This window comes from Heptranchias perlo, chromosome 23, assembly GCF_035084215.1.
Source record: "Heptranchias perlo isolate sHepPer1 chromosome 23, sHepPer1.hap1, whole genome shotgun sequence".
Lineage (NCBI taxonomy): Eukaryota > Metazoa > Chordata > Chondrichthyes > Hexanchiformes > Hexanchidae > Heptranchias > Heptranchias perlo.
Genome location: NC_090347.1, coordinates 30,019,412 through 30,091,500, shown reverse-complemented (window position 1 = coordinate 30,091,500; position 72,089 = coordinate 30,019,412). Strand labels below are relative to the sequence as shown.

At 43.0% G+C, this 72,089-nt stretch overlaps 2 protein-coding genes across 3 annotated transcripts in view; both read left to right on the top strand.

Annotated features, from left to right (window-relative positions):
- Positions 1-11,082, top strand: part of LOC137341222 (tripartite motif-containing protein 16-like protein) — an 11,699-nt gene extending 617 nt beyond the window's left edge. Inside the window, exons 1-6 of the mRNA XM_068004288.1 lie at positions 1-192; positions 2,827-2,922; positions 4,928-5,161; positions 5,846-6,017; positions 7,168-7,263; positions 10,034-11,082. The exon at positions 1-192 is cut by the window's left edge and continues 617 nt beyond it. Of these exons, the coding sequence (XP_067860389.1) occupies positions 1-192; positions 2,827-2,922; positions 4,928-5,161; positions 5,846-6,017; positions 7,168-7,263; positions 10,034-10,605 (1,362 nt within the window). The 3' untranslated portion in view covers positions 10,606-11,082. The remainder of the gene's footprint in view (positions 193-2,826; positions 2,923-4,927; positions 5,162-5,845; positions 6,018-7,167; positions 7,264-10,033) is intronic.
- Positions 11,083-18,871: 7,789 nt separating this feature from the next.
- Positions 18,872-59,132, top strand: LOC137341220 (E3 ubiquitin/ISG15 ligase TRIM25-like). Of its 2 annotated transcripts, none has more exons than XM_068004287.1 (12): positions 18,872-19,623; positions 22,748-22,831; positions 22,929-23,159; positions 24,653-24,824; positions 25,749-25,820; positions 27,881-27,985; positions 29,842-29,943; positions 38,898-39,008; positions 40,596-40,687; positions 41,596-41,683; positions 50,350-50,480; positions 52,300-59,132. In XM_068004287.1, exons 1-12 carry the CDS (start codon positions 19,048-19,050, stop codon positions 52,396-52,398), a joined length of 1,863 nt encoding a protein of 620 aa, XP_067860388.1. In that variant the 5' UTR covers positions 18,872-19,047; the 3' UTR covers positions 52,399-59,132. The 2 variants fall into 2 exon arrangements, with proteins under 2 accessions (XP_067860388.1, XP_067860387.1); XM_068004286.1 differs by having other exon boundaries at positions 22,736-22,831.
- The last annotated feature ends 12,957 nt before the right edge of the window (positions 59,133-72,089 follow it).

Sequence of the window (72,089 nt, the reverse complement as noted above, 5' to 3'; positions counted from 1 at the left end):
AACGCAGCCTTTAAGAATCACAAACTGATCAACCCTATGAAAGACATTGAGCAGGGAAAATGCTACCTGCATGAACAGTATCTGGAGTTCTTCTGTAAAAACGATCAGAGCTGCATCTGTAAGGAGTGCACACTGGAGAAACACGTATATCATGAGATAATCTCTGTGGCAAGGGCAAAGACTGAAAAGGAGGTCAGTATTAATAACCAGCAAAGCGTAATGAATTAGAGAGGATAAAAGTGAGAAAGAGGCTTCAATGAACAGAAAACTGGTGAGTTTCGGTTGATTATTGGAACTGCAAGTCCAACGAGTGAGGGGCTTATATACCCTGTCCCCCACTTACTGATTGCTTTTCAGTAAACTACCATTCACACACACTTTGTGCGGTTTATAAAACTCTAGTTGCAAACTCAGTGAAAGGTTCTGGCAGTGATTTTGGGTAAAAATGAATTAATGTTGGATTAAACGCTTAACCTGAAATCTGAATCCAAACTCAATCAAAATCAAAAAAAAATACAAAATACAAACATAGTTCCAATTCAGTTCCCCTTTCTTTAAAAATATCTTCCTGTGACAATAATTCAAAAGTTGGGAGTGACGGCAACAAGTTTAGTGTTTATTCCTTATTCTTTGTTAATACTTTAGTTTAGTGGTATTTGTTGGGACATGATTTGTAACAGAAGGAATGTGCATCTGTCAGGTATAAGCTGCATACTTTTCAGTTTAGTGAGAAGGTTTATGTGACCCGGTCAATTTAATGGGGAGGTGTATGTCCAACACGTCTTTTGGATGAGACGTTAAACCAAGGCCCAAACTGCCCTCTCAGTGGAAGGAAAAGATCCCATGGTACTATTTTGAAGAAGAGCAGGGGAGTTCACCCCAGAGTCCTGCCCAATATTTATCACTAAAAAAATAGATGATCTGATCATTATCTCATTGCTGTTTGTGGGACCTTGCAAATTAGCTGCCACGTGTCCTACATTACAACAGTGACTACATCTCAAAAGTACTTCATTGGCTTTAAAGCACTTTGGGACAGCCTATGGTCATGAAGGGCACTCTATGAATGCAAGTTATTTATTTATTTCTTTAGTTAGGGTAGAGGGGGGTCTGACCTGATTAATGTGGTGGGGAGATTTGTGTCTTCTGGTACCTCACCTAAGTGTCCATTCTTCATGTATTATCCTTGACAACATGTATACCAGAATTTCTGCCTTTGAGCACTATCCAGTGATTCTGTTGGAAAGTTTGTGTTGGAGCACACATTGAGTGACATCAGGATCAGACTTGGCTACAATGCCAAGATAAAATAAATTGGAATATTATTTGATCTTGGAGGACATCACAGCCAAGTTCGATCCCAACCTCAGTCATTGTCCACACTTGCACAAGTCTTTCAACAGGATAATGATCAAAAGTGGGAACTCTGGCATGTTTCTCTTCCTAACCCGGGGGTCCTGAGGCCAATTGTAGCAGCACAACTCCAGCCTTAGATGCAATCAGCAAACTGGCACAGATCAACTCGAGATCTTCTGGGATGTATGGCTTAGACCAGGTGCAATTGCCAACTGGGCCATTGAAGGGCCATCATGGCTGTTTCATTTGTTTATAGTTTTTTAGGTTGCTATGCTGTGCTTTTTGCCGGTAGTACTGATACTGTGCATTATGTCCCCGATGTTTGATGACTTTCAGAACCTTGTTGCCCAGAAAGATTCACAGAAGCCAAGGCCATTCCATACAAAGTACTTTGTTTCTTCCGCCTGAAAAGAAAAAGGTTTGAAATCTGAATAGGTTTGACCTTTTGAACTGGTGCCTCACTGAGTCCTACTTTTTGCTGACAGAATTAAATGGTGCGTGAGAGGGACCATGTGCACATGAATGCTGGTCTGTACTTTGATAAACTGATGAGTCTTCAGGAAGCACTGAAGCAGCTTGGGCCAAATGTTCAAGGGATCACTCCACCTAAAGCAGATGTTAGTGACTGATAAAGAGCAAAGATGAATCATAGAGGGATTTTGAACATGTTGCTAATACTACTGGGAGAGTGACCAGCTTGAATTAGTGATAGGAATCTGAGTGAACTGAAGAGCTTGCTATCCAACTGCTATATCTTTAAAGTAATACAATACATAAAGTATTTAAAAAGAAAGAACCTGGGTTTATATAGAACCTTATCATGTCCTCAGGATGTCCCAGCAGCAATGTAAGAAGTATCTTTATTTATGAAAACTCACCACTTCTTAGGTCAGCTATGAAATTTAAGGCCATTTTCGGTGACTGTACTGAAAATTAAATCTTAGTTTCCTTTAGTGAAATCCTGAGATTAGACAACACATATGAAGGGTTTATTCATGATACCTGCTCCAGTGGAACTCAACCACCTCTTTGGAGAATTACAGTAGAGTACGTCTGTTTACACCAGGGATTTTATCACATTTCATAGTAACATACAATGAGACTGAGAGATGTTGTTGCCTTGCTACTGTGTAATACAAGACAGCTTTCCCCATCAATGAATAGCTTAAGCAATGATTTTGTTGTGTTACCAATAATACATATTAAGACACTTCATAAAATGTTATGTTTAAGCAAAGTTCTGTGTTTACAGCCAAAGGTTTTGAGGGTTTCCCCCTGGGGGTAACAACTAATATTCCCCATCTCTGCTGCCAGTTGTCAAAGGAGCAGAATATGGTAATGATGGGTGGGCTGGAGGAATTCGATTGTTGGATCATACAAAGCTGAAGGATTTAAGATGTTGTTTATCATCAGTGTATTTGTGGCCCTTACTCACCAGTTATTTCTTTACTTTTCATATTGATCTTCCAGAATGAACTTCGGGAAACAAAAATCAACATTGACAAGAAAATTAACGCTGCACAGAATGCTATTGAGAAACTGAAGAGCAATTCTTCCTCCATCTTAGTAAGTCAAACACTAACTGTGCTGTGCCTGTGTCGCTTCTCATGGCTCACACAGTTTGCACTTGACAATATCCACCAACAACCCACACTTATATCACACAGTTCAGTGTACCGAGCGTGAGCACAGTTGAAGGAGATTCAAATTTGTTCATTTTTATCTGATAAAGATCAAAAATGGAAAGTGGATGAGAAAAAATCCCCAATGCAAAAATCTGAGACAGGTTTGTTGTTTAAACCTATCAGTAGCTCCTGAAAAGTTATTCACATCGTTCTTCCTCCTTTTGCTCTGCTCTTCTCCTGAAGGTGCTGACACATGCTGGGATACAAGTCCACTGTTGCCAGTTGACCCCTGTTACTTTACCCAAGTGTCTATGTGTGAGCCAAGAAAGTGAGTATGGGCAAGCCATTTTATCATGGAGGGCATCACAGCTAAGCCTGATCCTATCCCTGCCCAACTTTCATACATTCCAGCACAAAGCACTGTACAATCTTTAGGAGCAAGAACCTAGGTTGATTTTTCCCACCCTTTCCTGACCTACGAGCAGTGGGGCCAATTGTAACACTGCTACTATCACCCTGCTGAGATCAGCTCAGTTAGTGTAGCTCAACCTGCTACCTTCCTGCGCGACATGGCTTAGTACCTTACTAGACAATACATTTATCCACTGAACCATCTAGAGAGCTTTACCATGGTTGATGCAGTGTAGGTTTATTATCCTGATTGGAAGCATTCCTACTGCAACCGATTAATGTAATAAATTTGATCAGTGGCTCTATGATATATTATGACCTACAAAAGCCAGAATTACATCGAATCTCTGATTTATATGAATAAAAGTTGTGGCAGCCATCATTTTCTGTTCAGAATCCATGATGTGTCCAATAGTTTTCTTTAATTATCCTTTCCTGAAGATAGTAATTAATACTGAAGTACAGTTCGACAGGCTTTAGCAGCCTTGCCGAGGCAACATGAATCTAGTTCCATGTTTCATCGCCAATTTGTGTCGAGTTCGTTGATCTCAGATGTGGCAGCAGTGGGGGAGATACAAAATGGCTTTACCATCCCTGGGCGGCAAAGCACTTCCTCCTCTGGCCCATTTTCCTTCATCTCACCCAACACCCCCCCGCCCTGGCCAATTTCTGCAGTGCTGCACTATAAACTGTGTTCTCAGGGTGCCCCCATCACTCTTCGTTCAGGCAGGAACTTCACCGTAACAAAGGGTTACTAACCCCCCTCCTCTCATCCCCCCTTCCCAGATGGTGCTGGAGTCTCCAGGAATTATATATTAATCTCCTGGACTCTGCTGTCGGCATCCCAGGAGAAAAGTCACAGGGAATTCTCAAAATGAATACTGAATGGTGAATCAGATTTATCTTGTTACCAGTTTCTCATTAATCTCAACATTTCTGGAGACTCTAGAGTCTGGCCGTGTTTGAAATGTCAAGGCAAAGCGTCCTTCCCCTCTCTCAACCATCTTATTGGTGTGCTGGTAACTGCTATTTACGATGTTACCGTGAAGTCAGTGCTGGCTCCCTTTATGATAGCAACCAAATGTAACTCTGGCTCGTGACAAAACCTCCCGGTATCTGTCCAACCAGACTGGGAAATCCTACCGCAGCAGATGTCATAAGAACAGGTGCACACAATATGGGACACAAACATTTAACAGGTCAGTCAGCATGTGTGGAGAGAACAGACACATTAATGTTTCAGGTGCTCTGCTGAGGGTTTGCAGCATTTTCAGTTTTTGTATCAGATTTCCAGCATTTGCAGTTTTAAATACATTTTTGCTCACTTTATGGGACAGTGTGTTTCGTGCAAAAATGATCTTCAGGCTAGTTTTCATAAATTTCTTCATTCAATGGACATTCATTTATAATGGGCACCTGGCTTTCAGGCCCCCAATTTCCAGTGCAAAATGGTGCATGTTCTAAGAGAGAAGTTAATAGTATTTGATTTTAATGTTTTGATCTTTTTCTGTGTTTAAGTACATTCTCTATTCTAGAATTCGGTGTCGGAAGTGAAACCCAACATTGAAAAGCAGTTCAGTGACCTCATGGAAGCTGTTCAAAATGCACAGAAAGAGGTGCTGGAATATTTGGAGAATGAGCAGCGTGCTTCATTGAAGCAGGCCGACGGGATTCGCCTGCACCTGGAACAGAAGTGTGCAGAGCTGAAAAAGACCAAGCAACAAGTGGAAGCATTGGTGAAGCAGAAGAACGCTGTGCAGTTTTTACAGGTGAGGGATGTCGTGAGTGCAATCAGCATGTGTTCAGTCTGCTTATCGCCATGGAAATCATGTCTGACCACTCATGACAGCAGTTTGGGGATCACGAGTGATAATACTCGTAGTTAATCCTTCTTGCTTGGAGAAGGTGGTAGGGGTAATTCAATGGATTGTCAATGATAATTCCACAACCGACACAATAAGTGAGGAAATTCTGGTCAGCAAATCATGGGGAAATGAAGACAGAGCACAGCTGTACAATTATTTGGTGTGCCTCTGACTCGCTTAAAAATGGAATACATTTGTTTTATTAACTTGTGGAGCATAAACACAGGCCTAGACCTGTTGGGCCGAACGGCCTGTTTCTGTGCTGTAAAATTCTATGTAATTCATGGGGTAAAAAGCTACTTGATTCATACAACACCAAGGTGACTGTCATTAAATACATTATAATACAGAGACATAGGACCTGTCTGCCTTCTTGAGGCCACTGAATGGTGTGGGGTTCATGGAAATATGGAAAGAAAAACAAACAGAATTCATTAAAAAGGGGCTTACACAGTCAAGACCTATAAAAACCCCAAGATAACAACCAGCTCGAATTTGTGACAAGATCTTATCAATTTTCTTTACATTTACTGTTGATTCGGCAAATCTAACACACTTCAGTTTGTTATGGAAACAATTCCATTTTAGGAATTTTGTGAATGGAAGAAAAGCAGTCCAGATGATATGCTGCCCAGTGTGTACATCGGGCTGATAGACAAACTTGCTGGAATTAGTGCAGCTGTTTCAGAATCAACAGAGAACATTAAACAATTGCTACAGACCTCTTACAAGGAGAAGCTGAAGGCATTTGCAAAAGAAGGTTAGTTCATTATTTCTTTTGCTGTTGACTACACATAATGCAATACCCACTCAGCGCATGTTAACTATTACCCTATTCTCCAAGAAAAGCTGAATGATATTGTGTAACAAATTGGTAAATAATTAATTTTACTGCCAATAGGTTTACATAGGATTTTCTTGCTAAAGAAACTTTCTTACGTGAAATATTGCTCTCTGGTACCATGGAAAGACTATATTTATCAAATACAAAAGGTACAGTTATAACTGAATCACTAGAGGGGTTAGATCTGGTGCTGTGCACGCAGATATTGAGATGAGAAACATTACAGATTGTTAGAAACATGCACATTGCAGCCAATGGTATTGTCAGCTGTGGTCCATGACTGTTTTGCTTTATTAAAATGTGAGGATTAACTTTCATTAGGGCCGATTTTCGTCTCCCTATCTTCCTGTTTTTGGGCCTGAATGATTCTGTAGCAGGACAAAAATTGCAATCAAAAAAATAGTCAACTTGTTGCCGGAGGCCTCCCCATTGCAATTTTCGGGCAGGCCTTGATTGAGATGGCCTGCACTCCCACCCGAAACCAGTTGGGGGGGGCTAATTAATATATTAAAATACTGTGAGCTGTAGGATGAGCGCTGGCTACTTGCTGCTCAAATTTAAATGAGGCCCAATTCCAAAAATCGAGTCGGCATCCCAGCAATGTCATCAGGTGGGCAGAGCAGACGTCCCGAGTCACACTATACATGAAAATTGACCCTATCGTGTTTAAAATGCTAATTCATTGATTTCCTTTTTAACTCATCATAAAGTCTGATCTACAGGTTGCATCAATTTCCCTTTCACCATTTTATAGTTGTTGACTATGACAAATTGTGGCCACCTGCCCGCCTTACCCCCAATCCCTGTACAGTTCAAGCAGTCTTAATGGGACCTACCTTAAATCTGGCCCACATTCATGGCCTATATCGCACCATTCCGGGAACAAAATGGTGGCCTGCAGCATCCAGTATTGGTAGTGCTTCACCGACCGTGCTTTAATATAACTTCAGCACAATAACACGGCTCTTTGAAAACACAAACTGAATGTTAAATAATAAACAAAATGTTAAATATTCAAAGGAGGTCTGTGTAGACTGTTCATGGTTACTTTCTTTTGCTTCTTTAGAGAAACTGGGATTCAAGTTAACAGTGGCTGTGATTTGTTCTTCGAAACGTTGTTTACCAGCAAAACAACCAAAGACAAGAAGTGACTTTCTCAAATGTGAGAATCTTAAACTTGACCTTGGTATTGGACTAAGTATTTGATGAATTCTACTTTATTTCTCCATTTTTAAGAGATGATTTTGTCTCACTTAAGTCCTTGTGGAAAATCTGGAAGTAGTATTTTGTTTTTAGGATAAACCAGAATGTGATACTTCAAAAGCATCAGTCCAAAAAGTCATCTTTATCATTAACACATTAATCTTTCACAATTTTAGACCTTCTGTACTTTACAATTCTGTTTTTTTAAAAAAAAAGTGTTTGACTCAATTGCAGTTTAGCTGGCTAAATTTGCTTTTTCAATACTTTACAGATGTGGAAGTCCCCAAAAATGGCAGCAGCTCATTTTAATTTAATTTTTCTTTGTTCTGCACCATTTGAGGTTAACTGAGCTCGTTGTCTTATTTATGGTGCTTGTTAGATGCTGAGATGTCACCTAAGTCAAGTCTGAAAGAAGCAGGATTTGCGTATTTGCCAGGATATAAGGGGAGATTTTCCTGGGTCTTTGTCAAGACGCATTGGATTGCCTCGGTCAAGGAATATTGGAAAATTGGGCTGTGGGAAAGGTTGACTGCCTGCAAACATCTCCAAAATGAATTTAACTTGATTGTTAGAAAGTCTATTGTTATTAGATGACAACACAAGAATATTGGAATGAAGAAAGGTAATTCAGTCCGTCCAGCTCACTGCATCATCTGATCCCTGTGTAGAATCTGATCCGACCATTTTTCACCTTTATATATATCCAAACCCAAATTTATTTACTCTTCTGAATGAGGAATTGATCCAGTTACCCAGTTACCTTCTACGTGAGTCAGGTCCCACAAGTCAGCACTACACTAGGTGGAAGGTTAACCACCACAGTCTGAGTGTAAAAAAGTTATTCTGAAGCTGGTTGGGTGTAAATATTTTGTAATCACGAGAAGGCAGGCAACAACTGAGTCTGCATCCCGTGGAATATTTGATAATCTCCGTCGGGAGGTTTGGGGATTTCTGTACATTATTGCGAGAGAAGCAGGATTTGTGTAATTTCTAGGATACAATTTGCTGAGAATACAACAGGAGTCTGTTGGAGTGAATCTTCCATTCCCAGTCAGATATTATTCCATTCACTTTTTCAAGGCGTTGGCACATAATCCACTGATTTTCCTCGGAGTCTGTTCCAAGTAGTCACAACTCTGTGGGGTTAAAAAAAAACCTTTTTGTTTCTAGTCGAACATGAGGTTTGTTATCTTACATCTGGGTCCTCTAGTTTAGTGCTCAGACTGAATCAAATAGCCTGCATACATTTGCATCATTTATGCATCTAAGTGTTTTGTACTGTCAGCCAAGTCTAGAAGGATCAAATGAATTATCTTTGCTTTGTGATGCTAGATGCCGAGACACTAATTCCTTTGTTCACATGGGGCCAGAGCTTCTGCTCGATTGCTCTGTTTTTTTTTCAGCGCAATCCGGCCAGATCAGCGCAAAACATCGTGGAATTTCGGTTTACGCTGGGCGTAATTTGCGGCCAACGTAATTTGAGTTTTCGCAATGTTTTGCACTGGCTAAAAAAAATCGCGCTGAAGCTAGCACTGCCCACAAAACTGGCCACATCCCCCGATCGAAACACGAGGATGGTGAGCTTCTGCCAAATGTGCCAGCCTGCGGCCGTTTGAGGATGGTGTTAAAATTAAGCTTGTTTTCTTAAGCGCAAAGGCACTAGTAAGCACGGCTTAAACATTTTTAAATATTTAAAAATATTAATTTACTAAGAAACTGACTAGTCTACACCAATGCAAGTAGTAAATGCTTCAGTATAGTTTTTTTGGAGTCATTTTCAGTGATTTTGAATCAGGTTAATCACAGGCAGAGGACTGGAGACCTTTATTAAAAATGCTTATTTTCAGCGATAAACCCATTTTCAGCTGTTTTAATAAAACTGCACCAGGTTACCACTCTTAAAAACATCAATGAATATTTTTGATTGCAAAAAAATAAATAAACAATTGCGCTCAGTTAAGCTGCCGAATTGCGCTGATTCATGGCAGATTTTACGTTTGTGCTTATGTTAATTTATCTTAGCAGAAACTCGACGTAACTCGGCCTGAAATGCATCAGTGCAATTTCCAGCCGCAATTTGCACCCAAATGCCGATTGCGGCCACAATGGAAACTCCAGTGTGTGAGGTCACTTGTCAGCCACATTTATCAGGCAGCAGGATCAGGTATCATACAATTGAAGATTGAGTAACATTTAAAATTTAAAATGTTTTCTGACTACTTCAGGACCTAAGTTTAAATCTATCCCAGCCAAAGGCATTTCTCTGTCTCAATTTTCCTTTCTTAAACGACCCATGAGATACCTGTTTTGGCAGTAGATTCTCGGTCTGATTCCGAGTGGCCATGAGTTTAGGGCAGAATTTAAATCTGGTTTAAAGAGAATATGAGGACGGCTGATGTGAGGAGCGGAAATGATACACAAGCGCTGGAGAGTGTGTCCTGCTGAGGTAAGGCACATTAGTGGAGTAAAATAGAGAGAGTTTGACTCTGGACTTGATCTGGGAATGCTTGATGCTGACAATGACAAAAGTGTTCCATTCCCTTACCTTGATGTGCAAAAGAGAAGAAAATGTAAAATATTTGTCTCAGTTTGTGCCAGATATCTTCAAGATCATAGCTTGAAATGGATAAAATACTTTGTGAGCAGGGTGAAATAATTTCAGATTTTATTTGTAAAAATGATTCCACTGCTTTTCATTCTGCTTTATGTGAATCTGTTGTCATTTCCAGATGCTGCTACATTGGTATTTGACCCAAACACGGCTCACAGGTATCTTCGCTTGGTAAATGGCAATCGTAAGGTCTCCAACACTTCTCCGTGGCTGCATCCATACCCCGATCACCCTGAAAGGTTCGAACACTGGCGGCAAGTGCTGTGCACCAAGAGTTTCTACATGGCCCGATGCTACTGGGAAGTGGAGATCCGTGGAGAAGGGACTTATGTTGGCATGACTTACAAAAGCATTGACAGAAAAGGAGCCGAGAGCAATGGCTGCATCACAGGGAATGATTTCTCCTGGTGCGTACAATGGACAGGCAAAGAGTTCTTGGTCTGGCATGGTGATGTGGAAGTGCCGGGGAAAGTTGGGAAGTTTAGCAGGATAGGAGTGTACTTAGACTATCAAGGCAGCATTTTGTCATTCTATGGTGTTGAGGACACGATGACCTTGATACATAAGTTTCAATCTTCATTCACAGAACCACTATATCCTGCGTTTTATCTTTCAAAAAAGGAAGCATCAGTTTCTCTGCTTTTACATGATGAAGAAGATGCATTGAAATCTGAAACTGCAAAGAAATAACTTTTAGGCTGCATATAATGCTACAGTATTCTCCCCCTGTAGCCTTACTCACTGAGTTCAAGTCCACATCACACATCATAACCAGCGAGAGTAAAAGAGCAGTAAAATAGATTACTGCAGCAATTAAATGAGTGTTGTGAAAATCCACATTTTTGTTTTAAGTGGCATTTCTCTACAATCAGTCCCATCTTGTTTTGTTCTTTTCCAATTAATATAAATGTTTGACATGTAGTCTTCCCATTCTATTCTAGCTGTTGTACTTAGTGTATCTGTCTCTCAAGAATTCAACTTATCACATCATCCCAGTTGCTAAAGTATGTGTTCTGTTTTGCCTCTTCATTTGCTGTGTGATGATGACAAGCATTTTGCAACAATTACACCAGTCGACCAGGCAACGTAAAGTTTTAATAGATTCTTACCATTTACTTGTAAGTGAGATTTTTTTTGAATGTGAGTAAATAATAGAAAAGGACTAAATTCTCTTTTATTCATCAATTTTCTCCCTCCTCCCTTGTTGTGGTTTTGTTTCACGGGCACCCATCATTGCCTAATGCCTTACCCAAAAGACCATTATTCATAACATGTTGTTGGCTTACTAATCGACCGTGCAAGGCACCACAGTCGAGCCTGATCCCTGTCCACGCCCAATGTTGATGCACCAGCACTTCCAGCAGGGGCCACTAGATGGCAACCAGGCCTGTGAACTCTGGCTGATCTTCCCCTCAATAGCCCAGTGGTACTGGGACTATTGTAGCACTCTTACCTTTACCCAACTCAGCTACTCACTGGATAAACTCAGCGCACCACCAGGGACATTGTTATACGCCAATTAATCCTTGCTGAGGTATTATATATCACATTATTAGAGATATTTGCAAATGGAACAGTTTATAATAATTCTAGGCAGGATGGGCAATTCACTAACACTTTAACTAGTTTGACTGAGTTGATATGCGGCTTTACAGAGTGGAAATGCTGGCTGATATGATTTTGACATCAGCTGTTTTTATTTCATCAATCTCAGCAGTGAATTCTTCAAAACTTCAAAAGCAAATACTTCAACAGACATGCTTGCTGACCCTCAACCAAAACCCACATGTGAATTTGTCGAGACTGAGAAAAATGGCATATTTTGATAAATTTCCCTTTTTTATAAACAGAAGGAAAAAGGGATGAATGTGGAACAATGACACGATCAATTGTTTGGACATCCAGTGATGCTTTATAATGAGCCTGATTGTAAGCTGTGTAAAAACAAAACCTCTTTGTCAGTGACTTCATGGAAATCACTGCCGATTCAACAGGTGTGGAAAACACAGTGACGGTGAAATTAAACATGGGATATTGACATGTAGATACTTCAACATTTTTGCCCTAAATTTCTCTCCCTTTCTTTTAACTGAGGCACCAACCTACTTAAAATAAATAATTGTAAAAGTTACTTCTTTAAGACTCATTTTTGACAGTTAACTCTGTATACTGTACATTATATCTATCCCCATAATCCTCACGACTGCTTTTCACAAATTAAAATAGAATATTATAACATGAAATTTGAATATGTATTGGAACAGAATTGAGAGTATTCTCTAATTATTTTAAAAACCTGCAGAAATTTCACTATGGTTAATTTTTAAAAAATCTTTTACGATGGATAACTGAATATGAAGTGAAATAAAAGTCTGCTTTAAAAAGAACAATGTAGCAGGATTTCATTTTCTTTTGGCCAATTTTCTCCCCTTTTGTCCTGAAGGTGCTGACCCTTGCTGGGATTTGCTTCCATGGACGGCAGCAGTCCATCAGTACCTTGCCCAAGTGGCTATTCTTCATGTGAGACCCCTGACAGTGAGTGCCTGCAGTCTATTCGACTATGTAGGCCGTCACGATCGAGCCTGACCCTGCTCTCACCCAATGGACACATATGCGCACTTTCCTGTAGGAGTTTACCGGAGACCGATCACAAATGGGTTTCTGGCTGATTTCTCCTCCCTGGCCCAGGGGTGCTGAGACCAGTTGTAGCATCGTAAGCATGGACTTGGCTGAGATCAGTTAACTCAGCACAGATCAGGAATTAAACCTACAGCCTTCTGGTTTTATCAATAGTTGCACACAGTCTTTAAGGTGTGCGTTTATCTGTGTTGACTGTGTTAATAGGAACGTGTATCGTAGAAATACATTAGCTTAATGCCAATGCATTCTTTAACAAGAGACCAGATCAAACACCACTGACTGTGTCAATCAGAACAATTGGGCAACCTAATGCCTGTTTAAACCCTGCTGTATTTGATATGAAATGCACACTGGTTATTTTAGTATTTTCTTGATTGTTTCATATCTGTACAGTAGAGGAATGTGTTACCATATGATATTAGCTGGGTTATAGCTGTATTATTTATGGACAAAAATCAAAAGTGTATATATAATTATTTTGTATTTTAAATAATATGTATTGTACGATATATATGTATGTATTTCCTGTGACTCCATTCCTTATCTGCCTGCACTAAATTTATATCTATGGTAATTTTATAGTAAATGGGAAAAAAATGTTGAACTTTCTTCTTCCAATTTATGTCCCATTTTATACACTGGCTCTACTCTGCTTTGTGATGTCAAATTTTTGCTGTGACATCATTCCTCAGTATGGACACATGGGGGAAAATTAATCTTCAAAACGGAGATGGAGAATCGGCGTCCGTTATAAAACCCGCCCGACCTGACTTCAATGGGGAGGAAAATCAGATGGGGTGTATAATGGGCAGCCAATCCACTACCATCCGTTTTGCACCCCTGAAGTAGGATCAGGAAAATAAAGAAAGAGTAATGTTCAATAGCAGCAACAATTGGCATTTATATATCGCTTCCAATGTAGGTAAACATCCCAAGGCAATTCACAGAGGCATAATCAGAAACAAATGGACACAGAGCCAAAAAAGGAGATTTTAAGAGGGGTGAATCTTGGTGATAGAGGTGGGTTTTAAAGAGGGTCTTAAAGGATGAGAGGGAGATGGAGAGGTTTAGGAAGGAAATTCCAGAGTTCAATTGGAGGTTGTAGCACTGGAGAAGATTACAGAGATGGGGAGGGGTGAGACCACGAAGGGAGTATCAGCATTTTAAAATGGAGGCTTTGAGGGACTAGGAGCCAATGTAGATGAGGGTTTCAGAAGCAGTTGGGCAGCGGTAGGGGCTATTCTATAACTGACTACATAGAGCTGAGTAAAATTGGCCTGGAATGACTCTTCCAGTTTTCTCTCCCTTCTGTCTGGTCTCTGTTCACCACTGCACCATTACAGCATAGGTGCAACTACTGGGAGGAGGGGGCATTGGCTTGGGTTATATCACCTTTTCCCCCACTCCAAATCTTGGAATTGCTCCTGATGCCCTCAACTCTTTATATATGGTTGGACCACTGTATGACAGCATGCCTAACATTGCCAGCTAATCAGGCAGAGACTGGTGGGTGTGAATCTATGTCTGCCAGTCCATAGAGCAGCACACCATAACTGAGAAAATGTCAATCCACCTATAAGAACGTAAGATCATAAGAAATAGAAGCAGAAGTAGGCCATTAGGCCCCTCAAATCCACTCCGCCATTCAATAAGATCATGGCTGATCTTCTACCTCAACTCCACTTTCCCGCCCTATCCCCATATCCCTTGATTCCCTTAGTGTCCAAAAATCTATCAATCTCAGTCTTGAATATACTCAACGACTGAGTATCTACAGCCCTCTGGGGTAGACAATTCCAAAGATTCACAACCCTCTGAGTGAAGAAAATTTTCCCCATCTCAGTCCTAAATGGCTGACCCCTTATCTTGAGACTATGCCCCCCAGTTCTAGACCCTCCAGCCAGGCGAAACAGCCTCTCAGCATCTACCCTGTCAAACCCTCTAAGGATTTTATACGTTTCAATGAGATCACCTCTCATTTTTCTAAACTCCAAAGAATATAGGCCCATTCTACTCAATCACTCCTCATAGGACAACCATCTCATCCCAGGAATCAATCTAGTGAACCTTCATTGCACCCCCTCTAAGGCAAGTATATCCTTCCTTAGGTAAGGAGACCAAAACTGTACACAGTACTCCATGTTGTAATTAACTTACTTTTTTTGTTTTATCTGATCCCAACCCTATTCAGTTCGGCTGTAGATTTCTGCATGACCAATCAACGATGCTCAAACAGGTAGTGCACCGCCATGGGCTATCTCTGTCAGTTTTTCCCTGGAAGGGAGGGAAATCAGGAATCAAGTTAACCTGACTGTTCTGCATCTCCTAGTGCCTGGCTTACTGAAGGATCAGGCACCTTTGTATTCCCGCAGTTGACGGTACTATGTAACTTAAGTGACCCAACAACCAGAGAGTGAACGGCAGCTGGACTCACATTTTCAAGGGTCTTGAGAGCTGTCACTCTCTCTCTGACTTGATCAGCAGCAACGGCAGGAAGATAAGAAAAGGGTTTGAGTGCTGCTGTCCCACAATCGGTCTACAGAACGTGAAAGGAGTAAAATAGCAGCATTGCTAGCTGCCTGAGAGCTAGCCCAGCCCAGCCTCTCAGCCTGGGAATGATAAGGGGTGCAGGAGACCCCTGGAAAAAAGGTGAAAACAAAACCATTTTGCCTTTATGCACTAATAAGCAAAATATGATTCTAATCACATAATTTGTTGACATGCACCCGCAATGTGTAACAGTATCTGGTCAGAGAGTTCGCTGTGGTATTAATGGCCTTAATTTTAAAAGCAGGGCGGGAATGGAGTGCACAAACCCCAAAGTGGGTGGCCCACTTGGAGAGTCCAGATTGGAATGGGGGGGTGGTGGGTTTTCCTGCATGATCGGGGAGAAGGCCAAGGCTGGGAAGGCCCAAGGACTCCTGGAGGGGGGCACTCCTGCTCCTCCTGGTCCATGAGGAGTTCAAACAGAAGCAAATTTCTTAAACTTACCGTGGCCTCTTCTGGCCAGTCAGCTCTTCCCGCTGTGGTTCTGCTGCGGGGCTGCAGACATTGCGGGATTCCCCCTGGCTTGACGTTAATATTACGTTGTGGTGCCGATGACATTATCGGGCCGCGACTTTTGAATGTTAAGTAGGCCCCTGCCTGCCTTTAGCGGGAGCCTCGTTGATGGCCTGATTCATAGGAACATAGGATTCGCTGTCATAAAGATTACGCTGGCCAGGAATACGGTGGGTTGGAGCCGAGAGATAAATTTTTCAAATTTTAACCCTTTCCACGCACTATTCCCGCTGGGTGAGGGGAGTCTTTTAATTAATGCAACCATTTTAAGTGCAACATGCTGATAATTAAGGTTACCAGCAGACCGGGAAGTCCAGTTTATGAAAGGACTATCCGGACATTGATAAAATATGAACTGGACGCCAAAAATTCACTTTTGAAACAAATGCTTGTTTTTTCTGACTCAATCCTGTGCTTTACGGTCTGAAGTCAGTGGTTATCAAAGTCATTATTATTAAGGATTTCGTCCGCTGTTTGGTTTTCGACTTGACAAAAGGCAGTTTTATTAGCAAATGCCACCCTGATCAGTCTGGTTCACAATAAATACATATCAACACGAATTACAGGAAAGTAGGGATGGAAATCACTTCTGGATACACAGCTTAGATGCACTTTGTACTGCTCCAACATACACTTTAGTGAATCAGTTTGCAAACCAACGTTCTAAAATAAACATCGGTAAGACTTTATCTGAATCTAAACGATGAAATTTTAGGGGCTTGGATGGAGAGAAATTTGTTGAGTGTATTCAGGAGGAATTTCTCATTCAGTATGTGGATGGCCCGACTAGAGAGGGGGCAAAACTTGACCTCCTCTTGGGAAATAAGGAAGGGCAGGTGACAGAAGTGTTAGTGAGGGATCACTTTGGGACCAGTGATCATAATTCCATTAGTTTTAAGATAGCTATGGAGAAGGATAGGTCTGGCCCAAAAGTTAAAATTCTAAATTGGGGAAAGGCCAATTTTGATGGTATTAGACAGGAACTTTCAGAAGTTGATTGGGAGAGTCTGTTGGCAGGCAAAGGGACGTCTGGTAAGTGGGAGGCTTTCAAAAGTGTGTTAACCAGGGTTCAGGGTAAGCACATTCCTTATAAAGTGAAGGGCAAGGCTGGTAGAAGTAGGGAACCTTGGATGACTCGGGAGATTGAGGCACTAGTCAAAAAGAAGAAGGAGGCATATGACATGCATAGGCAGCTGGGATCAAGTGGATCCCTTGAAGAGTATAGAGATTGCCGGAGTAGAGTTAAGAGAGAAATCAGGAGGGCAAAAAGGGGATATGAGATTGCTTTGGCAGATCAGGCAAAGGTGAATCCAAAGAGCTTCTACAAATACATAAAGGGCAAAAGGGTAACTAGGGAGAGAGTAGGGCCTCTTAAGGATCAACAAGGTCATCTATGTGCGGAACCACAAGAGATGGGTGAGATCCTAAATGAATATTTCACATCGGTATTTACGGTTGAGAAAGGCATGGATGTTAGGGAACTTGGGGAAATAAATAGTGATGTCTTGAGGAGTGTACATATTACAGAGAGGGAGGTGCTGGAAGTCTTAACGCGCATCAAGGTAGATAAATCTCCGGGACCTGATGAAATGTATCCCAGGACGTTATGGGAGGTTAGGGAGGAAATTGCGGGTCCCCTAGCAGAGATATTTGAATCATCCACCGCTACAGGTGAGGTGCCTGAAGATTGGAGGGTAGCAAATGTTGTGCCTTTGTTTAAGAAGGGCGGCAGGGAAAAGCCTGGGAACTACAGACCAGTGAGCCTGACATCTGTAGTGGGTAAGTTGTTAGAGGGTATTCTGAGGGACAGGATCTACAGGCATTTGGAGAGGCAGGGACTAATTAGGAACAGTCAGCATGGTTTTGTGAGAGGAAAATCATGTCTCACGAATTTGATTGAGTTTTTTGAAGGGGTAACCAAGAAGATAGATGAGGGCTGTGCAGTAGACGTGGTCTACATGGACTTCAGCAAAGCATTTGACAAGGTACCGCATGGTAGGTTGTTACATAAGGTTAAATCTCATGGGATCCAAGGTGAGGTAGCCAATTGGATACAAAATTGGCTTGACGACAGAAGACAGAGGGTGGTTGTCGAGGGTTGTTTTTCAAACTGGATGCCTGTGTCCAGCGGTGTGCCTCAGGGATCGGTGCTGGGTCCGCTGTTATTTGTTATTTATATTAATGATTTGGATGAGAATTTAGGAGGCATGGTTAGTAAGTTTGCAGATGACACCAAGATTGGTGGCATTGTGGACAGTGAAGAAGGTTATCTAGGATTGCAACGGGATCTTGATAAATTGGGCCAGTGGGCCGATGAATGGCAGATGGAGTTTAATTTAGATAAATGTGAGGTGATGCATTTTGGTAGATCGAATCGGGCCAGGACCTACTCCGTTAATGGTAGGGCGTTGGGGAGAGTTATAGAACAAAGAGATCTAGGAGTACAGATTCATAGCTCCTTGAAAGTGGAGTCACAGGTGGATCGGGTGGTGAAGAAGGCATTCAGCATGCTTGGTTTCATTGGTCAGAACATTGAATGCAGGAGTTGGGATGTCTTGTTGAAGTTGTACAGGGCATTGGTGAGGCCACACTTGGAGTACTGTGTACAGTTCTGGTCACCCTATTATAGAAAGGATATTATTAAACTAGAAAGAGTGCAGAAAAGATTTACTAGGATGCTACCGGGACTTGATGGTTTGACTTACATGGAGAGGTTAGACAGACTGGGACTTTATTCCCTGGAGAGTAGGAGGTTAAGGGGTGATCTTATAGAAGTCTATAAAATAATGAGGGGCATAGATAAGGTCGATAGTCAAAATCTTTTCCCAAAGGTAGGGTAGTCTATAACGAGGGGGCACAGATTTAAGGTGAGAGGGGAGAGATACAAAAGGATCCAGAGGGGCAATTTTTTCACTCAAAGGGTGGTGAGTGTCTGGAACGAGCTGCCAGAGGCAGTAGTAGAGGCGGGTACAATTTTGTCTTTTAAAAAGCATTTGGACAGTTACATGGGTAAGATGGGTATAGAGGGATATGGGCCAAGTGCAGGCAATTGGGACTAGCTTAGTGGTATAAACTGGGCGACATGGACATGTTGGGCCGAAGGGCCTGTTTCCATGTTGTAACTTCTATGATTCTATAAGTTCAAAATGCTTTCAGTCAGAGGTCCGACTGCAAATCGAGACAGTTGCCAGCTTGCATTCTGAAGTAGTTTTTTGGTCTTCGCTGTGCACCGTAGTTGTAGCCTTTAACCTGGTAGGGAACGAGGAACATCGGCGAGCAGAGTTTCTTGTTTAGTATTTGTGGAGAATGGACAGAAGCTGATCACAGAAGAGGTTTGCGTCTGAGTCTGGCGGAGGATGGGCCGGAGACAAAAACTAATCTCTCCGACGCTGCACCTCGAGTAAGATGCAGTAGTTTGATCGGCTCCCCCCCATGGCGGCAGCAGATCTTTTATCTCTCGAGCAGCAGCTCTCCTGCTCCATTTGCTTAGAAGTGTTCAGCGACCCTGTCAACCTTCCCTGCGGACACACGTTCTGCCTCGACTGCATCCAGAAAAACTGGGATCAGAATTCACTCAATTCGGTCAACGCCTGCCCACAGTGCAGGGCCGCCTTCGTCCCCAGGCCCTCCCTTCAGAAAAACATTGTTCTGTGCGGGATAGTGGACGAGTTCAACAGGATGGGGCAGGTGGCTGCCAGGCTGACCACTGGCTCAGATATTCCGTGCGATTCCTGCATCAACAGGACAAAGGCAGTTAAATCCTGCTTAGTGTGCTTGGCCGCATTTTGCGAAGCCCACCTCAGGCCTCACTATGAGGATGTTGCCTTTCAGGACCATCAGCTCACCGATCCGGTCAAGGACTTGGATAAAAGAAAATGTAAAGTGCACTGCAAACTTCTGGAGTTCTTTTGTAAGACTGATCAGATGTGCATCTGTGGTTTGTGTATACTGCACGCCCATCGAGATCACACAGTCATTACGACAGAAGAGGAGACCACCGATAAAAAGGTAATGCGAACTCACACTTGCACGTCATTTAAAGGGGAACTGTCCTTATGAAAGAGCGTTCGGCAAGTCTTTTTTTGATTGTGCACGGAGAGTGTTAACAATGAGAGTGGCCTCCAGATACTTTCTCCTAGTACTCAACACAAAAGTCTACTTCCGTAGGTAAGGGCTTGCTCCCAAGAATTGAATCCTTACCTTATTCTGGGATAGCAGGGTGCACAATGAATGCTTTTAACTGTGAAGGAATGCACTACAAACAGTATCGGATCTCACTGTACATTCCTGGGGGTAAATTTTAACTTCCAGCCAGGAAGGGAGTGGGGGAGGTGGGGGGGGGGGAGATTTCCAGATGCGAAATCCAGAAGGTAAGTGGGCGATGTCCCATCAATGGCACTTCTGGGTTTTGCACCCGGCAGCGAAAGGAGCTGTATGTTAGAGGGGTGGGAGGGGGAGAGAGATAATCAGGCTTGGAAAAAATCGGAGGTGGGGGGAACGTGGATGACATCAGGGGGGTCAGCCAGCATCGTGGATCATGGGGTCAGCCAGCATCGTGGATCATGGGGTCAGCCAGCATCGTGGATCATGGGGTCAGCCAGCATCGTGGATCATGGGGTCAGCCAGCATCGTGGATCATGGGGTCAGCCAGCATCGTGGATCATGGGGTCAGCCAGCATCGTGGATCATGGGGTCAGCCAGCATCGTGGATCATGGGGTCAGCCAGCATCGTGGATCATGGGGTCAGCCAGCATCGTGGATCATGGGGTCAGCCAGCATCGTGGATCATGGGGTCAGCCAGCATCGTGGATCATGGGGTCAGCCAGCATCGTGGATCATGGGGTCAGCCAGCATCGTGGATCATGGGGTCAGCCAGCATCGTGGATCATGGGGTCAGCCAGCATCGTGGATCAGGGGGTCAGCCACCATCGTGGATCATGGGGTCAGCCAGCATCGTGGATCATGGGGTCAGCCAGCATCGTGGATCAGGGGGTCAGCCAGCATCGTGGATCAGGGGGTCAGCCACCATCGTGGATCAGGGGGTCAGCCACCATCGTGGATCAGGGGGTCAGCCAGCATCGTGGATCATGGGGTCAGCCAGCATCGTGGATCATGGGGTCAGCCAGCATCGTGGATCATGGGGTCAGCCAGCATCGTGGATCATGGGGTCAGCCAGCATCGTGGATCATGGGGTCAGCCAGCATCGTGGATCATGGGGTCAGCCAGCATCGTGGATCATGGGGTCAGCCAGCATCGTGGATCATGGGGTCAGCCAGCATCATGGATCAGGAAGAGGTCAGCAACCACGGGGATTGGGGGGAGGAGGATGGGTGTCAGTACCATCAGGGATCGGGGGTGTCAGCAAACATTGTGGATTGGGGGGGTCTCCCATCGGTTGGGGGGGGGGACGGTGGGCGGCCGATCACGGGGGTCCTGTCAGCCAGGTGAGCTTGTTGGGCCTGGATGAAGCATTCCTGCTCCTCCTGGCCCACAAGCAGTGCAATAAAGGCACTCACCTCATGGATCCGGCCCTTCCCGCCTGCTTTCACCTGTTGTGAATCGGAGGCGATGGGAAACCCGAACAGGTAAGGTTAAAGTTGTTTTAATTGTCCAATACACAAAATATTAAATACCTCAAGTATCTCAATGAGGTACATTGCCCTTTTAAGAATTGGCCTGCTGGATTTAAGTAGGGGTGGGACTTCCAGGTGTCCGCTCTCCACATGCAGACAAACCTGCCTGGGTTAAACCCAGAAGTGGGTGTGTTCGTGCCGGGATGCCGTCCCGCTCCCAAAACATAGCATTTTCACTTCCCTTCCACCCCAACTCACCTGTTTTTGGGGATTAAAATTTGCCCCTTGATCTCTCTGACTGACGCCAAATACCACACTGACAGATCGTGAGACCAGCCTAAGAATCAATGAGAAAAGGATCCAATCGAGTAGATACCGAGAAGGTATTTCCTCTGTTAGGGCAATCTAGAACAAGGGGGTACAATCTTACTATTAGAGCTAGGCCAGTCAGGAGTGAAATCAGGAAGCATTTTTTTCACACAAGGGTAGTGGAAATGTGGAATTGTCTCCTCCCCCCCCCCCCCCCCCCCCACCAGGCTGTGGATGCTGGGACAATTGGAATTTTCAAGACTTTGAGATGGAGATATTTTTATTAGGTAAGCGTATCAAGGGATATGGATCAAAGGCAGGTAAATGGAGTTGAGGTACAGATCAGCCATGATCTAATTAAATGGCAGAACAGGCTCGATTATATTAAGATCCTGGACTGGAATCTTGCAGAGCTGGCTGCCGTGCTGCTTTTGGCCGATGACGATGGTTTCTGAATTCCAGTCAAACGTTTAACGTGAGGAGAGAGTCCATATGAATGTTGTCTCTCCATTAACATTAAAAAATACCACAGAGTTTAGGTCCATGTCTGTCTTGAAACCACTTTGCTTCGATGTAAAAGCTGTAGTATAACTAGCAAGTTAGCAGTATCTCATTTATAATTGTGTCTGGTGCTGCAGTTTTTAACCTTAATTTTAAATGGCCACTATTTTCAAATGGTGATCTAAATGATGTTAGGAAGGTATAATTTCAGACCTGCTGCTCAATAAGTTTTAGTGCTGCAGGTTGGCCTATAAGCTTTCTATTTAAACTGTGGCCTTTGTTGCAAAACAATTTCACTTCACAGTCATACCAACGCTACAGTTATAGCCTTCCTACGATACAACAGTGACTACACTTCAAAAGGACTGTAAAGCTCTTTGGGACGTCCTGAGGTTGTGAAAGGCGCTATATAAATGCAATTCTTTCTTTTTAAATCTGGAGTCTAGGGCCAACCTGGCACAGTAGGGAAGCAGAGTGAGGCTTCCTGCAGAAGGGGGTCTCACTCCACTTTGACTCAGAGCCCGATCAGGCCTTGACTCCACATTTACACTTCATAAGTTTAGCATGAAGTGAAATGAAAAATACTTCACAAAAACAGAAAACTGGTCGGGTGAATGCAGCCTTGCATAAATGAGGCTGTTGTGATTAAGCTGGTAAAACATTATTTAACATATTCAGTATATTTGAACAAATGTTTTAATTGGCTGTTTTGTGTGTGTTGTGAACCCTACATTAAGAAACTTCTTCAGGAAGAAAAATTAAGAAGGCAGAGACAGATCGAAGATATTAATACAGCAATTATTAAATTAAAAGAGAATGTCACTTCTATCAAAGTGAGTATTAACCCATCCTTTTAAAATAATTGTAACATTTCTCCTGCTCCTTGTTTCAGTTCTGTTAGTATCTGTAAAACTTCCCTTCATCAATTAGGAAACGACATTTCAGGTGAAGTCCGACATCGACAAGCACTTTGGTGATCTGATCAACTGTATTAAAGAATCGCAGAGTATTGCAACAAATATCATCGAGAGTGAGGAGGCAGTTGCTTTGGCCCAAGCCGACAGCATCCAGAGCTGGCTGAACCAAAGGTGCACTGGACTGACCAGGAAGACCGATGAAATAGACCGGCTGTTAAAATCTGACAACATACAGCTCCTGAAGGTAAAACCCAACTCTTTCACCGAAGCTTTTTTCAAACTCATTTGCTTTTCAAAGCTTGAGGTTATCCGCGGTGCAACGATCAGAAATGTTACTTGGTGAGTTTGGGCTTCACATTTAAATTGAGGAAGTCCATCCTGCACGATCAGTGACCAAAGAGCTAAATTAAGATGGTGCACCAGCCAACAGAGGGCAAGCAGCTTCCTAAGGCTGTCGGAGGGCTCATTTGGATGCATGCCTGCTTCATTGGGCATTGGGCTGGCAGGGAAGCTGTTGATCTGCATACCTGCCCCGCTAGGCTGCCAGGAAATCTGCTCTCGTGTTCCTTCCCAGATCAGCAGACTGGCAGGAAACTTGCTTGGATACATTCTGGCCCTGCCCAGAGTGGCAAGGCCCTAACTTGGGACCACTCCAATAGATTGGCAGGAACTTTCTCAGATACGATTCCTGTTTCACTATACAGTCAGGAATTCTGCCCACCATTAACCTCATCTCATCCAATAGAGAATTTGATTGGATTTGATCTTGCGTTGTCAAACATTCCGAGGTGCAGACCTCCTGTCTGGGTACCTGGTAAAATAACATAGAAATATTTTTAAAAAGTCACTTCTAAATCCCTTTGTTTATCTCTGTGCAGGAGGGAACATTTGTTATTGGTTCATCTTTACCCTTCCTCTTGGGATGAGGACTTGCCACCATTGTCTTACCTGACTAAAGATTGAGCATGTGACTTGCATCTAGACCTGTTCCAATTCAGCTTATAACCCTCCTGAGTGATCGGAGTTGATTTTTGACCAACCTCCCCGACGTCTGCCACCTGGGTTTCAGTTTTGGGCTGGGTCATGGTTAATGGAGGGTGTGTTTGTTGTTGACTTTGATGTCGTTAGTTATATTGATTTTGGTACCTGTTCAGAGACACCAGCGTGTCATTCTGTCTAAGCTCTTTAGTGGAGCAAGGTTGTAAGAAGTCTCCCCCTGTTTACACACTGAAGGCAGCGCAGTGACATAATGCGCAACGTTACTGAGATGCCAATTATGTCGAGCGCAAGTCCATTTGTTAAAGTAAAGTGGGACGAGTCCTCACTGCAGCAGATATTGCCGCTCGTCAGTCAACCCTGGACCAGGTTGTTCCAACCTCTGAACCTGTTTGAAAATACCCTCGTACCATCGTCTAGAATTCCTCTATAATTGTAAAGATGTAAGTGTCCGGGGAAAATCTGTCCAGGCCAGCAAGCGCTAAAACTGCTTTTACAGGTGGACTGAGCTGGTGTCCACGTTCTGTTTATGTTGCCGAAAGAGATGGGGATCAGGACAAACCAGTTTGTTTGGTGATGCTCATGGCCTCTGGCAGTAGCAGAGCTTCCATTGGCAGTGAACCAGCAATGAGAAGGAAGCATGGTGCAGTTTCTTTCTTAGTGAGGGGGGCCATGAGTAATGTCTTTTATGTGAGGGTGAATTATGCTGACAGATTATGCTTCTGATATCCTGCTTCGTAGGAATTTCAAGCCCGGGAAGAGACGGAGGCAGATCAGGTTTTACCCACGTTAGACACTGATATCGATAAGCAGCTCTCCAGTTTGAAGAGCGTCGTTATCGAACTGACTAAAAAGATTATGCAACAGCTGCACGAGGCCCACAGAGAGAAGCTGCCTGCGATCAAAGAAAATGGTTTGTACTTTGCTTTTTTTTCCAATTTTTTTTCCCATTCCTCTCCTGAAGGTGTTGCCTCCCTCACCGGGTTCCATGGATGCCAATTGTTTGCTAGTAGCCATTCTTCATGCCTGAGTGCTGGCAGGCTATGCGACTATGAAAGGCATCACAGTTAAACCTTTTCCTGCTCCCATTGGCACCCCAACACATGCACACACACCATTTTCATGAAGGATTCCTGTTTAGCGACCAATTTAACCATTCCCTTACCCAGTGATCCTGAGCCCAATTGTATTCCTTGTCCCTCCTCCCCTTCGCCAACAGCCTTGGCTGCATCTCAGCTAACTCAGCAAAAATTGGTGATCACACCTGGGATCTTCCTGGTTTTTGTTATCCCTCTTAATAAATGAAATACTCATTATTTTAAATTGCCATTTTGAAGTTTGTGATACTTCCAGAAAGTGGAGAAAGTCAAAAAATAAATTAACATAGAGCAGTTCTGTGTTGTGGATATTTTAATGCTGAAGGTGCAAAATCTTTTAACTGTGGTGATCTAAGTTTAATCTGCATACACCGAGATCCAAGCAAATTCTTTCACTGATCCGCAAATCAGTGCCAAGTACCCATTTTGCATGTCTTAGCGTAGGTTACTTTTAATTCTTTTTGTTGATGTGTTGTCAACCTATTGCTTAAAACAGCATTCTAGTGCAGAATAAATTATGTACTTTGTATTCCATCGTGATTTCTTTTTAATAAACACTACAATTTGTGAAAATGGATGTTGTCAAGCTTTCAGAGTCCTGGTGATCAAGGGTGTAATTTCCACCTCATTCATCACGATGGGAAAACTCCACCCTCTCCTTTTGGATTTCTACAATTTATATTGTTTGGCTTACTCGAGGTGGTTTACGCTGTAAAATATATTTTTCTGCTGTATTTCAGGACCTTGGGCTAATAGTCAACATCCCAAATTACATCAGTACCCTTCGACAACGACAGCATCTCAACAAAAGGGTAAGGGTTCTTTTAGTTACGAATTGCCATGAAGAACGTTTGTATTGTCAGCTTGGCTCAGTTGGTAGCACTCCTGCCTCTGACTCGTTGGTTGTGGGATCAAGCCCCATTCCAAGAGTTGAGCGTTGTGGGAGAACCTTCACCACATGGACTGCAGCGGTTCAAGAAGGCGGCTCACCACCACCTTCTCGAGGGCAATTAGGGATGGGCAATAAATGCCGGCCTCGCCAGCGACGCCCACATCCCATGAACGAATAAAAAAAAAAGCACGTAATCTAGGCTGACCCTGTGATGCAGTACTGAGAGGAGTGCTGCATTGTCGGAGGTGCCGTCTCAGATGAAATTGAAACCGAGGCCCAATTGGCTGCTCAGGTGGATGCAAAAGATCCTGTGGCACTATTTGATGAAGAGCAGCGGGGTCTCCTGATTCCAGTGCCATTACACAAGAGTTGATGTTATCTGATCAGGCCAGAGTGATTGAACTGGTAAATGAGGAGGTGGGGATAGGGTGGTGGGATGGTGCGGGGGAGGGGGGTTTTCCAGGTGCCTGTGGCATGACAGAACTTGGCGCTTACGCAAAAAAATTAATGAAAAGAACTCTGGAAAAAGGTCCAGAAGAATCTTAAATGCTTTATTTTGGTCTCTAAAAATAGTTAGAAGATCTGAGAGAGTTAAGTACTGCATTATTCATTTTTATCTGCTGATTTAACTTGATTTTGTACATATTTCTTTCTTGTAATAAACAATTTGTACTTTAGTTTGAAATATATGGTCTGTAAGTGTGATGTTTTTTCACCTATCGGAGAGATCAAACTACAGCGGTCTGTCCAGGCTGCATCTCGAGTGCTAGGCCTAGATTTGGTCGTCGAGAAAGCAGGGTAATATTCAAGCACTGGAGACTGATCCCCAGTGTAAACAACAACAATACCTTGCATTTATATAGCAGCTTTAACATAGAAAAATGCTCCAAGACAATTCACAGAGGCAAAAGGGAAAATAAAGAGGTTTTAAGTTATGAGGAAAGACTGGAGAAACTCGAGCTTTCCAGCGTGGAAAGGAGATGTTTGAGAGGCGATCGGGGTCGACAAGAAATCCAGCCACTCCTCTACAGAGCTGAGCTGGAAGTGATGTTAAAGGGAGGCAATTACGGGGTTGGGGAGGAGGAGGGGGGCATGAATACCCATGCTCCTCCTAGCCTTACAAAAATGTCTTTTAAAAAAAAACGTTTACTTGCCTTTTTTTGAGTGGCCTTTAAAGGTTAGGCTGCTCTACGCTTAGTACCAATGGACAGAGCATGCGAGGCACCAGTTGGTACCTCAAAATTGCATCGGGGTCCTTTGCATCTCATTGGGCCCCAATTAGCATTTTGAAAGTAGGCTTCTGCCTGAAACAAGTGGGCATGTGAAGGCCCCAATACCAGAAGCAGGAACGGGACAAGAAGTGGAGAACTGCCATTTTCGGACCGTTACCACCCATTTCTATTGGCCGGAGTCCGTGAAAGAGTCCCCTAATATTAGAGGTATACAAGATTAAAGATAAAGCCAGACTATTACATTAAATAAAATTGCAAGAGGAGGACAAGGGGGACACAGGTTCAAATTAGTAAAAGATAAATGTAAGACTGGTATTTGTAAGTTCTTCACACTAAGAGAGGTCTAAACATAAAACAGACTTTCTGATCGAATAGTGGAGGATAATTTAAGAAATAATTAGATACTGCATTGACAAAATGTAGGTATTTCCTGATTGGATGAACGAAGAAGAGTAGAATAGCCTTCCTCATCCATATTGATCTTATGAGTACACTGTGGACATCTGGTGCAACTTCCATTATAACCCATTGGTAAAAAGGTTCTGAAACTGGCTACATGTCATTCATTGCAAGCACAAGGTTAGATTTCAGTTCATCAGTCTTGGGCCTGCCCATGGAAGAGCTCACGTAAAGAGTTTTGTGAAATGTAACATTCAATAGAAGGGTAAATGTTCATGATACTTGAAGTACATTATTGAATAAAAAGCGATGTGGAGGTCTCACATTTAACTTGTGTTTTCTATTCCAGTTAATTTCCAGTCCTTGCCAACTGCCAGTCTCTGTGGTACTCCTCAACCTTTAATACCATCATGTCCTCGGGGCTTTTGGCCCATTCCAACTCCTCAGATAACTGGTAAGAAGTTCACCAATTATAGAATATATGACGCTGAATATCACTATATAAATATAAGGAAAAACATTTTAGAACCATATGATGGCCAAGAAAACCATCCCTTAATGTCAACTGTAAAATGGCAAATGGAAACTTGAATATTAGTGAATCGTCACACTGCTTTGTACTACTGATTTAAAATCAGTCATCTTGTATTTAAGTATTGTGGTGTACAAAGCTTGCTTTATCTAAACAAGTAGCTCTAGATTGGAGTGCTCTAACATTTCTAAGCTGACCCTAACTGTGTTCTCACCCAGCGTAATGATTTCTCTGGTTTATTAGTTCTGAATTCTTTTCTTAATTTATACATCATTCACATAAGTCCTCAGTTAGCAAAGTTTCTGGATCTCTTCCTTCACTTTTTGACATCCTTAATTGTATATCTGTTATTTTTACTTCTTTAGTTTACCATTCCTTTATTTTTGCTCTCTAGAATTTATTAACCAGATTTTATACTGTTTTAACCCACTTCTACCTCTGTAACATCACCCGTCTCCACCCCTGCCTCAGCTCATTTGCAGCTGAAACCCTCATCCATGCCTTTATTACCTCTAGACTTGACTATTCCAATGCTCTCCTGGTCGGCCTCCCATCTTCCACCCTCCATAAACTTGAGCTCATTCAAAACTCTGCTGCCTGTATCCTAACTCGCACCAAGTCTCGTTCACCCATCCCCCCTGTGCTCGCTGACCTACATTGGCTCCTGGTTCGGGAACGCCTCGATTTTTAAAATTTTCATTGTTGTTTTCACGTCCCTCCATGGCCCCGCCCCTCCCTCCCTTTTTAACCTCTCCGCTTCTCCACCTCTCTCTCCTCCTTTAAGACCTCCTTAGAACCTACCTCTTTGACCAAGCTTTTGGTCACCTGTCCTAATATCTCCTTATGTGCCTCAGTGTTAAATTTTGTTTGATAATCAAATTGGTGAAGTGCCTTGGGATGTTTTACTACATTAAAGGTGCTATATAAATGCAAGTTGTTATTGTTATAGTACCCTTGGCTGGCACAACTAATATGGCAAGAAGAAGGTTCAGTAGATGTCAACATTCATAGATAGGAAAGTAATATATAATTAACTATTAGCATAATAATTCTCAGCCTGTCTTCTCTGCACTGGATTATATTCCATGACCAGATATTCAAATTCCAATGGGAAGGTTAATGCGCAAAGTTGGGTTGTCTGCGAACATGCAAGTATTTATTCAATTGAGATCTGCAGTAGGGTGTAATTCCATTTCTAGATGCAATCTAGTAATTATCACGTATATAGAAAATCTTTTGTCTCCATGCACTTTCTGTGTCAATTTTTTCCATTACTTTCCTGTACTCTTATTTATAATGGAAACTACCTATGTAAACTTGTCACGCTGTAATTATACCCTCCTGCAAATGATGGCTCTGCAGGACCTCAGTTTCATGTCTCCTACCTTCTGACTCCGTGCTGTTGAGAAACTCATATGCTCCAACTCACTGTAAATTTTGTCACAGTCTTATACAAAAATAAAGACTCAACATATGGCTTTAAAATGGTGTCTGAATTCCATCTGCATGCCCTGGTTCAATTAACCCCCTTTCACCTGAAGACTGCACTTGATTTTCACTCCCCAGTGGAATGCCATGGAAAATCAACTAGTAAATAATAGTGAGTGGGATATGGCAAATAGTTCATGAGCACATTATGTAGGTAGCTCATGAATTCATTGGTTTTTACGTTGGGTACATGTTTTTTTTTTACCATTGCATCTGAAGAGAATTTTTTGCCAAGCCTTATAACTGTGTTAAGTGTTTATAAGGAGTAATATTTTCTTTTTCTGTTTCAGCTGATTTCCAGTCCCTGCCAAATCCTACTCACCATGGTGCCCATCAACAACCTTTAATACCATCTCCGGGTCTTTGGACAATGGTCACGCCACAGATAAATGGTAAGGTGCTCTTCAGTTATTAGTGTTAGCCATTAAGTGCGCATCATACAACACCAAAATTAAAATGCAAATGGCGGGGAGGGTTGAAACTGGGTCGTGCTGTAGGTGAGACATTAGCCTTTCACTTCTGGGAACTGGGTTTGAATCCAGCCCAGCCTGATGAATGGAAAGCATGTTTTGGCCGTAAGTATCCTATGTGAAATGAGTCTCAATTCGGTCCCTAGTGGGCATGAATTCAAAAGCACAAAACTGATCCTATTTCAACACTAAATTGGCAGTCTCATTGAGACAGACAACATGATGGCTGGTGTGAGAAATGGAAAGTGTCAAACTGGTGTTTTAGCATCACCTTGATGAGCATAAAATTTACTGGAAAGCGAAAGCAGCAATGTCAGGAATACACTTATTGCCATGTTGCTCTGAATCATGAACCTACTAACAACATTCCAGCGTGCAGAGTCCAATAAATGCCATAATATATTATAACACAATATATCAAAAACTTAAAAGTCAAATAAAATATTCAGCTTATGATTCCTTCTCTAACCTCCATACACCAGTACACACTCACATTACACTCTCATTTGTTTCTCTGCTTTCGGGCTATCTGCATGACATCACTGTATAGATGTGCTCACTGTTGAAGTATATCTGAGAAACATTGATGTACGATTACATGGAGCACGAGAGAAGTGTATTTTCATCACATCATGGCACTCTATTTGATGTGTTTTGACATAATTTATGTCGTCGTGTTGTGCGTTAATAAACAAACAAAATCGTTGTGTCAAATATTTTTCAAATGAAACCTAGAGAGGTTTCAAATGCGCCTCAATAAAAAGCATCTCAGGTTCCGGAGAGTGATTAATAGCTCCCAAGTATCATTGTTTCCTAGGTAACTCGGAGAGAAAATGAGCTTGGAAGAATGAGGCATGAGGGGAATCATGGAATATATGTGAAGTGATAATTGTTCCACCTTATATTTGTGTACCCATTACTGCTTAGTTTACGCAGTGTGCTTTTTAAGATTATAAAATTAAATTTATATATTTAAATGAAGTTTCAGAAGTTGTTAATTCACCTTGATTCATAGTATTTTAAGAATACATCCTATTAAAACTTTACTACCGAACAAGTTTAGCACAGAATAAGAATTAAGATTTGAAGCCATCAAACCACCATTTATGCGCCTTTTGGTTTAAGAAAATGCAATCGTGGAAGTCTTTATTTTTCTTTTTCTTCAATTTTTAATGTCGCTCATTCTGATGCTATAAAATGCATTCAAAGATACAAAAAATACAGTATAGGTCTCATTGAGGAGAAATTTAAAAAAAAAATTGTTTTTTAAAACAAAAATCTCCATTAAATGCCAGAAATGTGACTTTGGGTCCTGCTTTGTCTAAAATTTGGGGCGTAAATTTATAGCCTGTTCAGAACTGGTATAATGCAGAAAGTTCTCATTCTCTGGCCTTTTGAACGGGGTAGGGGGGCACCATTCCCTGTAAGCTGCGCGCGAACGTGCAGCGGTCTGTTGTGTGTCACGCACTTCGACACTCTGTCCGCGCACATGCACCAAATCTGGGCCAGGACTCCCAGGAGCTGGATCACATATCCGGCAGGAGCATGCACTGGAGTTTCGCAGGCCCTGGTCATCCTCGTGGTGCTGTCCGTGTTCGGAATCGGATCCGGCTCTGTGCGCACCAGGGAACATCGGTTCGAGGCGGGTGTTTGGGGGTCGGGGTGGGGGTCAGGGCGGGGGTCGGGGGCACGCGATGTAATAAGTAATCATGAGCAGCATGGAGTGGTACAGCTGGGTGTCCTCAGCAAACATATGGAAATTATTCCCATGATTAGGGATAATGGCACCAATTGTCCTTTAGGGAAGGAAGCCTGCCGCCCTTACCCGGTCTGGCCTATATGTGACTCCAGACCCACAGCAATGTGGTTGATTCTTAATTGCCCTCTGAAATGGCCTAGCAAGCCACTCAGTTGTAAAATCTCGCTACGAAAAGTCATAATAAGAATAAAACCGGACGGACCACCCGGCATCAGACCACTAGGCACCGGACACGACAACGGCAAAACACCAAGCCCAGTCGACCCTGCAAGGTCCTTACTAACATCTGGGGACTTGTGCCAAAATTGGGAGAGCTGTCCCACAGACTAGTCAAGCAACAGCCTGACATAGCCATACTCACAGAATCATATCTTTCAGCCAACGTCCCAGACTCTTCCATCACCATCCCTGGGTATGTCCTGTCCCACCGGCAGGATAGACCCACCAGAGGTGGCGGTACAGTGATATACAGTCAGGAGGGAGTGGCCCTGGGAGTCCTCAACATTGACTCTGGACTCCATGAAATCTCATGGCATCAGGTCAAAAATGGGCAAGGAAACCTCCTGCTGATTACCACCTACCGTCCTCCCTCAGCTGATGAATCAGTCCTCCTCCATGTTGAACACCACTTGGAGGAAGCACTGAGGGTAGCAAGGGCACAGAATATACTCTGGGTGGGGGACTTCAATGTCCATCACCAAGAGTGGCTCGGGAGCACCACTACTGACCGAGCTGGCCGAGTCCTGAAGGACACAGCTGCTAGACTGGGCCTGCGGCAGGTGGTGAGCGAACCAACACGAGGGAAAAACTTACTTGACCTCGTCCTCACCAATCTACCTGTCGCAAATGCATCTGTCCATGACAGTATTGGTAGGAGTGACCACCGCACAGTCCTCGTGGAGATGAAATCCCGTCTTCGCACTGAGGACACCATCCAACGTGTTGTGTGGCACTACCACCGTGCTAAATGGGATAGATTCAGAACAGATCTAGCTGCTCAAAACTGGGCATCCATGAGGCGCTGTGGGCCATCAGCAGCAGCAGAATTGTATTCCAGCACAATCTGTAACCTCATGGCCCGGCATATTCCTCACTCTACCATTACCAACAAGCCAGGGGATCAACCCTGGTTCAATGAGGAGTGTAGAAGAGCATGCCAGGAGCAGCACCAGGCGTACCTAAAAATGAGGTGCCAACCTGGTGAAGCTACAACTCAGGACTACATGCATGCTAAACAGCGGAAGCAACATGCTATAGACAGAGCTAAGCGATTCCACAACCAACGGATCAGATCAAAGCTCTGCAGTCCTGCCACATCCAGTCGTGAATGGTGATGGAAAATTAAACAACTAACAGGAGAAGGAGGCCTTTTAAACATCCCCATCCTCAATGATGGCGGAGTCCAGCACGTGAGTGCAAAAGACAAGGCTGAAGCGTTTGCAACCATCTTCAGCCAGAAGTGCCGAGTGGATAATCCATCTCAGCCTCCTCCCGATATCCCCACCATCACGGAAGCCAGTCTTCGGCCAATTCGATTCACTCCACGTGATATCAAGAAACGGTTGAGTGCACTGGATACAGCAAAGGCTATGGGCCCTGACAACATCCCAGCTGTAGTACTGAAGACTTGTGCTCCAGAACTAGCTGCGCCTCTAGCCAAGCTGTTCCAGTACAGCTACAACACTGGCATCCACCCGACAATGTGGAAAATTGCCCAGGTATGTCCTGTCCACAAAAAGCAGGACAAATCCAATCCGGCCAATTACCGCCCCATCAGTCTACTCTCAATCATCAGCAAAGTGATGGAAGGTGTCATCGACAGTGCTATCAAGCGGCACTTACTCACCAATAACATGCTCACCGATGCTCAGTTTGGGTTCCGCCAGGACCACTCGGCTCCAGACCTCATTACAGCCTTGGTCCAAACATGGACAAAAGAGCTGAATTCCAGAGGTGAGGTGAGAGTGACTGCCCTTGACATCAAGGCAGCATTTGACCGAGTGTGGCACCAAGGAGCCCTAGTAAAATTGAAGTCAATGGGAATCAATGGGAATCAGGGGGAAAACTCTCCAGTGGCTGGAGTCATACCTAGCACAAAGGAAGATGGTAGTGGTTGTTGGTGGCCAATCATCTCAGCCCCAGGGCATTGCTGCAAGAGTTCCTCAGGGCAGTGTCCTAGGCCCAACCATCTTCAGCTGCTTCATCAATGACCTTCCCTCCATCATAAAGTCAGAAATGGGGATGTTCGCTGATGACTGCACAGTGTTCAGTTCCATTCGCAACCCCTCAGATAATGAAGCAGTCCGAGCCTGCATGCAGCAAGACCTGGACAACATCCAGGCTTGGGCTCATAAGTGGCAAGTAACATTCGCGCCAGATAAGTGCCAGGCAATGACCATCTCCAACAAGAGAGAGTCTAACCACCTCCCCTTGACATTCAACGGCATTACCATCGCCGAATCCCCCACCATCAACATCCTGGGGGTCACCATTGACCAGAAACTTAACTGGACCAGCCATATAAATACTGTGGCTACGAGAGCAGGTCAGAGGCTGGGTATTCTGCGGCGAGTGACTCACCTCCTGACTCCCCAAAGCCTTTCCACCATCTACAAGGCACAAGTCAGGAGTGTGATGGAATACTCTCCACTTGCCTGGATGAGTGCAGCTCCAACAACACTCAAGAAGCTCGACACCATCCAAGATAAAGCAGCCCGCTTGATTGGCACCCCATCCACCACCCTAAACATTCACTCCCTTCACCACCGGCGCACTGTGGCTGCAGTGTGTACCATCCACAGGATGCACTGCAGCAACTCGCCAAGGCTTCTTCGACAGCACCTCCCAAACCCGCGACCTCTACCACCTAGAAGGACAAGGGCAGCAGGCGCATGGGAACAACACCACCTGCACGTTCCCCTCCAAGTCACACACCATCCCGACTTGGAAATATATCGCCGTTCCTTCATTGTCGCTGGGTCAAAATCCTGGAACTCCCTTCCTAACAGCACTGTGGGAGAACCGTCACCACACGGACTGCAGCGGTTCAAGAAGGCGGCTCACCACCACCTTCTCGAGGGCAATTAGGGATGGGCAATAAATGCCGGCCTCGCCAGCGACGCCCACATCCCGTGAACGAATAAAAAAAAAAAATTACCAGTAAAAGAGGGATAAGAAATGGGCAATGACGAAACCTCTGGGGGGAGGGGGTCACTGCTGGGCTATAGCGGTGTGAACAGTAGCCTTTGCCGGAGTTACACAGACTACGACGGGGTTTGCAGAAGACAAACCCAATACATAAAGTTCACTGGCAAGAATAGGTTGTGGAGGGGGTCTGTGTAGTGAACTATGTCAAGCGCCATTGTACTCTATCCCTTTATTTGGAAAGCCAAGGATCCTGTTGGCTTTTTTAAACAACTTTTCAACTTGTCCTGCCATTTTCAAAGATTTGTGTACGTGAGCCCCCTGCACCCCCTTTAAAATGTTGCCATTTAGTTTAGACTGGGGGTCGGGCCTCTTTGTGGCTGGGCTGAGTTTTGCCCTTTGGTGTAGTTAAGATGGTGAATCTTGCTGCAGTATGGTCAGCCCAATCTTTGGGGGCACTGGTGGCTGGACTGAGTTTTGTTGGGGACACTGTATCAATGATACTTGCTTGTGTGTGTCCACCAGCACCTACAGCTAACAAAGCCCCCTTCTCAACAGATTATATATATAATCGGAATATCACTCTTGTAACTATAATCATTCCTGCTTCACTCTTGTATTTTACAGCATTGTCTGAATTCTGAGATACATTAATGGCATGCAATCAACTTGGAGTTCCATTATTATTTTAGATTTTGTAATTTTAGTATTACCCATAGTAAAGTGTATGTGCTGTTTGTGTTTATGGGTATATGATTGCTTTTGCCCTTTGGTGTACTTAAGATGGTGATTCTTGCTGCGGTGTGGTTTCACGTATGTAAACCTAATCGTTGGGGACACTGGTGGCTGGGCTGAGTTTTGTTGGGGGCACTGGCTGGGTTGAGTTGGATTGGGGCTTCTATGTAAGGCAGGTAAAACTAATGAGACCTGCAATATGTACAATGGTAATGCAATAATTTTTTAAACCCTGCTGAGGATTCAGTGGGTGGGAGGGGGAACTTTAATTAAATTGTTCCCTACCCCCAAATTCACACTAACTGATTTGACAGCTTTTTTTGTATTTCTGACTCAATTTAAAAATTCTGATTGCACACGATTTACTTCTGTTTGAATCAAAGTCATTAAGCTGATTCAACAAAAAGCTCGGGAGTCATGAATCACTGCAACACCACACCGTCATATCCATGTTTAAGCGGAAGGCAATAGCATTAGCCAACAATGGAGCCAGCGCTAAGATGAAATCCTGTCTCGTGTTCAAAGAACAGTGGCTAGATGAAATTGTAGAGACGGAATCTCATGAATCAAGAAGCAAGATCCTTGTATAACTGAGGGAGATATTCCAATATAGTGCAGATGTGGGCTTGATCTGCAAAATGTGTGCTGGAGCAAAAATATCAGGTGATCTTTCCACTGGCAAGAAATGGGAAGACGGATGGAAGTTAGACTAGGTGAAGAGGCATTTATCAAGCAAATCACATGGATCTGCCGTGGTTGCTCTTAGAAACAGAAATTCTCGCCCACTGGGATTCAGCTTGCAGAAAATGTTAACACAAACTGCTGCTGACACAGAATAGAATGGACTTGACTGAGAGACAGCGGTCGAAGCCAGATGAAATAAAGATTCTCATAGACAATGTAATGCTTGGAGTACAAATGAACAACTCCATGCACTCTGTGCAATATATAAACGACGACTTGGCTGAATATCCCCAGGTACCAGCGAGCTAGTGTAGCAAAAACCAAGCCTTTGAATTTTTGGAATCAATCAACAGTGTCGTCCATGCAGAAATTATGTCGGAAATTCGCCAATCTTTATTTCGTACACTAATTATTGACGAGAGCACGGATATTTCAGTCAACAGTTTCATTTCAAGTTCAGGGAAGCGGCATCTGCAGTGCACAAGACAGCGTTCGGTGGAATTGTTAAGTTAACTTCTTGCAATGCACTGGCTATTACAATGGCTATCAAAGACTTCTATACTCTGAATCAGCTGGACATGATGAAAATGGTGAAGTTCACTTCAGATGGTGCTTCTAGCATGCTGGGGAAAAAACAATGGCATTGCCACACGGCTTAAGCAGTCCATTACACACATAGTAGAGCAAAACTGTGTGGCCCATCGAGAAGATTTGGGAATAGTTGATGCCTGGAACAAAGTACCAATGATAAAGGAAATAGAGACATTGCTGAGAACCAGTTATACAGACTTCTGCAGATCTTCAGTTTGAAAAGGACAATTTGAGGAAATTGCAAATGTCACAGAATGTGAAGCTGTGTCCTTTCGACCTCTAAATGAAGTGAGGTGACCATCGAGGCATTTTGCTGTTAGTGCTCTGATCCGCAATTACGATGCTCTTCTTTAATACTTTGAGCTTGAAAAAACAGAGAACAATGACCCAGTTGCCTGAAGAAGCTCTCAGACTCTACTTACCGTATCACCATAGCGGCATTGAATGATATTCTGTTTGAGCCAGCAGAATTGTGCATATGCTTTCAGAAGAGCTGTTTAAAAACAATCAAAGCCGTTCAGTTAACGAGGGCCAAGATCCGCAGGATCAGAGGACAGTATCTCAGCGAGACAGTCTTCTGGTGCAACACAGTGAAAAATCTAATTGCATTATGTACAAGAGATGAACCATTCAAGGGAGATTCCATTCTGAGATTCGTATCCCTACTACGTGATCATCTGGAAAAAAGATTCCTAGAAAATGAACCCAATGAATGGTTCGATTTTGCTTCACTTGCACCACAACAAATCAGCTATGAATTTGGTGCTGAGAATATTGAAAAGCTGGTTGACAAATACAGACAAATCCTGATCCTTGGTCAAGTAAGGTCTTCTGGGCAAAACATCATGGATGAGAAGGAGCTCATTGTGAGCCAATACAATGGCTACAAGTACTTAATTGCAGAGAAGATTGAAACAAAGTCATTGAAAACATTTCAGGACATGGTGACTTTCAGTCTACAAAACACAGAACGGTACAATGTGGTTTCACAACTAGGGGATATATGGGCAACCTTTCAAGCTTCAAGTGCTGATTGTGAGCATAGCTTCAGCCTTATGAATAATTTAAAAACAAAATCACAACGGTTTGAAAGAAAATCACCTTGATATGCTTATGTGGATCAAATCTCATCTGTCAAGTGGTAGAGAAGTAAACCTGGACAGAGTCGAAAAACACTGGAAGACAGGGAGAGACAGAAGAGAAAAACATCCGAATCAGAGGTAGTCACCCTCTTCTCCATCATCTGGCCTGTCATCTACAGACTTTGGGTCTCAATCAGGATGTCCCCATTCCTCTCGTGGCAGTGTTTACTTCTGAAATTTCTATATCCAGTTTTGTTTAATTAAAAATCCTTGACAGCTTGCCTTGTTACAATTATTCATTATTTTGTGCATTTGTTCTGTTTGTTTTATACCCTGAATAATGTTTCCTAAAAAGATGTTCTATTTAAAGTTGTGATTTTTTTTTTTACGGTGGTGCACACACCCTTTTATATTGGTGCACAAACCCAAATTCATTCCTCACATGGCTGAAAAAAATTAGAGGGAACATTGGCAGGGGGTGGAGCCATTAATGAGCTTTTTGGCAGAGTTTTTGTTGAAACGGCATAAAAGATCGAGGAAGCTCACGCATAGCATAAAAACTGGCGTAAGCCACTTGCGTGTAAATATCCTTGATCTTTTGCGCTGAAAATCGACATTACGCTGTATGTGTGCCATTGTTTTGGTTCAAGCTTCAAGGAAAGTCCGGGCTGCAGGCTTTGGGGAAGCGACATCAAGGCTTAGTTTATCCATTTTAACCACCTTTTGTCTACATGCCTGTTTGTCTTAGACTTGCGTGAACACACTTTGTTTAGCAAGCCAACATTTAAATGTAACTTTTTTTCAAATCCTTTTGGTGGAAAGTATTAAAATATGCCTAAACATGATATTGGTATAATGTGGTGTTTTTGTTTGTCTTTTAGCTGGTTTCCAGTCCTTGCCAAATGATGCTCACCGGGTCCTGTCTTGGCCTCCACCAACATCAATAGCAAATGCTCATGGTCTTAGGGGAATCCCAGCCAATCAGCAAAGAGGTAAAGATGGAAGTGTTTTGTTCAGAGAGTGAAGCACAACAAATACATAAAGAAAGAACTTGCATTTATATAGTGCCTTTCACAACCTCAGGATGTCCCAAAGTGCTTTACAGCCAATTAAGTACTTCTAAAGTGTAGTCACTGTTGTAATGTAGGAAACGTGGCAGCCAATTTGTGCACAGCAAGGTCCACAAACAGCAATGAGATAATGACCAGATAATCTGTTTTAGTGACGTTGGCTGAGGGATAAATGTTGGGCAGGACATGGAGGAGAACTCCCCTGCTCTTCATATAGTGCCATGGAATCTTTTACATCCACTTGAGAGGGCAGATGGGGCCTTGGTTTAATGTCTCATCTGAAAGGTGGCACCTCCGACAGTGCAGCACTCCCTCAGTACTGCACTGAAGAGTCAGCCTAGATTATGGGCTCAAATCTCTGGAGTGGGACTTGAACCCACGACCTTCTAACCCAGAGACGAGAGTGCTACCACAGAGCCAAGGCTGACACCGTAGAATTTTGACAATGCTGACAAAAGGAAAGTGGCAACTCTAATAGGGAGTACGCCATGGGCAGCACTGTAAAATAGAAAGCACAAGTGAAGTGATCAGAATGTGCCTAATTGGAACTATTACATTCTCGTATTCGTCTTGTGTTTATTTATATGTTTAGCGGAAGTGGTGAATGTTGCTTGTCCTCATGCTGAGGCTGTCAAGACTTTGAGTGGAACAGTTTCCTATTGCTGGTAGCCATGGCCTTGCCCCTCGCTATCCCTGTAGCCTCCTCCAGCCCTACAACCCTTCGAGATCTCTGCGCTCCTTCAATTCTAACATCTTGCGTATCACCAATTTCATTCGCTCCACCATTGGCGGCCATGTCTTCAGCTGCCTAGGCGCTGAGCTCTGGAATTCCCTCCCTAAACCTCTCTACCTCTCCTCCTTTTAAGTCGCTCCTTAAAACCTACCTCATTGACCAAGCTTTTGGTCACCTATCCTAATATCTCTTCGTAGCTTGGTGTCATATGTTGTCTGATAACACTCCTGTGAAGCTCTTTGGGACATTTTACTACGTTAAAGGTGCTATATAAATGTTGTCGTACATCAGTGCTGGAGTGGTACTACTGTACAAGTGATTATTTGTACAAATTTTCCAGGGTTTGAGGAGATTACCTTTGGCTTTTAGACCTGAGTAAGTCTTTTTGTTGTTTAAGTGTGTGTGTGTGTGTGTGTGTGTGTGTGTGGGCGGGGAGTTTAAGGAAGTGTTTGCTGATTGTGAGACTGAGTACACAACTGTTATAAAGATTGGTGACTCATTGGAAAGTAGTTCTGTGTACCTGAGAAATAAAGCATGTTAAGGGACATTGTATAAGGATAACTAATATTTCTAAGTAGTAAATTAATTGGATTTCCAATAACATTCTTTATGCTTGAAGTACACCCCATGCTTAATGGTACAATATACAACAGAGGAATCAGTCATGATAACATTCAGAAGAATTCTCAGGAGCCATGAAAAGATAAAATGTAATAAATCTTCAGCTCCATTGTGTGGAAAGCTGTAGTCCCTACAACATTATTCTTGTATTTCAGGTATGGTAATGGGTGGTCATTATACCATTGCTCCATGCAGAGCTCCTGTCATCTTACCAGCAGTGCCTCTACCATCTCGGGCTAGGCGCCAGGTAGGAATAGTCTCTTTGCAAATACCTTAATTTTTTAGCAGTATGATTAGTTTTATTATTTTCTGCTGCAATCCATTTATTTCAATTTTGCAGTTCTTAAAGCAAGAACAATTGAGAACATTTAAAACTTGCACACATGACCAATGCTGCAGAATGGGTTTATTTTATAATGCTTATGATTAGACAAATAATGTTTGTATATGTCAGCAGTGATCCAGCTTTAAAGGGGCACCACCTTCATGAACAAGTCTCTGTCATTTTTCTCATTCTCCTGTGGCGTTACACACGGAGAGTCAAGATCAAGTGCAGTCTTAAGGGTTAAAGGTGATGGTTGAACCAGGGTGCACAGACGTAATTCAGTCACCATTTTAAATTCAATACATTTTGTCCTTTATTTTTATATAATAATTCTCGATTTGTTACAGTTAAAATTTCAAAAATTACAGCAATTTGGGAAGTGGTGAAATAGTTGAAGCATCGACAGTCTGAAGAGCTGGGAGTCAAAAAAAAATTGAGCTAGAGCATTGCCACTGGCAGGAGAGTGTAATTACAGCAAGTCCTGTTTATGGCGATATCCATTATAAATGTGCACATAGGAATTTACAGTGGCGATAGTTAACACAGAAGGGTGACAGAAATGTGGCAATAGGAAGTAAGACTTTGTAGACAGGAAGTGTTTGCGGACACAAGAATTTAGTGATGTGATGTGCTTTAACAAGATTTATCACACATTCAGACAAATGTGCACCCACAAATCATTTCTTTAAAAAAAAAGATTTTCAAATACTTTTTCTAGAAGATGCAGCCCCTTGAAAAGACTATTTGCTACAGAAAGGATCCCAGTGGTGGATTGAGTTCATAACCAGATTAATGTTCCTTTTGATTCTATCACTTTTTTTCCACTGCAGCAGTCCAGTACATCTGTTAAGGAACAGGAGCCCCTCACAGCAACAATGCTTTCAGCAGTCCCTTTCCAGGAGCAGAAACAACTGTTGGGTATGTGAAATTTAGTCAATCCAGGATGAAGTCTTGTTTGCAGTGAAAATAATGAATGGGCACCTCAGGAAGGATATATTGGCCTTGGAGGGGATGCAGCGCAGATTCACCAGAATGATACTGGGGCTAAATTATGAGGACAGGTTGTATAGATTGGGCTTGTATTCCCTGGAATATACAAGATTAAGGGGTGATCTAATTGAGGAGTTTAAGATGATTAAAGGATTTGATAGGGTAGATAGAGAGAAACTGTTTCCTCTAGTGGCAGAGTCCAAAGCAAAAGTGCATAACATTAAAATTAGAGCTAGGCGATTCAGGGGCACTTCTTCACACAAAGGGTAGTGGAAATCTGGAACAGTCTTTCCCTCAAAAAGCTGTTGAGGCTCGGGGTCAATTGAAAATTTCAAAACTGAGATTGATAGATTTTTGATAGGCCAGGGTATCGAGTTACGGAACCGGGGCAGGTAGATGAAGCTAAAATACAGATCAGCCATGTACTAATTGAATGGCGGAACAGGCTCGAGGGGCTGAATGGCCTACTTCTGTTTCTATGTTCCTATCAATGGAAGCTGTACACTATATACCCCCGCCTCACACCAAACTGTACACTATATACCCCCGCCTCACACCAAACTGTACACTATATACCCCCGCCTCACACTAAACTGTACACTATATACCCTCTCCTCACACTAAACTGTACACTATATACCCCCACCTCACACTAAACTGTACACTATATACCCCCACCTCACACTAAACTGTACACTATATACCCCCACCTCACACTAAACTGTACACTATATACCCTCACCTCACACTAAACTGTACACTATATACCCCCACCTCACACTAAACTGTACACTATATACCCCCACCTCACACTAAACTGTACACTATATACCCTCTCCTCACACTAAACTGTACACTATATACCCACTCCTCACACTATACTGTAAACTATATACCCTCTCCTCACACTAAACTGTACACTATATACCCCCACCTCACACTAAACTGTACACTATATACCCACTCCTCACACTAAACTGTACACTATATACCACTCCTCACACTAAACTGTACACTATATACCCACTCCTCACACTAAACTGTACACTATATACCCTCTCCTCACACTAAACTGTACACTATATACCCTCTCCTCACACTAAACTGTACACTATATACCCACTCCTCACACTAAACTGTACACTATATACCCTCTCCTCACACTAAACTGTACACTATATACCCTCTCCTCACACTAAACTGTACACTATATACCCTCTCCTCACACTAAACTGTACACTATATACCCCCACCTCACACTAAACTGTACACTATATACCCTCTCCTCACACTAAACTGTACACTATATACCCACTCCTCACACTAAACTGTACACTATATACCCACTCCTCACACTAAACTGTACACTATATACCCCCACCTCACACTAAACTGTACACTATATACCCTCTCCTCACACTAAACTGTACACTATATACCCACTCCTCACACTAAACTGTACACTATATACCCACTCCTCACACTAAACTGTACACTATATACCCTCTCCTCACACTAAACTGTACACTATATACCCACTCCTCACTCTAAACTGTACACTATATACCCCCACCTCACACTAAACTGTACACTATATACCCCCACCTCACACTAAACTGTACACTATATACCCCCTCCTCACACTAAACTCTACACTATAGACCCCCACCTCACACTAAACTGTACACTATATACCCACTCCTCACACTAAACTGTACACTATATACCCTCTCCTCACACTAAACTGTACACTATATACCCACTCCTCACACTAAACTGTACACTATATACCCTCTCCTCACACTAAACTGTACACTATATACCCACTCCTCACACTAAACTGTACACTATATACCCCCACCTCACACTAAACTGTACACTATATACCCTCTCCTCACACTAAACTGTACACTATATACCCACTCCTCACACTAAACTGTACACTATATACCCACTCCTCACACTAAACTGTACACTATATACCCTCTCCTCACACTAAACTGTACACTATATACCCACTCCTCACTCTAAACTGTACACTATATACCCCCACCTCACACTAAACTGTACACTATATACCCCCACCTCACACTAAACTGTACACTATATACCCCCTCCTCACACTAAACTCTACACTATAGACCCCCACCTCACACTAAACTGTACACTATATACCCACTCCTCACACTAAACTGTACACTATATACCCTCTCCTCACACTAAACTGTACACTATATACCCTCTCCTCACACTAAACTGTACACTATATACCCTCTCCTCACACTAAACTGTACACTATATACCCTCTCCTCACACTAAACTGTACACTATATACCCTCTCCTCACACTAAACTGTACACTATATACCCTCTCCTCACACTAAACTGTACACTATATACCCACTCCTCACACTAAACTGTAGACTATATACCCCCACCTCACACTAAACTGTACACTATATACCCTCTCCTCACACTAAACTGTACACTATATACCCACTCCTCACACTAAACTGTACACTATATACCCCCACCTCACACTAAACTGTACACTATATACCCTCTCCTCACACTAAACTGTACACTATATACCCCCACCTCACACTAAACTGTACACTATATACCCTCTCCTCACACTAAACTGTACACTATATACCCACTCCTCACACTAAACTGTACACTATATACCCTCTCCTCACACTAAACTGTACACTATATACCCCCACCTCACACTAAACTGTACACTATATACCCTCTCCTCACACTAAACTGTACACTATATACCCTCTCCTCACACTAAACTGTACACTATATACCCACTCCTCACACTAAACTGTACACTATATACCCCCACCTCACACTAAACTGTACACTATATACCCTCTCCTCACACTAAACTGTACACTATATACCCACTCCTCACACTAAACTGTACACTATATACCCCCACCTCACACTAAACTGTACACTATATACCCCCACCTCACACTAAACTGTACACTATATACCCACTCCTCACACTAAACTGTACACTATATACCCTCTCCTCACACTAAACTGTACACTATATACCCACTCCTCACACTAAACTGTACACTATATACCCCCACCTCACACTAAACTGTACACTATATACCCTCTCCTCACACTAAACTGTACACTATATACCCCCACCTCACACTAAACTGTACACTATATACCCCCACCTCACACTAAACTGTACACAATATACCCCCTCCTCACACTAAACTGTACACTATATACCCTCTCCTCACACTAAACTGTACACTATATACCCACTCCTCACTCTAAACTGTACACTATATACCCACTCCTCACACTAAACTGTACACTATATACCCTCTCCTCACACTAAACTGTACACAATATACCCCCTCCTCACACTAAACTGTACACTATATACCCTCTCCTCACACTAAACTGTACACTATATACCCACTCCTCACACTAAACTGTACACTATATACCCCCTCCTCACACTAAACTGTACACTATATACCCTCTCCTCACACTAAACTGTACACTATATACCCTCTCCTCACACTAAACTGTACACTATATACCCCCTCCTCACACTAAACTGTACACTATATACCCTCTCCTCACACTAAACTGTACACTATATACCCACTCCTCACACTAAACTGTACACTATATACCCACTCCTCACACTAAACTGTACACTATATACCCTCTCCTCACACTAAACTGTACACTATATACCCCCACCTCACACTAAACTGTACACTATATACCCTCTCCTCACACTAAACTGTACACTATATACCCCCACCTCACACTAAACTGTACACTATATACCCCCACCTCACACTAAACTGTACACTATATACCCCCACCTCACACTAAACTGTACACTATATACCCCCACCTCACACTAAACTGTACACTATATACCCTCTCCTCACACTAAACTGTACACTATATACCCTCTCCTCACACTAAACTGTACACTATATACCCCCACCTCACACTAAACTGTACACTATATACCCTCTCCTCACACTAAACTGTACACTATATACCCTCTCCTCACACTAAACTGTACACTATATACCCCCGCCTCACACTAAACTGTACACTATATACCCCCACCTCACACTAAACTGTACACTATATACCCTCTCCTCACACTAAACTGTACACTATATACCCCCGCCTCACACTAAACTGTACACTATATACCCCCACCTCACACTAAACTGTACACTATATACCCCCACCTCACACTAAACTGTACACTATATACCCTCTCCTCACACTAAACTGTACACTATATACCCCCACCTCACACTAAACTGTACACTATATACCCTCTCCTCACACTAAACTGTACACTATATACCCACTCCTTACACTAAACTGTACACTATATACCCTCTCCTCACACTAAACTGTACACTATATACCCACTCCTTACACTAAACTGTACACTATATACCCTCTCCTCACACTAAACTGTACACTATATACCCCCACCTCACACTAAACTGTACACTATATACCCTCTCCTCACACTAAACTGTACACTATATACCCCCACCTCACACTAAACTGTACACTATATACCCCCACCTCACACTAAACTGTACACTATATACCCTCTCCTCACACTAAACTGTACACTATATACCCACTCCTTACACTAAACTGTACACTATATACCCACTCCTCACACTAAACTGTACACTATATACCCTCTCCTCACACTAAACTGTACACTATATACCCCCACCTCACACTAAACTGTACACTATATACCCTCTCCTCACACTAAACTGTACACTATATACCCCCACCTCACACTAAACTGTACACTATATACCCCCACCTCACACTAAACTGTACACTATATACCTCTCCTCACACTAAACTGTACACTATATACCCCCTCCTCACACTAAACTCTACACTATAGACCCCCACCTCACACTAAACTGTACACTATATACCACTCCTCACACTAAACTGTACACTATATACCCCCACCTCAAATTAAACTGTACACTATATACCCCCACCTCACACTAAACTGTACACTATATACCCCCGCCTCACACTAAACTGTACACTATATACCCCCACCTCACACTAAACTGTACACTATATACCCCCGCCTCACACTAAACTGTACACTATATACCCCCACCTCACACTAAACTGTACACTATATACCCCCACCTCACACTAAACTGTACACTATATACCCTCTCCTCACACTAAACTGTACACTATATACCCCCTCCTCACACTAAACTCTACACTATATACCCTCTCCTCACACTAAACTGTACACTATATACCCCCACCTCACACTAAACTGTACACTATATACCCCCACCTCACACTAAACTGTACACTATATACCCCCACCTCACACTAAACTGTACACTATATACCCCCACCTCACACTAAACTGTACACTATATACCCCCACCTCACACTAAACTGTACACTATATACCCACTCCTCACACTAAACTGTACACTATATACCCTCTCCTCACACTAAACTGTACACTATATACCCCCACCTCACACTAAACTGTACACTATATACCCCCACCTCTCACTAAACTGTACACTATATACCCCCACCTCACACTAAACTGTACACTATATACCCACTCCTCACACTAAACTGTACACTATATACCCTCTCCTCACACTAAACTGTACACTATATACCCTCTCCTCACACTAAACTGTACACTATATACCCCCACCTCAAATTAAACTGTACACTATATACCTCTCCTCACACTAAACTGTACACTATATACCCACTCCTCACACTAAACTGTACACTATATACCCTCTCCTCACACTAAACTGTACACTATATACCCTCTCCTCACACTAAACTGTACACTATATACCCCCACCTCAAATTAAACTGTACACTATATACCTCTCCTCACACTAAACTGTACACTATATACCCACTCCTTACACTAAACTGTACACTATATACCCCCACCTCACACTAAACTGTACACTATATACCCCCACCTCACACTAAACTGTACACTATATACCCTCTCCTCACACTAAACTGTACACTATATACCCCCACCTCACACTAAACTGTACACTATATACCCTCTCCTCACACTAAACTGTACACTATATACCCCCACCTCACACTAAACTGTACACTATATACCCTCTCCTCACACTAAACTGTACACTATATACCCCCGCCTCACACTAAACTGTACACTATATACCCCCACCTCACACTAAACTGTACACTATATACCCCCACCTCACACTAAACTGTACACTATATACCCCCACCTTACACTAAACTGTCCACTATATACCCTCTCCTCACACTAAACTGTCCACTATATACCCTCTCCTCACACTAAACTGTACACTATATACCCTCTCCTCACACTAAACTGTACACTATATACCCCCACCTCAAATTAAACTGTACACTATATACCCACTCCTCACACTAAACTGTACACTATATACCCCCACCTCACACTAAACTGTACACTATATACCCCCACCTCACACTAAACTGTACACTATATACCCACTCCTCACACTAAACTGTACACTATATACCCTCTCCTCACACTAAACTGTACACTATATACCCCCACCTCACACTAAACTGTACACTATATACCCCCACCTCACACTAAACTGTACACTATATACCCTCTCCTCACACTAAACTGTACACTATATACCCACTCCTCACACTAAACTGTACACTATATACCCTCTCCTCACACTAAACTGTACACTATATACCCTCTCCTCACACTAAACTGTACACTATATACCCCCACCTCACACTAAACTGTACACTATATACCCTCTCCTCACACTAAACTGTACACTATATACCCTCTCCTCACACTAAACTGTACACTATATACCCTCTCCTCACACTAAACTGTACACTATATACCCACTCCTCACACTAAACTGTACACTATATACCCTCTCCTCACACTAAACTGTACACTATATACCCCCACCTCACACTAAACTGTACACTATATACCCACTCCTCACACTAAACTGTACACTATATACCCCCACCTCACACTAAACTGTACACTATATACCCACTCCTAACACTAAACTGTACACTATATACCCTCTCCTCACACTAAACTGTACACTATATACCCCCACCTCACACTAAACTGTACACTATATACCCCCACCTCACACTAAACTGTACACTATATACCCACTCCTAACACTAAACTGTACACTATATACCCTCTCCTCACACTAAACTGTACACTATATACCCCCACCTCACACTAAACTGTACACTATATACCCACTCCTAACACTAAACTGTACACTATATACCCTCTCCTCACACTAAACTGTACACTATATACCCACTCCTTACACTAAACTGTACACTATATACCCACTCCTTTCACTAAACTGTACACTATATACTCACACTAAACTCTACATTATATACAGGATATTTCTGAAGTAATAATAATGCTGATGGAAGAAAACTTGAACATCTCTTCTCTGTTGATCAGAAAATGAATGGCATTAAAGTTACATTTATCTATTCAGTATTGATATGCCCAGTAGCCTGAGGCGTGATATCAGTTTGAAGTTGTTCTCAGTCTTTAGTTATCCATCTTGGTTTCTGATAATCAGGACGAGAATCAGGATTCCTACTCCCGGGATCAGGATGAGGTCGCGGGCCTTGCTCCATCTCATATTGGACCCTCTATGTTCAGTATGTATCCCAGTCAATTGTCTATTGATTAATTCAACATTGTGAGTTCAACAAATTTATGCTGGACTCTTGCACAAAGTGTGAATTCGGCCCTACCTCTTAGTTCAACCTTGCTTCTTGTTGGATTTCCACCCAAGAGCTCTTGGTTCCCTCATCACAAAAAGGATGTGGAACATATGAGAATCACAATCAGATGGAATGGAAAGACTTTTCTGACAGAACTGATACTTCATGCAAATGTGTTAGTGAGATTACCTCCGAGGTTTGTGTATCGCAGATGCTACTGTCTGGGGAGTGGAATAGAACTGTAAAGCGTTTGGAGCATAACATGAAGAAAAGTTGATCTGAAGTTGGGCATTTCATGTTTTTTTTTAAAGCTATTCTCTGAATACTGAATTCCCATCTTCCTTCCCCTCTGCCCCCTAATCTGGAGGAATGGGAATTGACTTCTAAGGATTCTTCCTTCTTGATGTACAACAATAATTACTACAAAACATAAAGAAAAATCCTTACACCATATTTTTGGTTTTGCTATAGTAGTTTAATTAATACTATTAAGGCTGGTCTTTTTGAGTGAAAAGGGCTAATATGTAAGCCAGGAGTTGAGCTTGTATGGTACAAGTGAAGGAAGTTTTAAGCTAGTGAGACCTAAGTTTGTAAAGGTAGGTGTCCCTGTGATTGAATGATAATATGTTATTTGGTGCAGATGGTTACCTCCTTTGAAGAATGAGGCAGGGTATCTAGCTTTTTGTGACAATCTTAATTATTCTAGATAACATCCTTTACAATTCTGTACTGTGAATATACCTTCAGGGGAACGTCTTTTCCAGTTAATACAAATTATGCACCCTTCCCTGGCGGGAAAAATCACTGGGATGCTGCTGGAGTTGGATAACTCGGAACTGCTACAGTACTTGGAGTGCTCGGATTCTCTCCGATCCAAGGTAACCTCTAACTGGAGTTGTTTAGATTGGTAGGGTTGGAATCCCACGTGGATGGTTTCAACTGAGTGATTTATATTGCCGTCAAACCACAATTGGGGCAGTGCTAATATTAACACAAACAGTAACTATTCATTTTATCACTATGATATGAGTATGAAATAATCAGGTTAGTACATTTTAAGATAATGCTCCCATATCTATGGGGGATTAATGTATTACAAAGCAAAGTTGTACTTTGAGTTGGATGTGGGAAGGGACATGGTTACAAAAGCAAATTAATCTGAAATTAAAAACAGAAATGCTGGAAAACACTCGGCAGGTAGGGCAACATCTGTGGATGAGAAACAGGGTTAACGTTTCAGGTCGATGACCTTTTATCAGAACTGGTGGATGTTGGAGATGAACAGCTTTCAAGCGAGTGCAGAGCCAGGGAAAGGGGAAGCAGGAAAAGAACAAAAGTGAGAGGTCCATGATCGGGTGGAGGGCAGGAATGATTAAATGGCAAAAGTGATGATGGTGCAAGGCAAAAGGGGGTGGTAATGAGACAAGTAAAGAAACAAAAGGATGGGTCCAGAGGAGGTGTAAGTGGTTACAGCAGAATAGCAGGGAGGGAGGGAAGCGTAGAAAATCTGACCAAGAGCAGGCTCTCGTGACCCAGGCTGGAACAGATGCTGCCTGACCTGCCGAGTGTTTCCAGCATTTTCTATTATTATTTATGGTTAGTTTACTAATCAATGGAATTTTGTGTTTCCATCATTTGCCTTGATTTTCCAGAATCTAAAATTGAATGACCAGCTGCACGCACTACTCAAATAATATCACGAGTCAATTCAGTATTTGAGATACAGCTAATCTGAAAACAAATCCTCCCCATAATTTGTAGTAATGGAATTTGACTGTGTAGATTGACACGAGCCACTTGGTCCTCTTCGTCCTCACCCCCCACCTCTCCCTCCTCCATGACACCAAGCAATCACAGCTTGCCTCCAGCTGCTTTCATGTTATGGCTGCTGTACTTGTAAATGAAAGAATAGCAGCCAGGCTCACAGCTGGTTACATATAAATCATAGAATCATAGCATCTTACAGCATGGAAGGAGGCCATTTGGCCCATCGTGCCTATTCCAGCTCTTTGAAAGAGCTATCCAATTAGTCCCACTCCCCCCAGTGTTTCCCATAGCCCTGCAGATTTTACCCCTTCAAGTGTACATCCAATTCCCTATTGAATCTGCTTCTACCATCCTTTCAGGCAGTGCATTCTAGATCATAACAACTCGCTGCGTTAAAAAAAAAATCTCCTCATCTCCCCCTTTGGTTCTTTTGTCAATTATCTTAAAACTACTGATTTTTAAAACCCAAACTTGGCATCATGAATGACCTATAGAAGTTTACAGCATAGAAGGGGGCCTTTCAGCCCATCGGGTCTGTGCCAACTCTTCACTGGAGCAATCCAAAACTAATCCCACTACCCTGCTCTCTTCCCATAGCCCCGCATGTTCCTCTGCTTCAAATAATTTATCTAATTTTCTCTTTTATAAGATACAGTAGTCTTTGCATCAACCACGCCCAAATGTAATTCTTTATATTGTTTCTAGAACTGTTGAGTTCAGTGGGGACTACAGGGATGGTAATCCCAGTTGCTGAAGCTAAATGAATTAAGCATCCACTTTATTAATATATGTCATATGAACTGTTCTGGTTAATCTAATTAACTATTTAATGACCAGATTAAGGATGGAAATTGCAATGACTCAGTTGTAGCTGTGCTAGATGTTCCTCCTGTTATGATTACTATCTCACTGGTCTGTGATTCTGCATAGGTTGATGAAGCTGTGGTGGTTCTGCAGAGGCATCAGGCTCAGAAAGACTTTCTTCAAAGAGCAAATCTGGTTGCAGCTACCTCTAAACAGAAAAAATGAGAAGAAACAGGCAGGCGGGACCTCCGTCGTCATTTGCGTACCGCAGTTTGCATCGACAAGCTGCCGTGCAATTAGTTTACAGTAAGATCTGGGCAGCAGAGTGGATTAACACACTGCTGTTTCATCTCTTGGATCGAGTTTTGAATTGAGCATGGACAGACGTCTGAAGCCAGTTGATGTTGGTCAGGAGTCTGCCAAACAAATTCTACCCACAATACAGCTCTGATTAACGCTGAGTTCTCAAATATCACTTAGAGAAGCTGGAAGGATGGCTGATGATTGTCACATTGGTGCACCAGGGGATGCTTGTCTAAGTCTAGGGTTAAGAAACATAGTTGAGGCACAGAAAAGGGTTTTTTTTTGAACCTCATCACCAAACCTAAGCTGCACTAAAGCTGGGAGTGCTTAGTGCTGGTACGGGGTGCAAAAAACTGAAACCTCTTACATTCCCTAGCACTGGCATCCTTCACTGAGGAATTCACCTTTAAAAATGGGAGTTTTTAATATATGTATATCTTTTTTAAAAACATAGGCAAAAATTTTACTTTGACCTACTGTTGGCCGAGACTATATCACTCTCTCCACGACACACATTTTGTGAGTATAAATTAAAATGGTGCAAATCATCTGCCTTATACAGAGAAATATATTTTAACTTTTGAGGACAAAAATCTTAGTCTGAGAACTTGGAAAGTTTCTTAACCAGCCATCCAGTTTATCCAGTATTTCAGCTTGCAATATACTGTGACAGCAATGTGCTCAATTAGTGGATAGAATTGGACTGTCACATAAGACAAATGGGGATAGAAATTAGTCTAGGCTTGAGGATCAATAGAAATTGGTCCTTGGGCCTCATCTGCATACTCGGGGAGTGCTGCCGGTGCTGGTCGCACCCCTACAAGGGAGCTCGCACAGTGAGGAAAAAATAGCAGCGTCCCTCGGGTAAGTCCTGGGAGGGGGCTGATCGCAATGCCCATGAAGTCAAGGGAGTACCTGTTGATTTTAAAACGGAGGGATTTGATACTGACACATAAAAGCATTTATATGATAATATCTCGCAGCCTAATTTCCCAGCTTCCAATTCTGACACCAAGGTGAAAAATAGACTGATGAAATGATGCAAGCTTACCAAGTCCAAGCTGAAATGGGTTTGTAGCCAGTTTTGAAATGCAGCCATGCATACATGCCCAAATCAAAGGTTGGCACAGGGTAATGCAGTGCCTGCAGGTTATTATAGACCAGTGGAAATTGGCCAATAGACTAAAGATCTGTTTTTACAACAGAATAATTACAGATGAGGCAAGTCAATCCGTCCATCTTAGTTCATTTATACAGAAGGACCATGTAGCCCCTCCCCCATCACGGCATCCAACTGTTTCTTAAATGATTCCAGGAGTCTTGCCTGTAAAATCCATATATTCTTTCATGCATTCATGTCTAATGCAAACAGTCCACTTCAATAGCCAAGTATTCACTCCAATAGAAATTGAAACATGTGTGAGGTAATCTGGAATAGTGTGCACCAGGTGAACAATCTACTTTTTTATTGCTACCTGATAACACATTGGAATTTTACAATGCCTCGTGCCATTTGAGAAGGTGGATAATATCAGCAATTCCAGATGCTTTTAAAACAGGCAAGATTATTAACCAAGTTTATTCACAAGTAGAGTTATTTACAGAAGCACGCAGTGAAAGTGAGATATTACAATTGGTCCAAAAATAGAAATTTGAAGCTAGTTCACCAAACCAGTCAGGTGTGATCTTTTGAAAACTTCCTTGCAGAACTTGAGATAAGACAAATACTTTTCAGAGAGAGAGAACAGTTTGACTCTTTAGTGAATCAACAGAATTGCAGGATTTACAAAGGTGTAGCTGACAGAGCTGCGTTCCGTTCCCACATCTCGTGGCCAGACAAGACTGAACTGCCATTCATCATACTGGTTCTTATTTGTAAACATTCTCCCCCAACTTACACAATGGCAAGCTGCTAACTGACTAGCCTTTGCCCCCCCCCCACCCCACCATTTGCCAGAATACTCCCTCTCCTCCACCTTGATGTCTTTATCCCCAGTAAAACCTTTACTCTCTCCCATCCTGGTCATTTCCCTAATATGGCCCCATTTTGCTCCATCAAGTCCCAAGGGCTACAGACGTGAGCGTAACTGGTTTAGTCACCCATCCCCAAATCTGGCTGGACCACATCAAATGTTACCTCATTCTCCTACTGCCAAAACTGCCCACTTCTCCAGGATAGCCCTGCTGAGCAAAGATAACCCCAGCTTCATTTCTCCATTATCAGCCGCCTCCTTCAACCCCTCTCCCCTGACTCCTCCACCCTCGCCTCCAGGAAAAAGTACAAGGAGCATCTGAACTTCTTTGATATTTGGTTTGAGATCGTCCATTTAGCTCCTTCTGCTGCTTCCCCCTCAGAAGGCAAATGGTATGTTGGCCTTTATTGCTAGGGGGTTAAAGTACAAGAGTAAGAAAGTCTTGCTGCAATTCAGGAGTGTGATGGAATACGCGCCACTTGCCTGGATGAGTGCAGCTCCAACAACACTCAAGAAGCTCGACACCATCCAGGCCAAAGCAGCCCGCTTGATTGGCACCCCATCCACCATCCTAAACATTCACGACCTTCACCACCGACGCACCGTGGCTGCAGTGCGTACCATCTACAGGATGCACTGCAGCATCTGCCAAGGCTTCTTCGACAGCACCACCCAAACCCGCGACCTCAACCACCTAGAAGGACAAGGACAAGAGCAGCAGGTACATGGGAACAACACCACCTGCACGTTCCCCTCCAAGTCACACACCATCCCGACTTGGAAATATATCGCCGTTCCTTCATCGTCACTGGATCAAAATCCTGGAACTCCCTACCTAACAGCACTGTCACCACACGGACTGCAGCGGTTCAAGAAGGCGGCTCACCGCCACCTTCTCAAGGACAATTAGGGATGGGCAATAAATGCTGGCCTTGCCAGCATCGTCCACATCCCATGAACGAATTAAAAAAAAAAATTGTACAGGGCTTTGGTGAGACCCACACCTGGAGTACTGTGTACAGTTTTGGTCTCCTTACCTAAGGAAGGATATGCTTGCCGTGGAGGCGGTGCAATGAAGGTTCACTAGATTGATTCCTGGGATGAGAGGGTTGTCCTATGAGGACAGATTGAGTAGAATGGGCCTGTACTCTCTGGAGTTTAGAAGAATGAGAAGTGATCTCATTGAAACATATAAGATTCTGAGAGAGCTTGACAGGGTAGTGGCTGTTTCCCCTGGCTGGAGAGTCTAGAACTAGGGGGCATAGTCTCAGGATAAGGGGTCGGCCATTTAGGACTGAGATGAGGAAAAATTTCTTCACTCAGAGGGTTGTGAATCTTTGGAATTCTCTACCCCAGAGGGCTGTGGATGTTGAGTATATTCAAGGCTCAGATAAATAGATTTTTGAACTCTAAGGGAATCGAGGGATATGGGGATCAGGCAGAAAAGTGGAGTTGAGGTTGAAGATCAGTCATGATCTTATTGAATGGCGGAGCAGGCTCGATAGGCCGTACGGCCTACCCCTGCTCCTATTTCTTATGTCCCCTTGCCCATCAAGCCAAACCTCCCCCTACGCTCCTGTTGCCCTACTCCTGAACTCCCATGATCTGACATCATGGTGTCATGAGACCCACCTCCCTCTCCCTTGACCACATTCCCATTAAAATGCTGACCACCCAATTTTCCTTCCTGGCAGTCTTGTTGGCTGACATTGTAAATGGTTCCCTTTCGTCAGGTTCTGTCCCCGTTCCTTTCAATGCTGCCATCATCATCCCGCTCCTCAAAAACTGCCACCCTATCTTGAGCCACCCTTTCCTCTCCAAATTCCATGAAGATATAATTGCCTTCCAAATCTTTGCCACAACTCCATATCTGATTTTCTCCAATCAGGTTTCCACCACTGCCACAGTACTAAAACAGTCCAAACCAAAGTCATAAATGACATCCTCTGTGACTGAGCATGGGGCATTTTCTTCGACCTTTTTGCAGCCTTTGACACGATCGACCACTCCATCCTTCTCCAACGCCTCTCCTCCATTGTCCAGCTCAGTGGGACTACCCTTGCTTGATTCCAATCTTACCATCCAATCGCACCCAGAGAATTACATATTACACTTCTCTTCCTGCCCTGCATCATTACCTCTGGAGTTCCCCAAGGATCTGCCTTTGGCCCTCTTCCTGAACTACACACTGCCTCTTGGTGACATCATCCACAGACATAGTGTCAGGTTCCACATGTACACTGATGACACAACTCTACCTCTCCCACCTCTCTCGATCCCTCCACTGCCTCTGTGTTGTTGTCTAGTCTTGAATAAGCTGCAATTCCCTCCAGTTAAACATTTGGAAAACCAAAGGCTCCGTCTTTGCTATTGCCACAGACTCTGTACCCTTGTCACTGATTCCATCCCCCTTCATGGCCACATCAAAAGGATGACAAAGAATTATCAGCCCTACCCCTTTCTCACAGGCCTGACTCCAGACACAGCTACTCCAGGTTAACTTGAACCATTGATTTATGCAAGATAACTTGAATGACTTGTTCAAGGCCCTGTGAAGATTTCAGAACAACCAACTATAGCTCAACAACCTTCCAGACAACAGGATACTGGTCTTTGGACTGAATTGATTGACTGCTCTTACCTACTTCATTGCTGTTGTAACAATCACATCCAGTGCTGTTTGCAACAGACTTTTGGAATGCAATGAGCTAGAATGACTAATTAAGTATGCATAGCCCATCAAAACCCAGGCAGACAACCCATCTCAGCTGTGAGCCATCATGTATCAATCAGGCTGGCTGTTCTTTGCAGGTGAACCTAGGTTTTTGACCCCTCAAAGCCACGACCAGTAAAATAGGAAGTATATAAATAGTCCAACAGACAAAATTGCTCCATTTTTGTCACACTGCCTTCTGGGCTTGAAGTTAATTGTGTCTCGGTAACCAGCACTGGACACAGTACTCAGGGTGGGCTCTAACCATATAGAGCAGCATACAATCTGAACATGACTTCCTCTGACTTGTACCGTACAGTTTTGGCTCTATAGTTCAGTATTCTATTTGCTTTGTCGATCGCTGCTCTGCAGTGATTGGATATGAGGAAGGATTAGTCTATTAAAACCCCAAGGTGGCTTTTGGCTTAATCTTCAGCTAGTTTGACATCGTTCATGGAATATTTATGTCGCTCATTATTTTCTTCCTATATGCAGTATTTCTTCATATTAAATGTACCTGCCAGTGTTCTGTCCTGTTATGTAACTTGTCCAATTCATTTTGTATTTTCTGAGCTGCTTCTGCAGATTTAACTGCCCCTACTAGTTTGGTATTGTCTGTGAATTCGGCCAGGTTGTACTGAGCTTCTGAAACCAAGTTGTTAATGTTAATTAGAAACAGTAGGGGTCTGAACCCCCTATAACTGTGGTACCCCACCCATCACCCCACTGCCCCCGACATAACTTCTCTAGTTGATTCCAATCCGTCAATCAATTTCTTACTCATTCTCAGGTTTAATGCTGAAAGCCCAAATAGTTGTAGCCTTTTCTGGGGAACTTTGTCAAGTTACACCTCATTGTATAAGATTTCCACAGTCCATTTTGGAATGTCAGTTCCTTTTTAAAAAAAAAACCAAGGAGGGTGGTCAGGCAGGATCTTCCCTTTCTGAATTGTTAGCTGCTTTTTCATTAGGCTAGTACATACATGCAATCCTCAAGTTCATTGCTGATAATTGATTCCTTTATTTTACCTGATATTGAAATAAGACTAATGTGTGTGTCATTGCCTCGGTCAGATTTTATCATCCATTTTGAAAATGGGCACAATGTTGGCCTGTTTTCGATCTGCCATGTTTAGATGCAGCCATGTGGGACCAGCTTATATAAAAATGTAACACTCTGGTTATGATATTTTGGTGATTGGCTCTGGCCCAGATACCACTTTCAGAATCTCAGCATGTTCTGGATGATTGACGTGCCCTGAATTCATGCCTTGTGCAACTGAGAGCAGCCTTGGGGATTGGTTTCTTCCAATTTCCTTTTATTACAAAGACCCTATTCCAATTGGAACTCTCCCTCCATCATGTACCTTGTTGGCCTCATTCTGCCTGACATCTGCAGTTGTTCTGTTTGAATACCTGCGTGCCTGTGTAGGCACAAAAAAACCCCATATAACCCTGTCATGGAACTCAACTCAGCCATTCTAGATACACAGGCTGGACTATGCCATTGGATCTCGGTGTAACCAGAATGTGGGACTCGATTATCGTTTTGACATTTTCTTATTTTACAGTGCTGCACTAGGCCTATCAAACTCTGGATAATGCACAACCGTTTATTATGTTTACAAAAACCTTGACCAGTTGCAAAAAAAAAAGCCCAGAGTATGATATGAATATTTAACTCGATTGTATGACATTCCTCTGTCTGGTATTTTAATGGATGAGTTAACCTGATTAAAATATCTGACCAAATCTTTCAGGTAAATGGAGGCCTCTGCAGCTATATTGAACAATAAAAGTGTGCTTTCGTGGTGTGGTGATGCAAATGCCTCAGTACAAGAGATGTGGAAAATCCTTGCAACAAGCTATGTGTGTTTTATTGTAAATCATCTATTTGTACCCAACGCCTTCTTGGTGTGTTTACATGAATTGTGATTATTTTCAAATAAAGTCTGCATTTTAACATTCAAATCTGAGTCACTTCTCACAGGCTGAGATTGTTTCAGGACACTCCAGTATCAAAGGACGCTAACTTTAAAAAAAATTGCAGAATATGTGTATTGCTGGCAAGGCCAGCATTCAATGCCCATCCCTAGTTGCCATTGAGAAGGTGATGGTGAGCCGCCTTCTTGAACCGCTGCAGTCGGTGTGGTGAAGGTTCCCCTACAATGCTGTTACGTAGGGAGTTCCAGGATTTTGACCCAGCAACGATGTAGGAACGGTGATATATTTCCAAGTGGGGATGGTGTGTGACTTGGAGGGGAATGTGCAAGCAGTGGTGTTCCCATGTACCTGCTGCTCTTGTCCTTATTGGTGAAGGCCGCAGGTTTGGGAGGTGCTGAAGAAGCCTTGGTGACTTGCTGCAGTGCATCTTGTTGACAGTACACGCTGCAGCCATGGTGTGCCGGTGGTGGAGGGAGTGGTTGTTTAAGTTGGTGGATGGGGTGCCAATCAGGCAGACTGATTTGTCCTGCATGTTGTTGACTTTTTTGAATGTTGCTGCATCTGAACGCATCCAGGCAATTGGAGAGTATTCCATCGCACTCCTGACTCGTGCCTTGTAGGTGGTGAAGCAGGTTTGGGAAGCCACGAGGTGGGCCAGAATATCCAGCCTCTGACCTGCTCTAGTAGCCACAGCTACATTTATGTTGTTGGTCTAGTTGAGTTTCTGGTCAATAGTGCCCTCCAAGATGTTGATGGTGGGGGGGATTCAGCAATGTTAAAGCCATTGAATATCAAGAGGAGGTGGTTCGGCTTACAGTGCAGTGCTGAACTGTGGAGTGAGACAACGCGTTGGTGAATTGACGGCCTCAGCCACGGAACACTTGTCGGTGGGAGATGGAGCTGGCCCCTCCTCACACAAGGAGGGTGTGAAGGGTGAAAGGTGAGGCACCTTGGGCTCCCTAGCAGCTAGGGTGGCCATTGGTCAAGTAGTGATGTGTAGTATAAGAAGAATAATCAAAGGAAAATGGTGACGAGCAATGAAAGACCGTGAGTTGGTTAGTGAACTTTTCAATAGGGGTTTTTCCTTGTGAATAATTGTTACTACAAGATAAAACCTTATACCACAGGGCATGCACAGTACTGCTTTGAGTACTTGTGCCTTTGCAATACTTATTTAATGCTGTCTTATTTTCAAAGGTGCCCTCTGATTTCTGTACTGCTAATTCGGTCACAAGATAGGTTCGGATGAAGAAAACTCTTCAGCTCATTTGATCTCATCCTTTGAGAATAGAAAAGTTCTCATTACAGCATCTATCTGCCTCTTAATGAGTCCAGTGTCCTGGCCTCACCGATCCTAACAACCCTTTGCAGCTGTGGATCACTCTGTGTCGGGAAATACTTCCAGATCGTCCCGACATTTGCCAGTCCCAGCCTTGAACCAGGGTGTCCTGCTGCCCTGGTGTATTTGAAAGTGTTTAATATTTACTTTACCCACTTCACCCTCTTGTGTAGCCTTTTACGGCTCGCTCTGAGATGCCTCTTTTCAAGGCCAAAGAGCTGCACTTTACCTAGTCGTTCCTCTTCAATCAGGTGGAGTGAGACTCATTTGGGATTTTAATCTAAAAAGTAAGTGCATCTTCAATCTAAATAATAAACACTTGCAATCATAAATAAACTCAATACAGGGCTACTTATGGCACCTCTTCAGTCCTGTCTTATGCTGTAGTGTGCTATCTGAATCAAGGAGCTTCTCATTTCATTTTGATGAGTTATTGCCTTTTTCACTTGAAGATTAAAATAGAACGAACATTAAGAAACAGCTGGTCCGCCCCTACTGAAGCTCCATATTGTAGAGCAGTGGCACGTTACTTTGATATTTATAGAGGGGAACAGTCACTCCTACCATTGTGCTAAGCTCTATCTGTGTGTTTGTCTATAATTAACATGACAGGTCAAATCAATGATGTAAGGGGACATCTTTTAGTGTTGTTGTGAGTAACAAAGGTGCAGCATCATTGCACGACATGCACCCGTTTGCCACCAAACCTGGGAGCAACAAGCAGCCTCAGTATCATCATATCGCTCGTTCCTGCACCCACCACAAACAGTTCTTTGCATCTGTGCGTCACCTTGCGAGCAGACTCTTGTGTCTCCACCTTTGGAGGAGATGCTAAACTGAGGCTTTGTCCAGATAGATCCCATGACACTATTTGAAAAAGAGCAGGGAGTTCTCTCGGTGTCCTGGCCAACATTCCTCCTCCAACCAACACTACTGAAGACAGATGAACTGGCCAGTCATTGCATTGCTCAACGTGGGACCTTGCTGGGCACAAACTGCATCGACCCGTATAAGAACATTAACTGACCAAGTTCATTTTACGTGAAGTGCTTGGGACATTTCTGAGAGATGTGATAAGGCACTACACAAATGCAAGTTCTTTCCTTCCTGTCGCTCCTTTCTTTCCCTTACATTGTGTGTCCCCTTGTCATCTGTCCCTTAAATCCACATGCTTCCCACTAACAATCCCTTACTTTGTGCACTTTGCCTCTCTTCCTCCACTATCCCCCCTTCCCCCCCACCCCCGGAGATCAGTCCTTTATATCTATGTGCCCACTACAAACAGTTCCTACAGTGTTCCCCTTGCAAACAGACCTTTTGCTCCCCCTTGTTCTCACACAAAATGCCTGCATAACCATGAAAAACAAAAGTTTATTGAAAGATTTAAAGTGCCAAATAGTAAAAACTTGGCAGGTTGTAGGTGCTAGAATCCCAGTATTAGCAGCAGCTCAGTGAATACAGACCACTCCCTGGAATGATTTATTCAGGATAAGTACTAACACATGTCACAACCACCCATGGTATAAATCATAGTGCAAGCAGACAGACTAAGCAGAAAGTGTCAGTTTATAGCCTTGTTTCAATCTGGCAAGACACTTGCACCAGGTCCATCATTTATATTTAATCAGACTTTCAATGGTCTTCAAGTTTCAATTGCACATTGTTCAATATATTTTACTTTAAACCAAATATTAAAGAACAAAGTTTCCTTTTACCAAGTCTGATGGTATTAGTCAGTGCATTAATACTCAGCTGACTAAAATCCTTCACAATGAGTTTCCAGCTTGGCTCGACCACCTTGGGCAGGCAGCTCCGTAGAAACAGGAGGGAAAACAGTCTACAAGCTACATGTTTTCTGGTTTAATATATTAAAAATGTGTTCTAAATTCATAGGAAATAAAGAAAAAGTTGAATATTTTTAAATATTAGGAGACAAACATAAAAGTTGCTTCTAAGAGTAACAGAATTGAATATGTTCAATCGGTGGCTTCAAACTGACATTTAGGGGGTGATTTTAAACCCCAAGAACGGGTGGGTTGGGGGCGGGTGGGAGTTGAAAATAGTTGTTTTTTGGGTCGCGACCGCAACCCGGCTTTATTTCCAGGTTTAACGTCAGCGTGTAAAAGTACAGGCTTCCCACTGGGAATGCAAAGTCCAAAAATTTTGCTGTTGCAACCCAAAAAAACAACTATTTTCAACTCCCACCCGTTCTTGGGATTTAAAATCACCCCCTTAGTGTCGGCTCTAGTCCAAGGATCCTGTATTGTATACACCCGTCCATCTCCTATATTCCCATCTCTATCATTAAAAGATACTCCAAAAAGACAGAAGTTTATTTGTGAGTCTGAAAACAATGATCTCATTTTGTAATCAGGTTTTGTTTTGTTACACCAGCAGCCTTCTTGTTTATTATTGGGATCTGCATCGTGGCTGACAGATTTCTCTGCTTGTTTTCAGAACACTTGTGCTTGAAAATGACGAGGGAAAAAAGTAGCTGGGGAGGAGGGGAGAGAATTCCGAGTCTCAGATCCCTTACACACCATTGAGCTGTTGATTAATTAGAATAAAATCTCATAACGCAATGGCCCAGAATTTGCTGGATCGGTGAGTCTTGCAGCGAGTGCTGTGAATTGGATTTTTTTCCTCACCCTTCAGGTCATATTATTTTTGCGTCGCAAATTGCTGGAAGTGTGAGCTGATTACGGTGTGCTGTGGATAACAGAGTGTCTGGGATCTCCTGAACGTCGGGTCCAATAGTCCATCTCCTTAACTAATGAAATTTAAGGATAGAGAAAGCTTCAGAGCAAGCAACGGAGAAGGAAATAGGGTGAATTAGAGTCAAATTAGGTACAGAAAGAGAAATAAAGAGAGGGAAAGAAAGGTTGGATTAAGAGAGAGAGAAAAAAGAGACAGAAAGAAAAAGTAAGATAAGAATTTTAAAACTTAAAATTAAAAATTAAAAAAATCTCTAGGAACAATTTACTACCTGTGGGAGTGAGACTCCACACTTTCATTGTTCCCTTTCTGGGCCTCCACAGTTGAGTAGCATGTCAGGGCCATAAATCATGTCATTAACAGGGTCCTTACAACATGAATTACCAGCCCGAAATGGCTGCGGCAAGATTAATTCTTATTTACGGTGCAAATGCAGCAATTTCTTGACACTCACAGGGAGGCTGATGGCGAGCTCGGGTTTTTGAGAGGGTAACGAAGGAGCAACGCGAATCATCCAGCAATTTATGGCGATTCGCAACTCATGGCATATCTCTTCCTTGCCACAAACTGCTGCGTTAATAATGGCAGGTGCTGTGAACTAGCCATAAGGGGTTAAATTGGACAAGGCCAATAATCGGGCGTGGGTAGCGCGATCTGCGACTAACCCGTGCCCGTGCTTCCTGCACAGGCAGAACAAGACATTCGTCTGGCCTGAGTACTTACCTGACAGCAATGTTAAAAACCAGGTCTGACACGAGGATTCAAGGAAATGTGCACTTTCTGCCAACGTGGGAGCCCGAATCTCTTAAAGGGAGGACGTCTCTTAAAATCTCTTAAAGGTAGTCGGTACCAGTTGTTTGCTGAAAATAACAGTCTGCTGTCTGCACGGAGTCTAAACGGAGATCAGACATCGCACATGTAAAACACAGATATAGTTCCTTTCCTTATGTTTACACACCGATGAATTATGTTAAAACATTGAATAAAGGTTGTGCATAAAATATATACTAAATCCCACAATCCTCCAATCTGCAAGCCAAACCTCACCAATCTGCCAATCTGAGTTTGTACCAGGCCTGCGAGAGTGTGTGCACCAAGGTTCTCTGCTGATGCACCTGAGGCCTTGGTGCAAGAGGTGGACAGAAGGAGGGACATCCTATATCCGTGGTGGGGGGGGGAGGGGAGGAGGGGGGCAAGAGGCCCTCCAGACATATGCCCAAAAGGCAGTGGAAGGCAGTGGGGGACAAAGTCAATGCCAGACACACAGCATCATGAACATGAATACAGAGCAGGAAGAAGTTCACTGCTTTGACATGAGTGGTCAAGGTGAATGAGGTCAATTGTCAAGTGGCGTTTCCTACCAATTACCACTAGCCACATCCACTGCTCCACGCACTGCACCCCCATCACCCACGTACTAACAAACTCTTTCCATCTGTACTCAACTCTTCCAATCTGATGCTTCCTCTCACCCTTACACATTACCACTGTTGCAAGCCGCCCACCCACAACTCACAGGTCACACACACTGGCAGCTATTCAACCATGACAGGCACATCACCCAGACACATATCCCGCTTTCTTGCAGGAGACTGTGGTACATAACAGGAGGCAGCAAGTGGCAGTGGCATTTAGCTCCTCAAGCCTCTTCTGCCATTCAATGAGATCATGGTTGACCTGTGACCTAACTCCATATACTTGCCTTAGCCCCATATCCCTTAATACTCTTGGTTCACAGAAATCTATCAGTCTCAGATTTAAAATTCACAATTGAGCTAGCATCAACAGCCGTTTGCAGAAGAGCGTTCCAAACTTCTACCACCCTTTGCGTGTAGAAGCGTTTCCTAACTTCACTTCTGCACATCCTGGCTCTAAATGTTAGGCTATGACCCCTAGTCCTAGTATTCAAGTACAGGAGACCTCCAAAAACAGTTACAAACACATCATCAGCCAGAAGCAATAATCCAGCAACTAACCTGTAAATCCTGCATGGTCCCTTTAAATAGCACTGTTGGGGGCTCCTCCAGGCATTCTAAGACACATTCAGATGGTCGCGGTTAAGTCTGTGCGTTGAGCGAAGTGTTAATTCCCAAAATGGTGTCTATCACTTTAAATCAACGATGCACACTGATTGTATTCATTTTCTCCTTACTTTACATGCTGCCGGCGTTAACTCTCTGCGCATGAGCTAATAACTATGGCAAGATGGCGTCCAGCGCACGTCACACTAGAAACGTGCATGCGCAACCATGATGCCATCTTGGCACTTCGAGAGGCTGCATAGCGCTGAAACAACGGGTGCTAGATGGCCCAATTTCCAGCCCACAATTTCTCTAGTCATTTCTGGGTCAATGTGCTGCTCTCCCAGAACTGTTCCAGTTATACTTTTCATGGCCATTTGAGGGCACTAGAATCATAGAATCATAAAATGGTTACAGCCATTCGGCCCATCAAGTCGGCTCTCTGCAAGAGCAATCCAGCTAGTCCCACTCCCCCGCCCTATCCCCGTAGCCCTGCAAATTCTTTCCCTTCAAGTACTTATCCAGTTCCCTTTTGAAAGTCACGATTGAATCTGCCTCCACCACCCCCTTGGGCAGTGCATTCCAGATCCTAACCACTCGCTGTGTCAAAAAGCTTTTCCTCATGTTGCCTTTGGTTCTTTTGCCAATCACCTTAAATCTGTGTCCTCTGGTTCTTGACCCTTCCGCCCATGGGAACAATTTCTTTCTATCTACTCTGTCTAGACCTTTCATGATTTTGAATAATTCTATCAAATCTCCTCTCAACCTTCTCTGCTGTAAGGAGAACAAGCCCAGCTTCTCCAGTCTATCCACGTAACTGAAGTCCATCATCCCTGGAACCATTCTAGTAAATCTCTTCTGCACTCTCTCTAAGGCCTTCTCATTCTTTCTAAAGTGTGGTGCCCAGAATTGGACACAATACTCCAGTTGTGGCCAAGCTAGTGTGTTACAAAGGTTCATCATAAGCTCATTGCTTTTGTACTCTATGCCTCTATTTATAAAGTCCAGGATCCCGCATGCTTTCTTAACCGCTTTCTCAACCTGCCCTGCCATCTTTAACGATTTGTGCATATATACCCCCAGATCTCTCTGTTCCTGCACACCTTTTAGAATTGTACCCTTTAGTTAATATTGCCTCTCCTCGTTCTTCCTACCAAAATGTATCGCTTCACACTTTCCTGCAGTAAATTTCATCTACCATGTGACCGCCCGTTCCACCAGCCTGTCTATGTCCTCTTGAAATCTATCACTATCCTCCTCACTCTTCACTACATTTCAAAGTTTTATGTCATCTGCAAATTTTGAAATTGTGTCCTGGACACCCAAGTCCAAGTCGTTAATATAGATCAAGAAAGGCAATGATCCCAGCACTGACCCCTTGGGAACGCCACTGTGCACCTCCCTCCAGTTCGATAAATGACCATGCACCACTACTCTTTGTTTCCTGTTACTTGGCCAATTTTGTATCCATGCTGCCACTGCCCCTTTTATTCCATGGACTTCAACTTTGATGACAAGCCTATTTTGTGGCACTTTATCAAACGCCTTTTGAAAGTCCAAATGCACATCAACCACATTGCCCTCATAACCCTCTTTGTTACCTCATCAAAAAACTCACCAAGTTAGTTAAACATGATTTGCCTTTAACAAATCCATGCTGGCTTTCCTTAATTAATCCACACTTGTCCAAGTGACTGTTAATTTTGTCCCGGATTATCGTTTTTAAAAGATTCCCCGCCACTGACGTTAAACTGACTGGCCTGTAGTTGCTGGGTTTATCCTTACACTCTTTTTTGAACAAGTGTGTAACATTTGCAATTTGCCAGTCCTCTAGCACCACCCCTGTATCTACGGATGATTGGAAGATTATGGCCAGTACCTCCGCAATTTCCATCCTTACTTCCCTCAGCAACCTAGGATGCATCCCATCCAGACCGGATGACTTATCTACTTTAAGTACAGCTAGCCTTTCTAGTACCTCCTCTTCATCAATTTTTAGCCCATCCAGTATCTCAACTACCTCCTCTTTTACTGTGACTTTGGCAGCATCTTCTTCCTTGGTAAAGTCAGATGCAAAGTACTCATTTAGTACCTCAGCCATGTCCTCTGCCTCCAAGTGTAGATCTCCTTTTTGGTCCATAATCAGTCCCACCCCTCCTCTTACTGCCCGTTTAGTTGAATAGCTTGTGAACTCCCTTCCACCCCCCCCCTCCCCTCCCCTCCCCCCCTCTGTTTCTATCGATCTGCTTGTCCAAGATGGTGGAACCAAACTGGAAACTCACTGTGAAGGACTTTAGTATGTTGAATATTAATGCATACATTGTCAGTGTCACTAGAAGAATAATGGGGAAAGTTAGAAGAATTTGTTTTTTCACATGGAAGGTTATGAGAACATGAATGCTTTACCAAAAGTGAAATTGAAGCAGAGACTATAACATCATTTAAAATTGAATTGGCTAAGCTTTCCAAAAGAAGGGACTATAAGGCTGATTCTCTGATTGGATGATTGCAGTCTGAGATTTCCTGATCAGTGTTCCCTTTTCAGTGCTTCCCAGGAATGCCGGTTTGGGGAATCAGCCTGTAAAATAATTGGGGAAAGTAGAGGGATGGGAATGAAGTAGATAGCGCCAATTGATGAGCTGAGAATGGCATTGACACAATGAGCTGAATGATCTTCTGTGCTATAATTCCTACAATTATATATATTTTAGCTGCAACATGGTTATCATACTCCTTGGGCCTTACTGGGGATATTAACATACCTTTTCCCTCTCAGATTTTGAAAACCTGCTGTGTATCTCTGTTTGTGTTTCAGATGATTTGTAACATTCAGTTTTACTTTTCTCCCCATGTTTAGACTTATCTATTTTTTCTCCACTATTTAGACTAATGCATTGTTTCTTCCCATGTTTAGATAATCCATTGTTTTTTCCCATGTTTAGACTTATCCACTGTCTTACACAGCCATTACCTGTAGGTGACGCAGTTGCTCCATGTTGAATTCACTTTACGAATGCAGTCACCGCTCAGCCAACACTCCAGGATTAGCTGAAGTTTAAGCTGACAGCTGTTCTGTAACACCAGGTGATTTTTTTTTGTGCTGGAAATCAGTGCTGTGCTGTCATTAAGTTACCTTTTCAGATAGTCATAAGCGTATTTACGGTTAGGATAATGGTTAAAATCCGGTTTTCTTTTTAACTTTAGCAGCAGAGTGGGTAAAGAATACTGAGGCTCTGCATTGTTTGAGAGTACGAGTCCCAACTAAAACAGCGATCTGGTTTGTTCGAATCGTTTCTCGGCTACGGGATCATTTACGATGTGCAGACCTTTGAAACAAAATTAATTATATTTCAATAAAGCCTCGCTCTCTCCTTGACAGCTGACCCCGTTCGTTCCCCTGTCTTGCACCATGTTGCATTGCACCTCCTTTATTGCCAGCTGCCACACAACTGCATGAAAGAACATGACAAGCATAATGGTAGTGATTAGCAGTGGTAATTAAAGGGCTGAACTCCAAAGATGTATTCCGTATCCAAGTGCATATTGGGTTTGAATTTAATACAATCTGAAGGCTCGGCTGACTTTGTAATTGGCTTCACTCTTGGAGTTTATGATGCCGTCTGTTTCTTCCCCCTTCCCCAAAAGGACCTTGCTATCCTGAACATGCCTAACTTCACTTAGGCTTCATATGTCTACAATTTCATATTATAAGTAATCAGAATTTAAGCAAACTTAAAAATGGATAACCCGTAGTATTTGATGAAGAGGTAACTCATTGTGAGGCTCATGTAAAATTACTCTACTGGTTTATCTCTACCTTGAGACGTGGAACTACCTTGAGACTGACTTCAGACTGTGTTGCTGGTAATATAGTCAGCCCTGGTGTATTAGAGTATGTTGGGAATGCCCAGTTTGTTATGTTTTGATAATCATCAAATTAATGAAACAAAAAAGTGTCAAGAGATAGCAAACTTGAAGCTAAGTTTAATGTATTAAACCCTCTGCCTGTTTGTCGAATTGTCTCGAGGTCCTGCAGTTACCCGATGCAAAAAACAACAGAACTGGTATTTACAATATTATAGCTCCCAGTTTCTTTCAAGTGCCAGTGTGTGGAATGCACATTGTTGACAGTAACCTCCTGGTGTTGCATTCAACAACACATGCTCAGTTCACCAGCACGTTTTACATTTCTCATACATGGTCAGCAGTATGGATGGATGTTGAATAGAACAGAGAATGGGTTTATATGACTGGCTGGGCAATGCCAATGCATTTGTAAATCTGCCACAGTTTACATTGTTACTGTTTCCAACATGGTCTTGGCATGAACTGTCCCTTAGAGATCTTAAGCCTTCTGAATCTGAAGCAAGATTGCTGCCAACTGAGCTAGGCTGACACTAAAGAAATGGAAATTGTGTGACATGTTTTTGAAAGGAACACTTGAAGGACCAGTAGTGAATTCTCTCTTGGACATTGTAAACAGAAGCGGCAGGTGACCATTAGTGTCAGATGGAAAGGCCAATGAAATGCAGTCTAATGCAGGGAAAACCCAAAAGCTGCCATCTTCAATGGCTTTGAGAAAGATTGGAAAGGTTTTCCAGGTAGTTTAGAAACACTTGAATGCTTTTTCTGTCTGCGCTCTGAGATGTGTGTCTTTACTGTTTCTAGAGAAGACTGATTAGTTTTAGTGCTGTGACTCTGTGGATAATGCTCTTGCCTCTGAGTCATGAAGGTAATGGGTTCAAATCCCACTCCAGAGACTTGAGCACAAAATCTAGGCTGACACTTCACTGCAGTATTGAAGGAGTGCTGCACTGTCAGAGCTGCTGTCTTTCTGATGAGATGTTAAACAAAGGCCCAGTCTGCCATCTTGGGTAGACATAAGAGATCCCATGGGACCTATTTCGAAGAAGAGTAGGGGAATTCTCCCCGGTGTCCTGGCCAATATTTATCTCTCAACCAACACCACTAAAGCAGATTTTTTGATCATTATCTTATTGCTGTTTGTGGGACCTTGCTGTGGGCAAATTGGCTGCTGCAATTTCTACATTACAACAATGACTACAGGTCAAAAGTACTTAATTGGTTGTAAAGCACTTTGGGATGTCCTGAGGTCATGAAAGGCGCTATATAAATGCAAGTCGTTTTTTCTTTTTAAGTAATTATAGGACACATAGTGCTGCAGCTTCCAAAATGCCAACTTGAGAGCTGAGTATTTGGAGTAGGCTGTTTCTTGCCGGCCGAAAGCTCCCTCATGTGGTGACTGTCTCTTTAAATGGGCTCACTTTGAATGATAAACATAAACAGCATATTGAATTGATAACAGAAACCACCTCCAACCCAGCTGGTGGCACCTTAATTTATTCAAACACGTTTATAAGGTCAAGTGACGTTAGAAAAATGTCAGGTTTCCACAAGAGTAATGTTAAGATCAAAGGCAGCCTAACCTAACAAGACAATAAATAAAACAGCAGCAGCAACGCTCAAACAATTCTTATTGTTTTATGATGTGTATTTATTACACAGTAAATCTTTGAGGTGTCTTTTATGTCCTGACTCAATGTATCGCACTAAATGTTATTTTATTTAGGAAAATTGGTCTGATTTACTACTTTAATCTTGATGAGGTTTACCAGACAGGGTGTTCCAAGCCTCGCAGGTTGTGGGGGAGAGGGGGAGAGGGTTCTGTTCAATCTCTTAAGGTCAATGAATAAAATCCTTTAAAGTACAGACTGTATAATTTGTGTATAATATGGAAGAGGTTGTGGGGTGGGTTTATTTCCACTTTAATGAAGTAGCTGTTATGTGGTTGTTATATTCTAACAGGTGGTTTTATATCTTAAAAAAGGGGGAATTTAAAATGGTTCAAAGCACATTGCTGCAATAATGTTCCATTACTGATCGGCCACTCTTAAAGCTTCTACAAAATTGGAGTAAAATTGGAAAGTTGCGCTGCAAACATTACAGACTGCAGCAGGTATCACATCTGGTGCACTATGAACCTTCTGTAGGGCTGTTTCAGGTGCTTTCTGATTGTCCCGGGAACCTGGCTTACTACAAAACATCCCAGTACGTGCAGATTGCCTTCAAAATGGAAAAACCAGCTGCTTCTCCTCCCCTCTTTTTCTCTCCTTCACTAAAGACAATGATTCATGCTGGGATAGCATTGGGTGCCAACAGCCCTCCAGTACCACAGTGTCAGTTGTGCCTCGGGGGGGGGGTAGCTGTCTCGCCTCTGAGTCAGACAGTTATGGCTTCAAGTACCACTCCAGAGATTTGAGCAAAATATCTAGGCTGACACTCCAGTGCTGCACTGTGGGGGTACCGTCTTTTGGATGAGACATTAAACCGAGGCCTTGTCTGCCCTTTCAGGTGGACATAAAAGATTGCATGGCACTATTTCAGAGAAGAGCAGGGGAGTTCCCTCTGATAATCTGCCCAACATTTATCCCTTAAGCAACGACTAAAAACAGATGATCTGGTCACTTATCTCATTACTGTTTGTGGACCTTGCTGTGTGCAAATTGGCTGCCATATTTCCTACATTACAACAGTGACTACACTTCAAAAAGTGCTTCATTGGCTGTAAACGCTTTGGGACGTCCTGAAGTCATGAAAGATGCTATATAAAAGCAAGTTCTTAAGTTCGTTCATACCCAAATGGCTGTTCTTCCTTTGTGAACATAGACAGTGAGCGCTAAAGGGGTATTTTACCAGAACAAGTATCACAGCTGGGTCCAGTGCTGTGCTCCCATGATGTCCATACACTGAGTTAGAGGGGCTGCTAGTGGATATTTGTTTTGTTTCCACCTGCCCTTCTTAGCTAGTGGGTGCTGAGGATGATTGTTGTGCTCCCAATGGGACCAGCAAACTCAGCGCAGATCAGCGACTGAATCAGGATTTTCTCGG

Bases quoted from the DNA above. Each gene is read 5' to 3' on its own strand.
- LOC137341220 (XM_068004286.1), top strand. From the start codon at position 19,048: ATGGCGGCAGCAGATCTTTTATCTCTCGAGCAGCAGCTCTCCTGCTCC. The intron at 25,821-27,880 runs GTAAGGGTTCTT...TTTCTATTCCAG, and splicing joins GACAGCATCTCAACAAAAGG to TTAATTTCCAGTCCTTGCCA. The intron at 29,944-38,897 runs GTAAGGTGCTCT...TTTGTCTTTTAG, and splicing joins GGTCACGCCACAGATAAATG to CTGGTTTCCAGTCCTTGCCA.